Source organism: Trachemys scripta, chromosome 5 (genome assembly GCF_013100865.1).
Source record: "Trachemys scripta elegans isolate TJP31775 chromosome 5, CAS_Tse_1.0, whole genome shotgun sequence".
Lineage (NCBI taxonomy): Eukaryota > Metazoa > Chordata > Testudines > Emydidae > Trachemys > Trachemys scripta.
Genome location: NC_048302.1, coordinates 46,013,561 through 46,085,649, shown reverse-complemented (window position 1 = coordinate 46,085,649; position 72,089 = coordinate 46,013,561). Strand labels below are relative to the sequence as shown.

The 72,089-nt window shown below is 39.4% G+C and overlaps 1 protein-coding gene across 6 annotated transcripts; it reads right to left on the bottom strand.

Moving 5' to 3' along the window:
- Positions 1 to 13,434: 13,434 nt before the first annotated feature.
- PCDH10 (protocadherin 10) lies at positions 13,435 to 51,488 on the bottom strand. Of its 6 annotated transcripts, none has more exons than XR_004645868.1 (6): positions 48,022 to 51,488; positions 46,209 to 46,267; positions 45,491 to 45,597; positions 36,224 to 36,529; positions 29,414 to 29,760; positions 13,435 to 14,214 (listed from the first exon to the last, which is right to left on the bottom strand). XR_004645868.1 is itself a non-coding variant. In XM_034771718.1 (6 exons), the coding sequence occupies exons 1-5, from the start codon at positions 50,614 to 50,616 to the stop codon at positions 33,754 to 33,756; spliced, it is 3,081 nt and encodes a 1,026-aa protein (XP_034627609.1). In that variant the 5' UTR covers positions 50,617 to 51,488; the 3' UTR covers positions 13,435 to 14,214; positions 33,735 to 33,753. The 6 variants fall into 6 exon arrangements, 5 of the variants coding, with proteins under 5 accessions (XP_034627609.1, XP_034627612.1, XP_034627608.1 ...); XM_034771718.1 differs by lacking the exon at positions 29,414 to 29,760 and adding an exon at positions 33,735 to 33,767; XM_034771719.1 differs by lacking the exon at positions 13,435 to 14,214 and adding an exon at positions 33,735 to 33,767 and having other exon boundaries at positions 29,695 to 29,760.
- Between the last annotated feature and the right edge of the window lie 20,601 nt (positions 51,489 to 72,089).

Here is a 72,089-nt window from a genome sequence, read left to right as displayed (position 1 = left end):
TGTTATTTCCTGAGACAGAAAAGCAAAGGATAGGCTGGATCTCCCAAAATAACAATTGGTAAAGAAATCCCATTGATGTCAAATGCATAGTTGGGGGAGAGGGTGAAACTTATCAGATAGACTTTCTGAATATTCTGGCATTGTGGACTTTCCTGTGTCAAACAACATTAATACCTGTAAATCTTTTCTCAGTGATCTATCCTATTCTAGATAGGTTTCTATACCAGACTCGCCATAATATCTGAGCACCTTCTAGTGGTGCATTAAGCATTGGGATTAAAAGCTGTTACATGTAGATTGTTCTCTCAAACTCTTCAGAGGGTTCATCAAGGCCTACAGTATCAGAGGGGTAGCCGTGTTAGTCTGAATCTGTAAAAGCAACAGAGGGTCCTGTGGCACCTTTGAGACTAAAAGAAGTAATGGGAGCATAAGCTTTCGTGGGTAAGAACCTCACTTCTTCAGATGCAAGTAATGGAAATCTCCAGAGGCAGGCATAAATCAGTGTGGAGATAATGAGGTTAGTTCAATCAGGGAGGGTGAGGTGCTCTGCTACCAGTTGAGGTGTGAACATCAAGGGAGGAGAAACTGCTTCTGTAGTTGGATAGCCATTCACATTCTTTGTTTAATATATAATTATATTATCAGAAATTGTGGAAAAACAACATCGCTTGCCTCATAACCTAAGTCGTGCAGAACGCAATGTCATCCACAGCCTCAGAAACCACCCTGACATTATCATCAAAGAGGCTGATAAAGGAGGTGCTGTTGTCATCATGAACAGGTCTGACTACCAGAAGGAGGCTGCCAGACAACTCTCCAATACCAAATTCTACAGGCCACTTTCCTCAGATCCCACTGAGGAATACACTAAGAAACTGCACCATCTACTCAGGACACTCCCTACACTAACACAGGAACAAATCAACATACCCTTAGAGCCCCGACCGGGGTTATTCTATCTACTACCTAAGATCCACAAACCTGGAAATCCTGGATGCCCCATCATCTTGGGCATTGGCACTCTCACTGAAGGACTGTCTGGATATGTGGACTCCCTACTAAGACCCTATGCCACCAGCACTCCCAGCTATCTCCGTGACACCACAGATTTCCTGAGAAAACTACACATGCATTGGTGACCTCCCAGAAAACACCATCCTAGCCACCATGGAGGTAGAGGCTCTCCACACAAACATCCCACATACAGATGGAATACAAGCTGTCAGGAACAGTATCCCTGATGATGACACAGCACAACTTATTGCTGAGCTCTGTGACTTTATCCTCACGCACAATTTCAAATTTGGTGACAATATATACCTCCAGACCAGTGGCATCGCTATGGGCACCCGCATGGCCCCACAATATGCCAACATTTTTATGGCTGACCTGGAACAACGCTTCCTCAGCTCTCGTCCACTCATGCCCCTTCTCTACCTACTCTATATTGATGACATTTTCATCATCTGGACCTATGGGAAGGAGACCCTGGAAGAATTCCACCATGATTTCAACAGCTTCCATCCCACCATCAACCTCAGCCTGGACCAATCTACACGGGAGGTCCACTTCCTAGACACCACCGTACAAATAAGCGATGGCCACATTAACACCACCCTATACTGAAAACCTACTGACTGCTACGCCTACCTTCATGCCTCCAGCTTCCACCCCGGTCACACCACACGATCCATCGTCTACAGCCAAGCACTGAGGTACAATCGCATCTGCTCCAACCCCTCAGACAGAGACCAACACCTACAAGATCTTCACCAAGCATTCTCAAAACTACGATACCCACACAAGGAAATAAAGAAACAAATCAACAGAGCCAGACGTGTACCCAGAAGCCTCCTGCTACAAGACAGGCCCAGAAGAGAAACCAACAGAACTCCACTGGCCATCACCTACAGTCCTCAGCTTAAACCTCTCCAACGCATCATCAGTGATCTACAACCCATCCTGGACAATGATCCCTCACTTTCACAGACCTTGGGAGGCAGGCCAATCCTCGCCCACAGACAACCTGCCAACCTTAAGCATATTCTCACCAGCAACCACGCACCGCACCATAGCAACTCTAACTCAGGAACCAACCCATGCAACAAACCTCGATGCCAACTCTGCCCACATATCTACACCAGCAACACCATCACAGGACCTAACCAGATCAGCTACAACATCACCGGCTCATTCACCTGCACGTCCACCAATGTTATATATGCCATCATATGCCAGCAATGCCCCTCTGCTATGTACATTGGCCAAACTAGACAGTCACTACGCAAGAGGATAAATGGACACAAGTCAGATATCAGGAATGGCAATATACAAAAACCTGTAAGAGAACACTTCAACCTCCCTGGCCACACAATAGCAGATGTAAAGGTAGCCATCTTACAGCAAAAAAACTTCAGGACCAGACTCCAAAGAGAAACTGCTGCAGCAGCAGTTTCTCCTCCCTTGGTGTTCACACCTCAACTGCTAGCAGAGCACCTCACCTTCCCTGATTGAACTAACCTCGTTATCTCCACACTGATTTATACCTGCCTCTGGAGATTTCCATTACTTGCATCTGAAGAAGTGAGTTTCTTACCCACGAAAGCTTATGCTCCCAATACTTCTGTTAGTCTCAAAGGTGCCACAGGACCCTCCAAGGCCTACAGATCAGTAAGAAGTATCCTTTCTGGTTGATATTCAGAATATAGATAAGCCAGGCACAAAACTGGTTTATGAATCCTGAGTAGCACTATCCCAATTAGGGATTAACACCACCCTATACTGAAAACCTACCGACTGCTACGCCTACCTTCATGCCTCCAGCTTCCACCCCGGTCACACCACACAATCCATCGTCTACAGTTCAAGTCCATATTATTTCCTGCACATTGCTCAGCATGATTATCCTGTTCAACCGGGCACTGAGTTACCTGGCAGAGTTCTATGACAACTCTTTCTACTGTAGATGCCCCACACCAAATTGGTTCCTCACGGACTGGTAGCAATCTTGAGTGGCAGGTTCCATATTGCAATTGTCATGTGCTTCTAAAGAGGGGCTATGTATTATTTTTCCAGATAGGGAAAAGGCTAGTACACAGATCCAGGAATGTAGCCCTGTACATCCTTCTCAAGTACAGTGGAAAGCATGACGGGAGTTTGACTCTGTAGTAGGGCAGTCACCATATCGAGCGGCTCCCCTGCAACAAGCCATGTTATGGCCAGTGCATCTGTCCCCCTTTTCCCTTCATCTGCCCATAATAAAAAAGAACACAATCTCTCAGTGTCCATTCAAAATCCCACCTTTGGACATGATGTATTTATATACGTGTGAAATTAGAATTTGGGGAAGCAGGGTTTAACCTGAAGAATCCTTGTGATAAAGTACAATAGAATCACTGCATTTTCCCATGCCCACTCCAGGGGCATCATTTCCAGTTCATCCATCTGAGAGTCCACCTCCACTCTGTTCTCATTCTCTTTGCCTGTGTTCCAGGGCCCCACCCTCTATGTCATCCACTTGAGTTCCCAGAATTGCTTGTATCCCATAAACTTTTCTCCAGTAGCCTCAAGTCAGGTCAGTCACAAAAGGGCTTCCCACAATGTTCTACTCACTCTCCCTGCATGCAGGTCCTATCCCTGCTCCTGGGATCCACCCTGCAGCATCAAGCCTCTTGTTTCAGACTCAGTTTCTCCTAACCAGGTTGATTCTTACCCTTGTTTCTGAGGCCCCTCTGTACAACCCTTCATGTAATTCAGCTGGAATTTCCCAGCTGTGGCTAGTCCTCACCAACAACTTTCTTCACATTTTGTTCTTCCCGCTAGCTCTTGGGTCCAGATATTCTCAGCCATTCCTGTCTCTCTCGGGCAACTCTCACATGCCCCTCTCTTGTCTCTCTTTTCATATGGTCCAGATACCTTCTCTTAGACCCAGCTGGAGGCAGATAAGTCACAAGTGCACTGGACCCTACCTCTTAAAGGAGACAGTCACGCTGTGACAGATCCCTGCTCCCAGAATTCCTTTAAATCCTAGTGAACTTTTCCCATAAGGCATTAAACCTGCTAACGGTGGAGAGGCCCATGGGATATCTAACCACAATGAACTATGCTTATATAGTGGAGCATGCTGCTGTATGAACATAAGCATTGCAACATGCACTGGTGCACGACAGCGTGAAAGGGCTCTACTGAAATAGTTGTATTGATCTAAGTAAACCAAAATAACTTATAGTGGGGCAAATTCTATGTGTAGACAAGTTCTCACTTGTGACACATCTAAAATTAGATTGTAATCTTTTGGGGGCAAGGACCATAACTCTATTTGTTCAGTAAAGTGCTAGCACAAGTTTGAATTCTATATATTGTATTCCATACGAAAACTTTTTAAAAATAATGTTAATGAATCATTAGCCAGGTTCCTTGAATATTAAGCTGACCCTGAATAAATAATATATGATGTAATATGTTAATATTTTATTGTATCTTTGCCTTAATAAAAAGTAAAGTTAGGAAACACCAGAATTAAGTTTGTCTGTAACTAAATTATTTCCTCTTATGTATATGCATTAGGGTACAATTACATGATCACATACACTTTTTTTCCACAAAAACCATGCCTCGTTCAATTCACAAGATGGATTGTACTCTGGGAGTGAGATAGAAGTTCAACTTTTCTTTTTATCCTCATCATTTGTTGTGAGCCTTCATTACTGTACCCCTTCCAAAAGGTGCAATGGATATGGAATATATTATTTCTTTATAGCCTCTTTGATGATGCTCATGGGCTCTCCTGGCTGTTTTAAAAGCATTCATGAGGCAAGAAAGTATCATTATCCCTATTTTACAGAGAAGGAATCGAGGCACAGAAAGACTAAGGCTAACATATGCAAAACCATCCATTAATTTTGGCTGCCCCAATAATCTGGCATTCAATGTGACACAGCTAGCGCATTATTTGTCCAAGCTTCAGAGAATCTCATTGGCTTCAAGTGGAGTTATGAGTGATTAGCACGTCTGAAAATCAGACTTTACGTGTCTCAAAATAGACAGACAGAAAATGAGGAAGATGCAGTTAGTGGCCAGTGGTCATCTGGGAACATTTTGGTTTTAGTTACTTGCCCATCATCATACAGGAAGTTTGTAGCTCAATGAGAAACAGAAATCAGTTTTCTGGGTCCCAGTCCCACATTTTATCCACAAGACATGTCTTCTTCCTACATAATTTTCAAATTCTGCAGCAAATGAGGCAAGGATCATATTGACTCAATCACTACACAACCCTAATCTATCCCTGAGCACTAGCCATGCTGTACATTGAATGAGATAGGGGTCCTGAGTACTCAGTTTTGCATCCTTAACATTATATAACACAGGATATTTTATTTGTATGAGTGGGGAATGACAAGAGGGGAGCTGTTATGCAATTTCTTTGGGGGTTTCTGGGATGAAAAATGAAAAAGAAAATAAAGATTTTCCATCATATGTATCTGTAATAATGTCCACATAAACCATCATCTGGGTTCAAATCTAAGATCTTCAGATTTATAACAGAGACCTTTGCAACTTGAGATAAAAGTGTAACTCTGTTAACTGTAGTAAGCTGTTATCCTCTGTTGACAAGCTCTAGAGGGAGATGCATGTCATAGTGAACCAGAAAATTGCATATGAGCTTTACAGACTGTATAGCCAAGCATGTAGAGTTGGAAGCTTAAATGCAGGCAGCACTGTGGCTATGCGGATGAGACCACATTAGAGACTGTGGCTCTATTCCCAGCTCTGTGAGAAATTGCATTGTGCAACCTGGATCTGAAGAAATGCTCTGCATAAGGTCAAATGGTCGTCTTTCACCAACAGAAGTTGGTCCAATAAAAGATATTATCCCACCCACTTTGTGTCTCCTAATTGTGCAGTCTCAGTAATTACTTCAGTAAAATGAGGAGACTAGTACTTGTATCCCTCTTAAACCAAGGATCTGAGGTTAATAATAAATCATGTGAAGTACATAGAATACCTGTTAATAGAGAAGGTGAGTCTAGAATACATGGCTTCCTGGCTTCTACACACGTGCACCTTCTCCTAAGCTAAAGGTTATTCTGATGGATTAAAACAGGAGGACTGTTTCATCTGTGTCCAGTCTGAAGGTTCAATTCTGTATGGTTACTTCAGAACAATACAGGAGGTTCAATGTGGCATGGAAGCATTCTCAGTGCTGTTGGAACTTCCATTCACAACATTAAGGATTAAATATCTAACAAATTCTACTGTGCACGTGCAAATGGTCATTTTGCTTGGCTTATTATTGCTAAATCAGGACTGATTTTTCAGTCAGATTTTTTCACTTCTCTGACCTCAAGAGTATTCTCTGGATCAATTTCAAGTCCCTGCTCCTAGCCACTTGTGTGCTAGAGGTAGTCCAAAATGATCCAATCTTTTTTTTAAAAGATTGGCAAATATCTAGAACCCCTGAAATCCTCAGATATTCTCTTTATATCAGCAGAAATCCGCATCCACGGATGCGGATAGCTGTGGATCATTTTTGTGGACCGCTGATTGGATGCAAATTTTGTATCAGTACAAGACTCTACAAATATCTTATTTTTCACTAGCATTATTCTTGGACACAGTGGAACTTTCTGGCTAAAACTTTGAAAAAACTTAAACCTGAGGCTGAAACAAGCATGGAAAAATTTTGCTCAGGTGTTTGCTAAACTTTAAAGTTATAAGTGAAAAGCATTAGGCATCATTTATGTAAACCTTGCACTTGCTCCACCTATAATTATATTAGTAGTATTAATTGAGTACAAATTTAAACTGACTGGTCAATTTTTAACAATCCACATTGAGAGAAATGCAAATGGTAACCAAACAGTGTTAATAATAAAAAGTAATCTAGATTGTTAACATTTTTTCCAAATCTAATAATCTAAGTGATAGTAATAAGGGCATTTGTTTGTACATAATGATTTACTGCCCCGTTAAAGTCAGCATTATTTGTTTTATTAACAGTATATACCTCAAATGGAATTAGACTGATTTGGGGTTTTTTTTAGATGAATCTTTCTGCTCTAGGGTCTGATGGAGGTTTATAGTATCACTATAAGGTATACTGTCTTTTCTTCTTAGAGTGTATTAATTAAGTAACTTCCCTCTCAGTCTTTCTCTCTCCCACTCTCGACAACGTAAATATAAATCCAATTGAAAATTCTCAAAAAGCTGAATGGTTGTGAGTTCCAAGGGTAACACTGACCGTCATCTTCAGGGTATATAATGTTCACTTACATTCTTCATCTTTTCCCAGCTACACTAAGGCACAAAAACACATTGCTGTCACAGTTAGCTCTTTCTCTCTTACAATATTTATGGTGATGAATAATCGACTATTATTGTGTACCAATTCATGGCATCTGTGAGACCAGTAAAACTAGAGTTATTACCAAGAGAAAAAAAGATCAAACACTTCCATAAAATTCTTTGTCATGTGTAGATTCTACTCTCAATTACACTGATATACATCTGGAGTTAACTCCACTGATGTCAATGGAATTACTATGGACATAACTGGAAGCAGAATTTAGCCTACAAACTGCATCAGAGCCAGGAGGGTATTTTTTTTACACTGAGATATAAATGCAAAATTAGAACATCTCCAAACAGGTAGGGATGGAGTGTGTGTGGTTGGGAGGGTGGGGGAGAGGCACATATTACAGCAGTGTTTCTAACAGAAAGATTTTGAGATCACCCTCCCCCAGACATAAAAGGTAGTAACATTTCAGCCTGGAACCTTGGGGTAGACTAAATTACACCACCTAGATTGAGAACCTATAAGCACAAATATTTGGTAGTGGCCAGTATAGTTAAGGTTGAAGAGCAGTTTCTATAATAATTCTCTGTAAACTTTCCAAATTCACCTTTTGGGCTGATATTTTCTATTCTTGCTTTCTGCCTACAGATTTATATTTATTTTTCCCCAGATAGCATGAGCATAACTCTTTGGTCAGCTTTGAATTCTTTTGTGAGTGGACTCAATACACCTTTTTCATTTAAAAAACAAACAAACAAACCAAAAAATAATGGGTTTTTTTAGACACAGTTACACTCTGAAATTTGAAGCTTTGAGCACAGATATAGTCCTCTCTGCCTTTGCTTGATTTGAGATAAAATCTTTGGAATTAAAATAAGGCCATGTGAAGACTTCACACTGATCAGGTGCAATAGAAGATTTCATTAAGTTTATACATGTTCACACAGCTATAGACACTGCATACATATGTTAAATACACAGTGAATTGGGTTTTCCTTTATTGTCTTCAGATAATTTAAAGGCTCCTCTGGAGAAGCTTGTGAGCTACACATGCTAAAAAGCTGTGTGGAGAAATACAAAGCTTCATCTTTCTCCTATTTAATCAGTGGGATTTTGGACAGGCTTCATTGGAAACAGGCTTGGTCTCTAAATGCACAAAGAAAGTGTTAATAAAATGTTAAGGTTACAAGATCAAGCACTTGAGTCAGGAAATTCAAAAAGTTAAGGTTGGTCTGGCTGCCTTCACTGTGCCATGTTGTCAATGTAACCCTTTGTTAATAATGTGTATTACCCTTTGTTATTAATGTAATTCAAATAACAGTTACTAAAAATAAGCAGATGTACAACGAAATTGAGTTAAATCTCACTTGTTTTTGGCTTTTTCTGACTTTTGTGTGCTTGAGTTCAGAGATGTATTGTTTGATTAGCACATGGTTTTATTACATTTGTGCAAATTGCAGATTTGCATTTTTTGTGTGTGTGTGTGTGTGTGTTTTTCTTCATCTCATTAATTTGCAGCAAGAACAGTAAATATGTTACCTAAACCCAGTGTCGATGCTTTCTGAGTAACTAACGTAACTACCCTACATCCAATGGATATTTTCATCAGTTCAGACACACAGAACAAGAACACTGCCTCTATAGCTTCATCACAGTCTGTTTCATCTTCACTCAGTAAAATTTCCAGCATTTAGGTTTCTAACATTTCTGGCAGGATGCTTCCTAGATGAGGCATTTGCTTCCTGGAGAATTACACCCACATAGCTTTCATTCTTTCTAACGTTTCAACCAACATACAATATCATGAACTTTATTAACAAATTCAAATTCAAAAACAATTTCAGTTCAAGAAAGCTGTCCAAGTTTGTTTTTGCCCATTTCTTTACATATGAGGATATCTACAAAGACACAGATTTTGAACAATGGTTTTTAAATGTGTGTGTGTGTGTGTGTGTGTGTGTGTGTGTATTTGTATGTGTATCTACTTTATACCAAAACAGATTAGCAGATTAGTGAGAAAATAAAATGGAAGAGCTTTTTAAGAAGCTTTTGGGCTCTGATTGTGGGGATCAGTGGAACAGATTAAACTCAGTTTCAGAATTTTTCATAGTGGTAATAGCATAATGACGTCTTATTGGCCTGCTGCACTGTACTTCAAATAGATTAAACAACTTTCCCATATTTATAGACATCTGGTGCCAATGTGTTGCAGTAAAACTGAAATGACTAAATTTACATCAAAGTTGCTTATTTTGAATTAGGATTTAAAGATTTTTATACAAAACTTTTCCTGGAAATAAAATGGAGACCCAAACATAGAACAATGGGAGAGTATGCCTAGCCCTTTTTAAAAAAATAAATAAAGGCCATATAAATACATAACAGCTTTGCAATACTACCAGGGAAATACACCATTTCAGGAAGAATATCTACTCATCTGCCCTTAACCATGACGAATTATAGTAATGAAAAATGTGTTTTTTCTTATCTATAGACAAGTAAAATTTTGTATGTCTGGTGTGTGTGTGTGTGTGTGAGAGAGAGAGAGAGAGAGAGAGAGTGAGTAATATAATGCATAACAAAGAGGCTGAATTCCCACTTTACATGGAAAACTTAATTCAGTCTTCATTATAGAGCCATTACCTCTATAATAAGTAATCTCATTTTTTTACATGGATGGTACACCTCTGAAAGAAACTCAGTTACAGCTTTTTAGATTTTAATTAAAATTATCTCCATATATTATGGATATTATTTATAAATTAGAACCATCACAAATAGATGAAACTGTATTCATCTGTATGTAGGTCATTCAACATCCTTTCGTAACACTGGGAAGTTTCTCAGCAATAAACTTATATTCACTTTATTAACTTTCTAAATACTGGTCAAGTCAGCTGATAATACATTATGTGAAATACTTCATTTTTTCCTTAGAAAATATAATTTAATAAAACCCTATGTTAAACTACCTGTTTTTTTTTAAAATAGCTAAAGAGTTTATTACAATTTGAGATTCTGGCACAAAGTCAGTCTGGAAAGGCTTTGAAGAAACTGAATGGGTAAGCCACTTAGAAATTCTCTCATATGTATCTAAAATGAATTTAAAATAAATAAATAAATATTATCCTCACCTTATCCTTCATAGGATCTGATCTTGAAAGACTTTTCTGTATGTAACTCCCATTGACTTCAGGGGCAGTTCTGCACAATGAGAACTTGCAGTATTGGGCCCATTATATATATATATATGTCTAATATATATATATATATGTCTAATATATATATATATATATATATTAGACACCTAATTCAGAGCTAGATTGTTCCTAACCTCAATGTAGCCATGCAGGAAAGGCAAGATAGCTCAGTCCCTATACATCTATTTAGAGCTATATGTAGATCCAGGCCTTGGTGTTCAGATGAATGCAAGTACATATTCAAGTTTCCCCTGGGAGCAAGAGGGTGGGAACTGGGGGAAGTGGGAGAGACCTAGTGCTAAAGTTTTAAATGTCTTTAGATTCCTAAAGATGCAGATAAGCAGCTAGTGATTAATTCAGCAACTAGGCACTTTTGAAAATTCCACAGGATGCCTATTTGCATCTATAGGTGCCTAAATATATTTTGAAATCAAGCCTATAGAACTGTACACCCTATGTAATAGCCAGCACAACTGCCTGAATGCAAAGTGAGGAGCATGCTTCCCTTCCAGTGCAATGAAGGGTCATGGGAATGATTGTGTTTCTCAGGAGCAAAATGCAGCCCAGGGTGGGGCTTGGTGAAATTTGTCATGCAAAACTTTATTTTGCCAAAAAACACAGATTTGGGTTAGATGAAACCATTTACAAATTCAAGTCAATTGGCAATTTTTTTCAGTCAAAAAACAATTTAAAAAGTTAGAAATCTGGATCATTTTCTTTCAGAAAGACAGTTTGTTTCAGAATTTCTCTCAATTTCATATTTATTTTTAAAAAAATTAAATCTAAAAAACAAATATTCATTTCGGGTCTATGGAAACAATTTGGTCAGCCCAAAATGAATCTATTCTTTTACATTTTGGCTCACAGAAAATTTTGAAACATTCTCATTTCAGGTTGACCCAAAATATATTTAATTTGTTTTTCCAGACCTGCACCTGAACTGGTTATTCAGTTATTTGGAGTGCAGAGCTCCTCCTGTGGCAATGCAGCTACATGTTGCTTTTTACTATCAGCTAAGTGCTACAAACACAATCTAGACCTAAATAGTGCTCAGTCTGACCATTGTTCTACATGTGGCTCTCCCACTGCACTCAATAGGATTATTTTGTGTGGACTGATAGCAGGATTAGTTATGGTAAAAAATGAAATGGATGTATGCAAGTACATAGACAGTACAGAGTTCATGGAACAAGTCCAATCATGGAGATGTATGAAATCATTTTGATACGGTTATTTTAAAAAATTGCATGCAACGTGTGAATGAGGTTTAAGTAAATAAAAAGCACTTCACTAGTCTATTAAAAAAGAAAAATGTGATTTTTTTTCCCTCCCAAGACTGAAAACAACCTTATTTTACAGTATATATCTCAGTTTAAAGAGAGGTTTAGAAATAAAGCAAAACCAGTTCCAGGAAGGGCAATCACTTTCTTGCCTTAAAAGCAGCAACAACAAATTGACAGACTTCTTCAAATGAAATATACTTCACACATTTCATTACTAAAATAGCCCATTTTTTCATAAAACTAACAAGGCATGTAGGTGACTAAAGTCCCATTACCTAAAGCTAAAGAAATATCCTACTGCTGTGTTTGTTTAGATCAATAGTTATTTTCTGTGCTTTTTTGTGATTTTTATATATACATTTTAAAAAGGATCCCAAGAAGTTTTTGTAAATTGTACAAATAAGCTAGAAATATGTGTTAAAAGTGTTTAACAAGCCTATTTTGTTAGACTTATGAAATAAACTGATGATGTTAGGGCTCAATCCAGGTAGCATTCTGTGCATGGAACTCTCACTGAAAGCAGTGAGATTCTTGTGTGCATCAATAATACGGCAGACTCCATACAAATGATCTGCATGTCTCTATCTAATAGCAATTGCCATTGGAAAAAAAGGAAAAACAAAAACAACTTCCACCACTTGGGGGTCAGATTCTGTCACTCTTACTCATGCTGTGACATACTCAGCACTGACAAGGCTTTCAGAATCTGGGCCTGATCCAAAGTCATAGAAGTCAATGGGAATTCCATGTTCTATTGACATCAATGGGCTAATAACACAAAATTCTATCATTTCGATTCAGTATTTGACAGGCAATAATTAGGAAATATAGAAGGAACAGTACAGTAGAGAATGTAAAAAAGAAAACATCTTACTAGATTTTACACTTGTAAATGATACTTCAACTCTGTGGACTTGAAAGTAAAGTTAAACTTTACTTTTCAAGGCTTTTCTTTTCAAAAAAGTTTTTTATATATGTATGAATCTGTGAGATAACATTTCAGTCTGTTGAATTATTAAAAAAGGTAAAAACAATATGGACAATTGATCCTGCTCCCAATGAAATCATTGGTCAATCTCCTAGTAATTCCAATGAGAGTAGGGTCAGTCTGAGAATGTGCCATGTTCCTACTCCAAATCTCTTCAATGTAAAAAAAGAAGTAAAAATAACGGCTCAGCCAACCCTATGCCTTTGTGATTTGTCTTTTATCAAAAACCATTTCTAGCCAAGATGAAAAGATATATATATTTGCTTAGGTTTGCACAAAATTATGTCAAAGAAAGATGTGTGTGTTAGGAGTCTGGGATGATTTCCTTAGAACAGTTATCTTCAGTTACATTACATCTTACATTTCAAAATGTACAGACACCCAGTGTTCTTTTTAACAACATATACAGGTGAGTTTATAGATCCTTTATAAAAGGTGTTGTGATACCAAATTAAAAACCATAGAAATAGAATCAAAATAATGAAGATTGATATATACTTTTGATAGTACATAGTCAGTGCTCATTCTGGTAAAACTGACAGCTGCATCTTTGGCATTGAAAATTCAGTACAACTTCTAAACAAAATGTTGTTTCTTACAGCTTTAAAAATAACAAAAACAAACAACAACAATAAAGAAAAAACAGGACTGACCAAAATACCAAAATTGGGGAAATATTATTAAAGATTTATTTTTTTTTTAGCAAGGATAACTTAGGGACCCTGAATTACCTTCTCACTTTAGTGTATGGTTTGGACTATATGAATCCATTTAAAAATCAACTAAATTGTACCACATTTTTCGGAAAATTATATATAATATAATATATATATATTTTATATTTATTTAGAAGCTTTGAAATAGTACAGTAAACACTTTGCAACACGTGTATAAACTACAGAATGTCTTTGATATTTTGTGGGTCTGCAGATTAACAACATTTTTATGACCCACAGGTGAAAAGATTATGATCACAATCTCTCTTGTAAAGTTGGGATAGTTTGGGGAACACTTGATCACACAAAAATAATATAAAACAGTCAAGTTTAAAACAGTGATATTGCATTTATAATGCACATTTCTTTTATCTGTACGATTGGCTTCTTGTGGTGAATATAAACATCTAAAGGGCTCAGTGACATTTTGGAGAGAGAAAGATATATAGTGCTGTAAACAGGCACACACTGATCAGAAAGGCAAGATCAGTTGCCTCTGAAGTTTCTACAGTTCCACACATTTCAACTCATTTCTCAGGCCTGCTGAGAGCAATTAGGTCCTATTGTTGGCCATGATGTCTCCAACAGCACACAAATCTTTCAGTTACATAGAACTGGATGGCCAAGATAATGAAGTTGAAAAGTTGATGCTTTTTGTTGGTCGACTTTTGTGCAAATCATGCTGCTTCAGGTAAGTCCTGTAGAATTGACTAGCATATCCTTTTCCGCGCTGCAGGAAAGAAAGAAAGACACTTCTGAGAAAAATAAATCAGTCCCCAACAGTTCTTTGTTTTAGTATTTCTTAACATGTAGAGAAACAATCAAAACTTGTGACAAACTGTCACTTGGAATTCCCATTGTAGCAAACAGTTTAATGGTGAATCGCTTTTCAGAGAACAGTCTTACTGTGGTTTGATATTCTGAAAACCAAACGTTGCATGCTGTTTTATTATCTGTCTAACATGTCATGGCAAGTATTTCAATGTGCCTTTATAAAATCAGTTTATGAATAAGGCAAAGAGTCACACTTGCAGGTTTACTATTATTGATATTTCCAAGTCTATTTTTTTCTAGTTCATCTTTTTATTTGAAACAAGACCTAGAATCTCCAAAAGAATCAGAAGCCGACTTTCCTTCCCTTTCAAAGAGAATCATTATCCTCATCACCAACTGACCCTTTAGTCTGGTTTGACAGAGAGATGAAAAAAATATGCATTAGTTCTACAATTTGAATCCAAACATTTATTGTCATGCTGGAAATTGAACTAGTGTTATATGGGTGAAACAGGTCAATGCATTAGCAAACCAGTATCCTAATCCGGCAGCTGTGGTAGCTATATTAGCTCCAGACACTGGCTATTTTAACTGTAATTGGGAGCAAAGTTAACAAATGACTTGTACTAGCATTCGGAGTCAGATTCTGATCTCAGTCACACTGATGCTAATAAGAAATGGAACTGGCTCACTGGATTGAAGTCTTGATTTTTTTCTAAAGGATTTCATGATAAATTCAAGTTTTAACCTAAACTTCAAATTGGCAAGTCTGATGTAGAGGAATCAAAGATTAGTCCATTCATGGAAGTGAAGTGTTACAATTAAAGTAAAAGAAATCTTCCTAACTGTATAATGATTTCATATATGTAAATCACATAGACCTATCCCAAGTCTCAATTCTTTAAAAAAAAAAAACAAAACAAAACACCGATTAGGTTCACCTAACAAATACTGTAAATCAGTACAATATAATTCACAGTGAAGTTAGATTATTCATGGGGAAATCTATTAGCATATGTATTATGTATTCATCTAATCTAGTCTTCCGACATAGACTATCGTCTGGCACTCATGATTTACAAATATAAGAGATGAAGTCTATTCAGTATATCATCCTATCAAACTACCAGATCTGTTATTAACATTAAAACTAAACCAAAATAAGAAATATGTTTTTTTTTTTAGTGACTATGAATTGTAAAGATTTTTTCCACTGGCAAGATGCATCAAAACAGATAAACTAATGAGATACTTTTCTAATAAATATTCACCAACATTACTAGTGTATATTTGTTATAAAACTATCTATTTTGTGTCTGTTCTGTTGCAGTTGAACGGGGGTAAGGGGAGGACTTTACAATTCACATTAACTACAACAAACAACAATAAAAAAAGAAAATTTTATTTGGCTTTAGTTTTGTAGGCCTGTGCTTTAGAATGTAACGGTCCTGACTGTGTCTTCTGCTGTAATACTGTAATAATTTGTGTGTATATTGTATGATGTTGCACTAGATAGATAGATTAGATTAGATATTACTCTCACAGCAAAATGACTGACCAAGTATTCTACAATTGGTTAATAACATAATAAAAGCATCCCAACTGGTTAATAATTTTGATTGGTTAATAATTAAATTGCACAGTATTTTAATATGTGCTGCAAAGAGCCGCAGGAGACACATTAAAGAGCCACCTTACAGCTCCTGATCCTCAAGAGTATCATTGTGGTATCCAGTAAACTCAACAGCAGCTCACACCATGCACAAAACTGTCAGATTCTAAGTACTGGATTTCACATCCTTAAATAAATAAATAAATACCATATATATTTCCTTTAATCTTCAAAGCTCTTTATAAACACTCATATATTAATCTTCACAATATCCTGGTAAAATAGGTAAGCACAGTAGCCCCAATTGCCTGCCACTATTGAGAAAGCCATGGAAGGGGACAGATATGCAGGAAATCACAACTGGGATTCCTGTCATGCATTCCCATAAGACAGTTTAATTTGAAGCCCTGTGGAATTTGCAGGGGATGCACCCCTACAAACCCACATCAGGGACAACTGCTGCTCTATGAAGGTCTATTGGCTTTATTTCCTATCTAGCAGTATGAGTGCACTGGAATCAGGCCATTGGAATCTAGGTCTCTCAGAGCACACAGTATGACCTCTCTGTTTGCCTATGCTTTCCTTAGAAATGTGCATTTTTGTAGTAGCTGGTGACATCTTGCCTTACCTTGTGTCAGTGTGTAAATTTTCTTATTTACTTACTATTTTTAATTTATGTGCTTACACTACAATTAGCCCATTTTATAACACTTAGTACATATCTGCAATGTCTGTGCCTTGGGAAGCTGCAAGTTCCTTACCCAAGTCTTTCCTGGTCCCAAAACCTAAGAGAACCCTTCCACGTGGAACACCAGCAGAAACAGATTTACTGGATTCTAAGGGTGGTGATCAAACCTACCTCCTCCTCATTGTTCTGCAAAGGTGTCTGGCTAGAAATTCATGTGCAGATAAATTTGTCTGACCCTGTATTATCCTTGTTTACAGATGGGGAAACTGAGTAAGAGAGCTAAAATGGGAAAAAGGATGGTCTTGTGGTTAAAACAGAAGGCAGGAAGCCAAGACATCTGGAGACTATTCCTGGTTCTGCTAAAGATTTTCTGTGTGAATTTGGGAAAAATCACCAAACATCTCTGTACCACTATTTCTCCTTATGTAAAATAGGAAAGCAATCTTATTCCCATCTCATAGAGGTGCCACAAGGATTAAATCACTATTCTTTAAAATCCACTTTGAGATCCATAGATAGGAAGCACTATAGAATTGGAAATTATCAAAAGCAAGGTAAGAACTGGTATAAAAACTCAAGAATTCCTGGCTCACAGTCTTTATCTCAGACAATACTTCTTTCTTCATCCCCATTTAACTGTTCTTGTACTCTGTTCTCATTAATGAACTCTGAAATATAGTGGAGTATAAAGCTATATATATACAGCCACTGGGAATGATGGTTTTTGGTTACAAATATTGTAAATTAGTAAAGTTTAATAATGTTACTACCATACTTACATGAGTTCAACTCTTTAATAAGTGTCTTGGGGGTAGAAGGAGAAGGAGGACTAAATAATCAGCACAAATAGAAAGCCATTTTAAAATATGTATTTTTCTTATTAGCATTCTTGTGTGATGGGGTGCATAAAGATGGAGGTGGAGTTTAAAAGGAAGCCAGACAGCTCAGAAGAGGGCTGACAAGGCAGGAAGAATGACCTGTCCTAGAAGCTACTGAGAAGGGATGTTGTGACTGTGCCTCTGAGAAAAGAAGATCCTACCTGCTGAGCCCAGACAGACTAAAGGTGCAGTAAACACCTTTTCTTCAGTAACTTTTGCTACAGACTGCAAAGCTTGGACTATAGAATGAGGGGTAGGAAGTGGCCCAGGGAAGGTATCTGTAAAGCATTCCTGGGTGCCTGCCCTTTGATAACCCTCACAGGACCCTGGGCTGGAGCCTGTGCAGTGGGAGGGCCTGGGGGCCCCCTACCAGCCCTACTCTGTCTTAAAGAGGAGCTGACCCCCTAGCCACTATGTGATGCTTCCATCATGCACCAACCATCACAACTTGCATGAAGGGTACTTCAAATATTGTTATAGATCCATAATCTATGTTATTTTGGAGGTAGTTGTCCTTCTCCCAAGGGCAAGGGTTTTGAATGTTACTGTGAGAGTATATAATATAGAAAATTTATAATAGATTTAAATAAAAATTGGAAACAGAGTACAGCAGCCTTACATTAACATTTATTCTTCCATTAATATGCATGCATACCTATCCCATTAATAGTTACTTATAGAGATTGAGGAAAGAAGACACAAAAAAGACTTGGTGGAAGAAGAAAAAATGAAAAGGGAAGAAAAATAAGATAATAGGAAAAATAAAAGAAAAAAATACAATAACGATAATTAACAATTCTGGCTTATAAACAACAACAGAAATATATTGAACAAAACAGAAGATCTATCAAGATACATTCAGAAGAAACCTTTCCATCACAAAACCTCACCCTTGTACTCTTTTCCCACTGCCTGCCCTTTTGTCTGTTTTCTCTCATCTTGCCAAGGAATCACTTAGGTCTGGATTATAGCTAAATTCTAGGTGGGTTATGAAGAGGGGGAAAGGTACAAGGAACATTCCTTACTCTAATAACTCCCAAACAGGGACTTGCCACATTTGCAAACCTTGCACTTCTCTGAACAGAAGAGTAGTCCTGTTAAACATTGCTAGCCACCCTAGAAGGACAGGAAGGAGGCAGGGCCGTGACCCTGCAGCTTCCCTTCACAATGGCCAACAGAGAGGGTCAGCTGCAAAAGGGAGTGCATGTACCTCTTTTATGGCATAGCTGCAGTCATGCCCACCCTATGCACTGACAGTGCCAGAAAAAATCATGGCATAATACCTGTAGCAGTGTGACCCCATACTTCCCCCATGATGGGGCAGTAGCTTTAAGATCGAATTGAGCCCTTACATTGAAAACTCTTCAGGAAAGGGACCATGTAAAATGCTAACGCTGCTGTATAAATATTAGTGCTACTGCTACCAAGAGGAGGAAGAAAAAAAAAATCTCTTCAATCAGAGACACCCATGTAACCAAAAAACAGAAAGGAAACAAGGCAGCACTATACATGCTATATTTACTACCTGAGGGCCAAATTAACCTTTAGTGTGGAGTTTAAGTACAAAAACTTTTATACTCCTTAACCCTACATAGCAGCTGTGCAGGAGATTGCCATCTGGGCTGCCATGCAAGGGCACAATCCCATGCACTGTATTTGTCTCCATGCCTTTCTATTTGAGGTAAGCACAGAGGGTCACTTTGGGGGGTAAGGTGGGTATTTCTGCCATAGGAAAGAAAAAAGCAGTCATGGGACTGTGTGGCAGACCTCCCCAACCTCCTCACATTCCATTCACAAACAGCCCAAATACTCAGGCATTATACAGGTACAGCAGGGGTCGGCAACGTTTGGCACGTGGCTCGCCAGGGTAAGCACCCTAGCGGGCCGGGCCAATTTATTTACCTGCTGACATGGCAGGTTCGGCTGATCGCGGCCCCCACTGGCTGTGGTTCGCTGTCCCGGGCCACTGGGGGCAGCGGAAAGCCACGGCCAGCACATCCCTCACCCGCGCCGCTTCCCGCCACCCCCATTGGCCCGGGACGGCGAACCACGGCCAGTGGTGGCCGCGATCAGCCGAACCTGCCGCATTAGCAGGTAAATAAACTGGCCCGGCCCACTAGGGTGCTTACCCTGGCGAGCCGCGTGCCAAATGTTGCCGATCCCTGAGGTACAGCAAATTTCTTCCACGGATGTATAAGAGTCCTACATCATATTTACATTATGTTTATCTTGATTTTCAATTTGCATTATTAGTTGTCTTGAACTGTCTTTATATTTCTATAGTTTGTTTGCATTATTATATGTTTTAAACACAGATAGTGATATCTGGCACTATCAAACTCCCATTGATTTTGACAGGGCCAGGATTTCACCAGGGATGCTGGGGGGAATGGATTACTCAGATGACTAGCAATATATATCTGCTCTGTATTTCTGGTGCAAAGTTAGCCCAGTTTGTTAGTGATTACAATTTATCTGATGGTAGCTTGGTGCCCTATATGAAAAGAATTGGCAGTCTCAGTCTAGTAATTAGTGGGCAAGTGTCCACATCACAAAACCAATCCAAATGCCCCTTTTTAAAGAGCAGTTAAGGAGTGAATGGGAAAGTGGAGTGAATTACAGTACCACAATCCAACACCCTTTCTAGTGGTTTATTCAGGTAAAGGACGAGATGCATTGCTAGGTTGGGGATGTGGGAAGGGGAAGATTACACTCCTGCTGCCCATGTTAAAGCTGTTCTGTGGACAGAGAGTGTTCCAGTCACCAAAGCTGTCAATCCAATACATTTCACAATCCATAAAGTCATTTTAAATATGTAATATTTAAAGAGAATTTTTAAACGATTATTAATGATATCTTATAAAAATGCCATTAAAAGACATTCCAGATATTTCTTAATGGGATACTGTCAGTCTTGTGCAGTTCCCAAATCACTAGTTCGCAAATGTGAAGATGACATTTTCCCAAATATTCTTTCCTTACTGATGCAGAGAGGAAGTTTTTTTTTTTTCTTTAAAGAGTTTAGATGAGATGTTTTGTGCTCCATACATACACCTGTACATCTGCATGTTTGTTTTTAAAGTTCAGAAGTCACAATTTAGGGGATTTTATTTTGCTTAAAAACTTTCTCTGCATGACAACAATGTGTTGCAAAAAGGACTTTGGAAAAATACTCATTTTATATCTAGAAGGAAAAATCAACCAAGTTCACCCATGTTGTAGCTCTAGTGAAGTGAGTAGAATAACATCAGGGCTCGATAACTTCTTAGGGCTCCACTGTGCCATTTAGATACAGTTCACATAGTAAGAAGTGGTATAAAGTTACAATGGCCCAGAGGTATTTAGGTGTCTATCAGCCTCTTTAGGCACTGAATTCCATTGATTAGGTGCCACTGATATTTTCAAAATTGCTGCTCAACTGCTGCCTGATCCTGTACACACCTAAGTTCCCTAGATGCCTATGTTTCTGATGGTCAGCATTCACAAAGCTGCCTATAACCTGATGCTACCCCACAACTAATGAGCAGCTCAGAGCTCTGGCTCAAGCCAAAGTCCTGGAAGCCCTGAACTACAATTCTCAAATGCAGCGGGGGACTGCCTATCTCACAAGTAGGGACTGACCCTATAGGCATGCTCTGAGCATGCCTAACATCTGTTACCTACCAACCCCACAGCAGGATGACCAGATGCAGGCCACTGATGATTGGGGAAGCAGCACAGAACCTGCACCAAAGTCAGTCAGAGAACAGGGAAACGTAGGATGCGTGAGAGAGGTATCAATCATGAGCAGCAGACAGAGAGAGATAAATGGGTTTGATTGCTAGGGGATGAGCTACCTAAGCAGCTGACCTGGAGTAGGAGCCTAACTCTAGGAGAGGGTTTGTGTCTGAGGATCCTGAGCAGAAGGAAGCACACTAGGTCAGCTACTTAGGAGTAGTCTCCTCTTCTCTTTCCATCTACTCTTCTCCTCAGCATTTCACTCCTAACTTAAGTGGTTTCATGATCACTTTGCTGGCTCCAGAGGATCCTTTTCTTAAGCATTTAACTCTCTGCCTGGGTGCCTAACTCAGGACTGAGGATTCAACTATGTGGCAGGCCGCCCATAGATTTGGCATTGCAATGCTGAACAGAACAACACCTATGTACCTTTGAGGATCTGGGCCAACACCTCAGACTGAATATGAAGAGCCACTACTCCCAGTGGTGCTGAAAGCCATTGAACCAAACTGTAAACCCTGTATATCATAAAAACCTCTGCACCTCCAGCACCCATAGTTCCAGAACCCCGACTACACTCTTTAGGGAGATCAGTCACTTCTCTTGGCCAGTGTGTGTATACGTCTGAGTGTGTCTTTGTGCAGTGGGATCCTCACTATCTGTCCACCAGGGGAGTAGGAAACGCATAGTCCATGCTTTTTCTTATGCACAGGGCTGTGCCTGGTAGAACTACACAAAGTCGGGAAGAGGATGAAGAACCTCCCCCATCCCCAGCCAACACACATTGTAGCCAGACAGAATTTGTCCTTTGAAATCTGATAGCATTTGGACTGGTATGTACAATTACTCAGATTGTGTAAAATCAAATGAGAACGTGAGCATTAGGTCTGCAGGCTGTGAATAAAATAATAAGGCTGAAATACAAAGGATTAGTAATTGCTATGCTGAACACTTTCTCACAAACATTCTTGCTTTTATCTAAATAAATAAATCCTAAAGATTGTTAAATTCTGTTCACTACACTGAGGATTTTCTACACACTTAGGATTTTCTACACTAGCATATCCCAGAGTTATCTTGCCCATAATAAATAATGTAACCACATACAGTGCCCTTTCCTTTTGTCTTGCATAAGTGCGTATAAGATTTAATTGTCCAAATTCACTGAAATCAATTCAAGGACAATGATTTCAGGCAACTGGAGATTTGACACTGATAGACGTTGCACTGATCACACCGTGTTTACAGCCTATCGAGAATTACTTTGATACTGATATTACCTCCTCTCCCCCCATTCCCCATTAAAAAGGGGCATATCACTTGTCTAAATACAAGAGGGTCACTTTGCAGTGATTTTTCCTACTAGAAATTAATTTTGAAATCTGCACCAACACCTAAATGGATGATCAACTTGTTTTTAAAGTTTGTTATCCAATTCTATATTGACATACACTCAGTCAACTTGACTAGCTTCAGTGCGGGATTTAACAGCACATGTTTTAGGAAATTTAATTTCCTCATTTTTAATATGCTTCTGAGTTCTAGGCCCTACAGATACACTGACTACATTGGGGAATGTACATGCATGTCTGTGTGGACTAATGGACCATTCACATTTCCATTTTCATTCCAATCTTAAAAAAGAAAAAATATATATTCAATGACCACAGTTCTGAGAATAAAATCCTCAATATTTTGCTACATTGAGGGCCATTCCAATAATTTGCCACACAGTGCAGACTTGAGGTACCATACTCCCCCACTCCATACTTAGAATACTTAGTGTGATAAGAGACTGGTATTTGATGGCAGATGCTGCCTTTGTAATGCAACTCCTGTATGATATTAAGATTTTAGCCATTTCTCTAATGCTTATTTTTAAGATTTCAGTAGTGCTTGGCTTTTGCTGGTCCTTTGTCCAGAAGGAAATTTCACTTGCTATGAATTAGATCTGATTCAATCAAGTGTTTAAGCCTGTTCAGGGCCATACTTAAGCAGGTGCTTACCTTTAAGGATTGACTTCAATGCGATATAGGTGCATGGTTACATTTAAGCATGTGTTTAATAGGGATGTTTTCCTGAATTGAGTCCTGGCTGTTTGTTGCTACCAGTGTTCTGTGGCATGTATGGTACTTCTGTGTGTACTTGATTTTCTGTGCTAAATGCTGAGGAATTTTTTTAACTACCAAGTACAACCTGGTGGCAAAATATGTCAGATTTGATTAATCTTCTAGTTGTCTTTATTTACTGTGGAAATGATGCCTTCCAGATACTACTGGTGAATGCAGAGAACAGTCAGCTATTCTCTACAATGGACCAAAGAAAAGTGAAAGCCAATGTTCTGACTAGAAGTACCAACCAGTAGCAATTTTTTCTTCTCTGTTGTACTATATCCATAATATCTTCTGATAACATGGTAGATAATACACACAGCATCATTGTCTTAGAGACAGAAAGAATCATTTCAGACTTGAAGACACCTGAATAGGTCATGTAATTTATACTCATGCATTCTGGTGGGACTGATTTCATTATTCCTCAACCATTCCTGATACATGGGTGTTATATCTAGCATTGAACATCTCCAGTGAGGGTAATTCTAAATTGTCTATTGGCAACCTATTCCATTGCACATGTATCCTAATTGCTAATTTACAATTTTCCTGCTTCATCTTAAACCACTCATTCCTTGCTGTACTCATTGACTAATGACCATAATTGATCCCTATCCTCTTTGTAACAGCTGTATATATATATATATATATATATATATATATATATAAGCTGTATATATATATATCTTTCATTTCCCTCTCAATCTCCGTATCTCTAGATCCATTAATCCCCACTTGCTTAGACTTTCGTCTGTCTTATTTTCAAAATAATTCAACATTTTCACTGTACATTTCTGACATCTATGAATATTTGTCTTTTTTTAACTGAGAAGCCTGAAACTGAACAGAGCACTTTGATACAATATTACACCAGCACTGCATTCCTGTCTTGTGCCCCATTTAACGTTTACTATAACCTTTGGTGCTTTTCTGAGGTAGTATAATCTGGCTGGTATTCTTTTATCTAAGCATTTTATTTGTCCTTCTTAAATGAAGCTTCAGTTTTTACTGAATACCATACTTTCAAATTTCTGCTAGTCCCTCCAATTTACCAAGATTACACAGTGTTTATTATATTCTAGAAAGCATTTGTAATGCTCTCCAAGATTCTATTGTTCAAAAATATGATTATCACATATCTCCACAGTATCTTCCAAGTCAATAATGAGTCTAGAATAGGCCACTTCAAGATACTACAAATATCCTCTCCCTAGCTATATATATAAGCCAATTATAACAACAATTACTGCTTTTTGTTATTTGTGAGCTAGTTTTTTAAAATCCACCCTTCCTTTTTGCACTCAAAGTTATGTGCGACACATTTAGATGTCATTGAGTGTGAATTTGCTGTCATTTAGATGTCATATGAAAGCATAGCCAGGTAGTTGAACTGACTGTACTTAAGGGTTCAAAGGCCCATGTGAAATATTGCAGAACCAGGAAGGAAGGTTGCGTTGAAGCACTGTTCATCATCAGTCCCTCTTAATTGACTCCACATCCATCATTATACATTACATTATTTCAGCTTACTGATGAAAATGTCATGTAAAACAATAGGCAACTCTATATCAAGAAGATATGCTTGACCACATTTCTGAATTTTTGAAACCAGGATTCTGGATTGCACACCACAGATCTGGACAGTACATATTGCATGCTTAAATACTACAACAGAATATGTAAAACTGGCAATTATGTGTACATTCAAATACAGGTTTTACTCTTGCAACTCATGCATGCACACATTTTGCAGGTAGAATTTAGGAACATGTTTTGAAGACTTGCTTCACTATGTTGACTATATTTTCTGTAACCAATAAAGATTGTTTTCCTATCAAAGAAATAAATTAAATTAGTTTAGTCTAATTTGTTTTTCATGAATCCACATTGCTCACCAATCATCATGTTATTTTACTCTTGGTGCTTACAAACTGAGTCTGACTGCTTTATTCTTTTTTTTTTTTAAGCAATTTACCAGGAACTGAAGTTAAACTTAATGGTCTAATTACCTGGGTCTCCCTTTTCCCTTTCTTAAAACAAGTTACTATGTGTGTCATTTTCCAATCCTCTGAGATTTCACTAGACTGCAGTGACTTCTGAAAACAAATTAACGATATTCACAGTAGCTTCATGCCAGCAGCTATCCCCATTGCTAGCATGAATCTCTTGGCGTGGTCAGTGGCTGACATGTGAGAACAAAGTTGAAGCACAGTCTATGGAGAAGAGGGCTTGTCAGGTAACAATGTGGTACTGGACATTAGAGTGTTCATGTGTAAATGTCAAGATATCAGTGCAGTTACTCCTGAGGACTGCTTTTCCTTGCCTCCCCCCCCCAATTATTTATCATATTCTTTAAACTGTTGTCCTCTTTCCTTCCCTGAGGGGAAAAAAGCAGTTGGGAAAGGGGATGTGCCTTTACAAATAAATGTGGAGGAAGGAGAAGCAGAGCCTTTTGGAGGGTGTTTTCAAGGTTTTGCTGTATATAGAACAGTGAGAAGACAAGCAAAGGAACAGGAGCTAACTAGTGTGGGTGTATGAAGAAGATCATTTTGCCCTGGAGTGAGCTGTGAGCAAGAACCACTTGGGGTCCCGCCTCCATTGTGGAGAGCATATGTTGAAGCTGTGGTGAGGAGAATCTACTTTAAATAGAGCCAGGGGGAGAAGCAAGTTCTGTTCCGCACTCCAGTGTCAATCACCAGAGAAAAGGACAGAGGCAGTGGGCCTTCATAATGAATGTGATGCTAGCATTGACTTCTATAAAACATTGCATGCCTACCGTGAGTAAAATTTTCAAAGCCACCTAAGTGATTTGGGAGCCTAAGTACTGTTGCCGAAGACACTTCTGAAAATGAGACTGACTGCTAAGTCACTGAGATGCTTTGAAAATCTTACCCTATGATGACAGACACAGCATTCTCAAAAATAACCGACAATGTATTCAGCAGATTTTTTGTTAGTTTCTTTAATACTTTAGTGTTGGTGATTCAGAAGATGACACTCTATTTTCTGATGGTATGGCTACACTGCAATTAAAACCCCAAAGCTAAGGAGTTGTTTTACTGTGGTGTAAACATTTGGGCTCGAGCTCTGAGACCATCACACCTTGCCAGCCTGAGCCCCAATATCTACCTCATGGTTAAACCGCCCCTTAGTCTGAGTCAGCTGGCATGGACCAGCCACACATTTTTAACTGCAGTGTAGACATACCCTGACATTACTCAACCACTGTTCTAAAATGGTGTGTGTGTGTGTTTGCGGGGGGGAGGGGAGGGGGGGAGGAAGAAGTCTGCTGTCTTTCAGTGAGATGTAAAAACAAGATTCCAACAACTTGATATAAAAGAGCTCATGGCACCTTTCATAAAAGTATGGGGGTAAATTCAAGAAACCTGGTCAAATTCAAGTTGCCTGCCTCACAACAAATCCCTCTTTAAACCAAATAGAAAATTTATTCTTTACTTTTTGCCCTAAACTGTTGTGAGTTGCTGATATTTGTGGTATTTCATCCCAGAAGTGGCTGCATTTCAGTGGTGGAAAAAGTGTTCCCTATACTTCAGGGGTTCTCAAACTGGGGGTCGAGACCCTTCAAGGAGTCACAAGATTATTATGTGGGGGGTCGCGAGCAGTCGGCGTCAACCCCAAACCCTGCTTTGCATCCAGCATTTATAATGGTGTTAAATATATTAAAAAGTGTTTTTAATTTACAAGGGGAGTCACACTCAGAGGCTTGCTATGTGAAAGGGGTCACCAATACAAATGTTTGAGAACCACTGCTATACTTACTATTGCATTCCTCGCTATTTTATAATATAGAGGGATACTATGAAGTTCTGTCTAGTGTCTTAGCTATATAAAAAGATTCAGGTAAATATTGCCTAAATAAGGCAGCTAATATTCCTGGTTTAGAATGGAAAATTGAATGAGTCTCTCATTTTTCTTCATGTTAAAAAAAATGGTACAATTCAATTAAAATAACATCACTCCAGGGTAAATTTTATTAGGCCATATTAAAATGAATATATTCAGTTATTTCTGCATTTTCTAAACTTTTCCTTCTTGATTTTGCCATGTGACTTATCCATTTCCTCTCTATTATTGCATTAGATACCCTGTTACCATTATTCCCTTTGAGACATGACTGCAAGAGGAATACAGTCACATGAAGACTATAAAATAGTGGAGAACAGGAGTTTAAAAAACATTACATAAGTTACTCAATAATGGCTGAGCAGTGAATGATCATGAGTAATTTATGTAGGGTCATAGAGTACTTACTGTAATCAGTGAACACATATCACCTCTCACGCTTACCTTATTCATTCCTATAACAAGATTTTTAAGTACTTTATTTTATTTAGAAATATAGCTTAAATTACTTTTAATGTCCCACAACAAATTTAGGCTGATAAGTTTTACTTATATAACAGCTTCTGTCTGTCAGCATTTTAAAAATGACAGTGGGAAATCCAAGAGTCCCTTGTGGTGCTTAGAAGAATAGGCCACATGCACAATTGGGTTATAGGCATTAAAAGCTATCTATGCAACTCAGCCTTCAATTTTTGTGTGTGCAATTTTGTGCGTGCAAATCATTTGCACATAAAAGCCTGGATCCTGAAATCTGAGTTATATGGGTGCCCAGGAAGAATTCCATTCACTCTACTGGGACTCCATGCCAATGTAAAGGGATCACCTTTACAGGTCAGACTACAGGATGAGGAGCAACTTTTTAGCCATCTTTGTGCACAAAATTATAGAAGTTGCACATGCATAACTCACTCATGCATGCATATAAAGTTTTACGCATACACATTCTTTTGCTTGCACACCCAAATAATAGTACTCGAACTTGTGCATTTCAGTACAGACTTGTTTGAAGCCACCTTTGAAAGATTCAACCCTTACAGTCAATTTTTAGAAGTAAGAACCCAACTGCACATGCATTTTTGTGCATGTTTATATATATTTGATTGCAAATATGTACCTCAATTTTACATGAAAATTCTGCATTTGCATGAGAAAAATCACAAGTTAGGGGCCCAGCTAATCTTTGTGATACCAATATCTGCTTTGTTTGTACAACTGTGTGAGAAATTATAAGCGCATAAATGCACATGCAAAAATGGGTACAAGGCCACTATCCTCTCCTTTTAGAAATCAAGCACCTATTTTTTTCCCAAATGTTACCTTTTTTTTTTTTGGTAATGCCACAATATTGGTGAATATATGGTTTGTTTGGTACCTATTTATTTTTATTATACTTTAAAGCCATGGTAAAACTATGCAAACAATTTTTCAGAAAGAAGGCATAACTACACAAAAAGAAAAGAAAATTCTGCTTTCACAGTACTGACCACATAAGAGCCTCACTAATTACATGATTGATTTTTAATTTTTCCAAAAAATACAATGGAATTCTTAATAAAATGTGTTTTTCCTCGATTTGCTTTTACCTTTTGTTGAAAAGTGTTCTGTGGTATATATGCTATCATGAAGTAACATTTCTCTTTGATACTAGGGACACCCAAATTCCAGTAAATAAATAAATAAATAAATAAATTAAAAATCCTTATCAACACACTTTTATTCCTTGCGAAAAATCACCACAGGGCAGCAACTGACTCCGTGTAATGTTAAAAAGATATGGAACACTTTTTACTTCTGGGTCATTTATTCTAAACCGATTCAAGTTGATGGATAATGACTATGTTTGGAAGGATCAGATTTTTAACAGTAAATGTTGGTAAACATTGATATGTCCATACACACACAAACCAATAAAAATATATATATCCATCGATGATAATCAGAATTTCAGAAAATTAAAATAATAAAAATGCCGCTTGAGAACTTATTAGAGTTTGATTTAAGGATATTTACTTCGTATATTTTAACATGTGATATTGACAATTTATGTTTTAACAGTTATAAAGCTTTAACTTTTGAATTTCAACATCTATTGTCGATAAATTATTATTGTCCGAGCCCCCACTGTCTGACCTCCCCCAGTTTCCCATACCAGTGAAAATTTCATTTGATACAAATAAAAAATGCTTAAAAATAAACATTGACATTAACCATTAAAATTATATTAAAAAAACCTGAATTCTGCTAATCCTAATAATGGCTGTGGGAGGGAAAAAAAAACATACCTTATTATTGTTCTTTGGTAGCTTGTTTGAGATTAGTTGATAGTCCAGTTCCTAGGCAATCAGTTCTTCAAAGATATATGCATATACTTAACTTGATGCATAAGAGCAATTCTGTTGACTTCAATGGGAAGTTAAGCTACATGCATGCAAAGTTAAGCATGTACCTAAGTCTTTGCAGGACGGGAGCCCTGGAGTTCATATCAAACAAAATCATAACAATCGTGGTCAAAGATTATAAATGTAGGGAGACTCCAGGTCCAGGTTGAGGCACATTGGTGAATAGTGTAGCTAAGCTTGGTTAGTTCCTGCCTTACATTGCCGCTGTCCATGTTGTGCCTGTTCTGCTGCTGATAAGAAAAAATAATTCTCTATTGATATCAATTCACAACTCTCAGAAGCTCTCAAAAGTATTTCTATCTATCTATCTGTCAATCAAGGATGACCCACAAGATACACAAACGTGTTTAAATAGGATGAAAGTCAATGCATTTTTTAAAATTAAGGGTCAAATTCTCAGCTGCTGGAAGTCAGTATGGCTCCACTGAACTCAATTAAACTATGCCAGTTTATACCATCTCACGATCTGGTCCTAGGTGATTAGGAACAGGTTGATGGTCTAATCCAGGGATCGGCAACGTTTGGCACGCGGCTCGCCAGGGTAAGCACCCTAGCGAGCCAGGCCAGTTTATTTACCTGCTGACGCGGCAGGTTCGGCCGATCGCAGCCCCCACTGGCCGTGGTTCGCCGTCTCGGGCCAATGGGGGCGGCGGGAAGTGGCGCGGGTGAGGGATGTGCTGGCCGTGGCTTCCCGCCGCCCCCATTGGCCCGGGATGGCGAACCACGGCCAGTGGGGGCTGTGATCGGCCGAACCTGCCGCGTCAGCAGCTAAATAAACTGGCCCGGCCCGCTAGGGTGCTTACCCTGGTGAGCCCCATGCCAAACGTTGCCGACCCCTGGTCTAATCCCTTTGGTCCAGAAGCCCCAATGAGGATTGGGGCCCCATTCTGCTGGGTGCTGTACAGATATGTAGTGGGACACAGTCCTAGCCCAAGGAGATTAGACCACAAAAACAACAAACATCTATTAGCAGAAGAAGAACAAAGGTTTAGAATTAGAGCTGGGGGGAAAATGCAATTCTCCCCACCCCAATATTCATTCAAATTTTTAAATGAATTTGCTCTAGCCCATGTTCAGTGATTTCTGTGACCCTTCAAATGATCAAGTTTTAATAGGAAAGATGTTTGCAGAAAGTCAGTTTCAAGTCTATGCCTGACTACTTGAGGAAAATGAATTTTTAAATTTGCATGCACAAGTATTCAATTTAGTAACGCTTGTTCATTCATCCAATCAGAAATGAGTAAAGGGCCCTGTGATTTATTGCCTGAGTCAAAACTAAGCAGCACAGCGTGAATTTCAAATATTTATGATAAATCCACACAGTGAAAATTTTGAAAAGATATTAATCAAATAACCTAGTATAACAAAGGAATTTGAGGATATCCTGATCTGCTCGTGGATGTTCCAGTAGCATAAAAATAAGCTAAATTCACAGGAACATAGGAATTGCTATATTGAATAAATTCAGTGGTTCAGCTAGTCTGATGTCCTGCCTCTGACACAGGCCCGTTCCAGATGCTTTTGAGGAAGGTGAAGAAAAACCTATAATGGAATAATCTGCTCATAGGAGATGTTTCTTCTGAACTCCTTTGAAACAGGAGGATTTATATCCCTTTCTATATCATCATACTTTCTAATGTGATTGCTGATGTTCTCATTTATCCATACAAATGTCTGATACTACTTTTAAATTCTACGGAGTTCATGGTTTCAATTACATCTCATAACAATGAGGTTAACTGTGAATTGTATCAAAAGTAGTTCCCTTTTATGAATTTTAAATTGATTGTTTTGCAGTTCCTTTGTTGCCCCCTCATTCTCTTGTTATAAGAAAGTGTAAATGGGACTGCTTAATTTACTTTCTCTGTATCATTTATTATTCTGTATTCCTCATGTTCCCTTTCACATCTTCCCTAAACTAATCAGTACTAATCTTTCCAGTACTTCTTCACACAGAAGTATATTCATGCCTCTAATCATTATGTTATGAGTTTTTCTGTGTTTGGTTTTTGTTAGTTATTTTTCAATTGGAGTGACCAGAACTGAACACAGCAATAAGGTGAGAGGGTATGATGAATTTACATAATGGCATTATAATATTTTCAGTATATTTTCTATTCCATTATTTGTACAACGTAGCATTTTCTTTACTGTTTTAACTACCAGTGCACATGAACCAGATGCTTTTCATTACATTGTCCTCAGTGATTTTAAAGTCTTTTTTTCTCAGTGCTAACAGTTAATTTATAATTTATAAAGGTACAAGAATAGTTCAAATAACTCTTTCCAGTATATATTACGTTCCCATTCCCCTAGCTTTGCTAAGTCTCTCTGAAGTTCCTCACAGTCTACTATAGCAGTCAGGAGTCTGGTGGCACCTTAAAGACTAACAGATTTATTTGAGCATGAGCTTTCATGGGTAAAAACCTCACTTCTTCGGATGCATAGAGTGAAAGTTACAGATGCAGGCATTATATACTGACACATGGAGAGCAGGGAGTTACTTCACAAGTGGAGAACCAGTGTTGACAGGGCAAATTCAATCAGGGTGGATGTAGTCCACTCCCAAAAATACTTGCAAAGTAACTCCCTGCTCTCCATGTGTCAGTATATAATGCCTGCATCTGTAACTTTCACTCTATGCATCCGAAGAAATGAGTTTTTTACCTACGAAAGCTTATGCCCAAATAAATCTGTTAGTCTTTAAGGTGCCACCAGACTCCTTGTTGTTTTTGTAGATATAGACTAACACGGCTAACCCCTGATACTTGATACTATAGCAGTGGTTCTCAACCTTTGCAGACTACTTTACCCCTTTCAGGAGTCTGATATGTCTTGCATACCCCAAGTTTCACCTCACTTAAAAATTACTTGCTTACAAAATCAGACATAAACACACAAAAAAGTTTCACAGCACACTATTACTGACAAATTACTTACCTCCTCATTTTTACCATATAATCACAAAATAAATCAAATGGAATACAAATATTGTACTTACATTTCAGCGTATAGTATGTAGAGCAGTATAAGCAAGTCATTGTCTGTATGAAATTTTAGTTTGTACTGACTTAGTTGCCTAGTTTTACAACAAGGACTAGCGATCTAGATGAATTGATGTATCTCCTGGAAGGCCTCAGCATATCCACAGGGGTACATGTACCCCTGGTTGAGAAACACTGTACTATAGTATTGACTAACCAAAATAATTTACTGTCATCTGCAAATTTCCCCCTCTCACTTTTCATCCCTTTTTCCACCTCATTAAATATATTAATCGGTATGGGTCCCTGTACAGGCCCTTGTGGAACCCGATTGTTAACCTTCTGTTGGTGCTAAAAACAATCCATTTATTCCTAATAATTTTCTCTCTCTTAGACAGTTTCAAATGTGTGATAATACTTTATCTCTAACCCTGTGACTATGCTTAGTCACTTTAATAGCCTCTTAGAATTTGTCTGAACATTCAAAAAGCTTTTGACAAAGTTCATCTTATCAATCAATTCTTTTTTACCCACCATTGCTTAAACATCCTCAAAGAATTCTAAAAGATTGAAGAGGCAGGATTTTCTTTTACAGAAGACATGCTGGTTTGTTCCTAATATATTATATTCATAATTGTATATATTTTTAAAACTCCATCTTTCATTACCACTTCATCCATATACCTGGTACTAAATTGAGAAGGCGTACTGGCCCATAATTTTCAGGAGCATGCTTAGTGTCTTTTAAAAAACAACAACACTTTTTATTAAGGCATACTTACAATAAAACATTAACATATTACTTTGTATATTACTTATTCAGGATCACATTAGTATTGAAAGAACTTGACTAAAGATTCTGGCTTGCTGACTGGGGACCCCTCCACCAATGAAAGCTACTACATTTCCCACCTATTAGACACCCCCCACAATAGCTTATTTTTGTCACAAATTCTGCCATTTCATTCTAAACTTCCTTCAGAACTCTTGATGAGTACCATCTGGTGCTAGTGATTTGTTTCTATTTAATGTATCCATTTATTCAGTCCCCTCATCTTTTCACACCTCAGTTTCATTTTTCTCATCTTTACTTAAAAAAAAAAAATTGGTCTGGGGTAGGTAGTTTCCCTAACACTCTTTTTGTAAAGACCAATGAAAATATACTATTTAGCTTCTCTGTGATATCTTTACCCTCAATAATTGCAGATCAACAGACCTACCTGTTCTCTCACAGGCTTCCTACCTCTGACATACTAAAAAGAATAAAAAAAAATGTGTATTAGTTTTCATATCTTTGGCTATTTGTTCTAAAAAGACCCTCTTATCTCTCCTAATTTCAATCTTACAATTTATCTGTTTTAATTTATGATTCTTCCTACTGGGTTTACTTAAGCTAAGTATTTTTTAAATTGTACCTATTTATCTCAAGTAACCCTCTTCTCTCTTGCAATTTAACCATATGTTTTCTTTTTTCTTACCTTCCTGCTTTCTTTTAACTTAGGGTTTTTCATATGTGCTATGATTCTGGTATGGTGTGCTTAAATAGATTTTATTTTCCTCACTTGAGGGCCCTTTTAGACCAGCTTCTTTAAAAGAAAAAAATCACCCTTTCTAAAATTTATTATCACCATACCACTTTTTGGTGCAATTCCTCCCAGGAGGATATTAAACTTAATTATATTGTGGTCACTATTAATTAGTGGCTCAACTATAGTTATTTCCTGAACTGGAGAATGCATCTCCTGTGCATTCCTTAACAGTAAATTGAGACTAGCCTCTTCTCTTTTCTTGTTCAATGAATAAATTATTCATTGTGAATTATCTGCTCAGCTTTACAGTGTAATAGGTTCACTTTCTTTTCTTTGTTCTTTTATTATTTGCTATACATTTTAAAATCTAAAATTGTACTAATGAAAACATTTAATATGGGAAAATAGATGACAGGAATATTAATTTAGATTTTTTTTGAAGGTTTGTATTGGAAGTCCAGTGCAATTCAGAGTCCAGATTTAATTTTGCTGAATCTGGTTCACAACATACCACTCACTCCTTCCAATGTTGCCTCAACTATTTTATTTTCTCATGCCATAGTTTGTTAGGAAAATAAAGTTTAAACTATGGGACAATATGCTTACAGACTGATAAGCTGAATAGTTTATATTAACTGCACACAAGTTTAAAAACTAAACTAACAGGAAAAGGCACATTTACTTTAAAATAATCAACCTCCAAAACATAGAACAATTAAACAGAAGCATCAGTTTTGCATCGTTATGGATAATTCTCACTATAACAAATGTATGTATCTAAACTGAACAAAAACAGAGACATTGTCATAATGAGGCTGGAAGTGCTATAAAATCCAAACATTTTAGTTGAAATTATGAAGATGAAATTAATAATGCATGGCAAGAATGTGCCCTAATATTAAAAGACACTTGTGGAAGACTGGATGGTTATGGGGGATTGGTAATGAAAAACAGAAGAGTTCACTACAAGGTCAACTGTTCACATTTGACCTTTGTCAGAAGAGTATAGGAGACATTGCTAGCCGATGGCTGTGTTTTTGGCCTATGGGAAATGAGATGCTTGCCTCAGGCCAGTTCCTTATAAGTGAGTGTGCACATCACAAAACTAATAATTTTCCAACCTTTTTCATAGTTTCAACAAAAAATCCAAGGACTGAATGGGTAAGAAGACTGAACTACCCTCAAACTTTGAAAGGTACCCTCACACTATCAGGACAGAGCTGACAGAAATCAGAGAAACAAGCACCACTGCTGTCCATGCTGAATTTTTCTGGAGACAGACTTCAGTTTCCAGGGCTCTCGGTGCAGCACCTTTCACAACTACTGAATTCATATGAAATTTAAAAATTAAATAAAAAGCCCACTCCAGAGAAACATTCCTCACCTCATCTACTGTCCTAAGGGACTGCTGATGCTCTAAGAATGATCACAGGTATAACACAGCCTCCTTGGCTCCAGTCACACAGACTAAATGAGCATCATAAACTCTTCAAGTCAAGGGAGATCTTGTAGTGTCTTAATAAAATACAATGGGCTAGTAAATATAGTGGGAAAACATCTTAGACCAAAGTATGATTTTAGTGTACACCTTTTAGCTCAGAATCCAAAACGCATAATTAACTATCTTTCCTATGTCTACATACTGTCTTTTGTGTCACCCAACCACAATGATGACTATAAAAGAGGTAAGAATTCAGAACAAGATAGAAAGCACTGAGCAGAATACACAAGTTTATATCTTGTAGGATGACCAAGAAAGTAAAAGATAGTGAGAACAGTGTGGAAAAAAAAAAAAAAAAGACTCATCTGCTGCCTTCCAAACCCTGCCTCACGTTAGCAATGGAGGTATGATACCAGCACTGCTTGATGAACAATATTCAGTATCAATAAGAAAATGAGGCACCTGGAGCAGTTAAAATGTAAAGAAAAATTTAGCTTGCCATCACCTTATACTGTTTTTGCTGCTAGCAACAGTGACCTAATATCATGACACAAAGTCTTTTCTTTTTTAAGTAGATTCAACAATGTCCTTTTCAGTGGTATCTGAATCCAAGAGCAGTAATTTTTGTTCTCATTGCCTCCAATACTCTGACTGCACTATTCATAGTAAGGATAGCAGAGAGCCAAGTTTTATTCCCGCAAAGGGAACATTTTCACGCAGCCTTCTGAATAGTACTTACTCAAATATGGTGGTTTGTAAGGCGCTCGTGTATTAGTCAGCAGTCCATCCAACTCCTTCCTCTCCAGAGTATTGTGAAGGGCCTTCTCCTTGCCGAAGGTGGAAAAGGACCTCTCTGTTCCAGGCTGGGTTTCTGGTGTTTCAAACACTTCAGTGTCTGGAACAGAGTCCATACCGGGCACATGCAGATTGCTGCGATAATCTGCAGCCTGGCGTCCATCGGATGCGACAAAGGAGGGCATCCAGCATCGATCCGAGTGGCCCAGCGCTTTACATTCCTCTGTGCAATTGGAGAAGAGATCCATGCCTGCAAGCAGGAAAGAGAAAGAAACTGTAGATATAAGCTTCAGCATCATGACAAGCTGCTGACAGATGAGAAAGAACATGGTGGGTGAAAAGAGAGATAGGAAGAGAAATCTTACTAGAACTCTTTCCACTGCCTTCATTCCACCAACAAAAGATCTGATCATTTTGGTCTTCACCAGTCAATGCCACCATTTACAAAGAGAGGTACTGCCAGAATGTCACAGTGTGCAAAACAATCATGAGAAGAAGTGTGATGATGATTCACTTCTCAGAATCTCTTGTGAACCTTACTTCCTAGAACCCATTCAGGTACAAGACTAACTCAACTTACAGGTGATGGCAGCAGATCATCGCTTGTTAATACTTAATAAGGTACAAATGGGAAAAAAATTGGTGAACATGGATCTTACAAAAAGAATGAAATTTCAGTAATAAGAAATCTGAGAATTCGCTTTTGAAAACTAAATACTAATGACTCCTATAAAGCAATTGTTTGTGTGTATATGAATGTATATAGACAGAGACCATGAATTACTAAAAGCAGTTCTGACAAAACAGGTGAATGTACGTAGCAATCGAGTGTGCAAGGAAAATGATTTACTAAGACCATCCTTTTAGTTAATTCTTCAGAGTTAGTTATCATTGCCACCATAGTAGTTCTTACCATCATCAAGCCACTCTAGTGACTGGAGAGAGTCCCATAGTAAATTACAGTAATTAGTGGCACGAAGGTAGCTGTAGTCCGATGTGACATGGCTTCAGATACTATTGACAAATGTGTTAATGCTCACTATATCAGCAAACAGTTGTCTCCACCAAATGAAAACTGTTTGCTTACAAATCCTTTAAAGCTATTAAGATTTCAATGACAAGCAATACTTCCATTGACTACCTTCAGACTGGTATTTCAACTGAATATTTCCTGACTCTGATTCCTTAAATTGTAGGCTTAAATTTCTTGAGGGAGGAGTAGTGTCTGAAGTCTTTGGAGTAAAATGGAATAAATACTATTGTCTCAGATTGATATTCAACAGCATAAAGAAAGAGCACAATTGTAGAGAGGTATTTTTTCCCTTTATTTGTAGAGTAAACTGAATGTTTTGGAATATATATGTGTCAAAAATGAACAAGATCAGTTATAAATATTGTATTTACAACCAGTGCATTAGAATTACAAAAAAAGTGTCATAACTCACTGAAAGAGAACTAGGAAAAAATCTGAACACCTACAACAAGATTCATGTAATGTAGCTTATTCACCAGTCTACACCATAAAGAACTTGATAAGCTTGATCTTCTGGGTGAGGATTAGTATTTAAAATTCTGCCACAGTTCTGCATTGCAATTTGATTTATATTAGTAATAGTTATGTGTTATCTCTCACTGTGAAAAACAATTTTTCAGCAAATAAGAATCTCCTTTGAATTATCAACAAGTGCTTGAGAACAGAGGGCAATCATTTAGATAAATGATAAAAAGAAGAAGCTTTCATCACAGATTAATCTCGCTTCATAATGACTTTTTTATTTTAAATTAAGCTATGTATGTTACTAAGTCCAGCTTCGATTATAACCTTCCATTGATAATTGGTAAGCAGAAGTCTGGAAATAAATTACTGATCAGTGAGCTGTTGAGGAATGCAAACGTGAACTGCAGTTGGAATTAAGGAAACAGACAGGGAACAGCATGCAAGACCTACAAATTGTTCATGAGGTAGCTGGCTAGTTTAGTTCTTGATATCATAATGGTAGCATCTACTATAAAAAGGGATGATAAATAAAACAGAGAAAGAAAGGTTTACCCATGTACATTCTACGAAGAGGTGGCCATACAACATCACTACTAACATTAGTATTAGAACAATTCCAATATTTTTTTCTATGCAGAGTAAGGCATTCTTTATATTTTAAGGATTCTTGCAAATCAGAAGGTAGAGGCAACGCTTAATACAAACTGATATACTCTGTTTTCAGATTTCCTAATTTAAGTCAAATGTAAATAATATCCATATATTTTGTAGGAAAATTATTACAAATTACATTTCACTAATATTACCTCAGTGATCAAATTCATTCAATGTCTTCTGAAACTGAACGGTGATGGGAAAGGGAAAGAAAAGCTTGAGGAAAAGCATTGAATTGTTGTTGTTTGTTTGTTTTGTTTTGCCAATGGGAAGAGACAGCTTTAGATATTTATTCAAGGGCAGATCTTTTTTTTTAACTTCTCCCTAGGTTTATTTTTGTCCTGGAAAATTACCTGTTATATTACTATTTTGGTTTTATATCAGCTCCTAAACTGGAAAATTCTGTCTATCCACCTATTACTTCTTAGTTTCCTTTGATTTCTGCTTGCCAACAGCAGTGCATTGAACAGTTTTATATAACAGCTTATTATAGGACCTGAAAATGATATTATAGCCACTACCAATCAACATTTTAATAAATGAAGAAATGAAAACAGGGGGCTCTGAAATGTATATTGTATGTTCCAAATCTGATTTATCTTGAAGGAAAGGGAAGGTACCAGAAGATGATTTAAGAATAAAGATTTAGCTACTAATATCCATGGCTGTAATAGACAGCCAGAATTCAAGTGCGTATATAGGTGCGTGGCTGGTGGAGAAACAGTCCAGAGATGACTGCTCCCACTTCTCAGTGGCTACATTCCCACAGACTTTAACAGGTGCAGAATCAGGCCCTTAGATATTAATATATTTACAGCACAGTAAATTCAAATTAGCATTCTAGTTTTGAAATCTCATGGGTACCTATCCTCAATTTTATTAACTATGATATAATAGCTAGATATTTGTCCTTTTTAATTATGGTATAATGGGATGACACTCGCAAATCATTTCTAACTGAAAGTATTCAATGTGCAAACCAACAGAGAAGGAAAATGATTGTTCATTTTTCTGTTTTGAAGAAAGGAGGCTATATCACAGAAAGTGAAATAAAGCATCCGGCACAGGACTCCTTCATAAACCAAACACGATATTTGTGATTTATAACGCACAAAAAAAGTTCAGGCTGTATAACACTTCCATTGTATCTCCTTCATATATCCGCCAGATGTACAGTCTTTCTGGACTAAACTATCCATCATAATTGTAAATCCACAGTGAAGAAATATTTCATACTATAATTGAATTGAAAAATATAAAGTCTTATGTACCAGATAAACTGAGATTTTAAAGGTGAGAATAAATTCAATATCTACATCAAAAGAATATAAATATCTGGCACAGAGTTCTCAAATAACAATACATGATAAACACTGCAATTTAATATATGCATGAAAAAAGACCAGGAGATCATTCCTTACCCTATAATCCAGTTATTGGATAGGTCACTGGACAGTGAACAATTTCACATGCCACATGGCCTGACATATTTAGGATGGCCAACGGAGATAGGGGTTGAGGGCAGAGTTTTAACGCTAACTCTCATTCCTGGATTTGGTTGGTTTGGACCAGATTCTTAATGTACTTGATTCTGTAAACTATCCCTTTTATCCCAATTTTAAAAAGACGAAAACAAAAATGTCTATGAATATGTATGTTAGTTGGCATGAAAGACTCTCTTTAGATCAAAGAGATATTTAGGTAATTTTTGAGATTCATTTTTTAAATAACTTATTTTTTAAATGTAATTAAAGAAAAATGATTCACATGCCAAACCTTCAGAGTAATGAATTAATATATTCAAACATATTATTGATGTTAATTATGTAATAAAAATAGCAAATACTGATAAAGTATTAACAAAACAACTGTTCTTTTTTCGGGGTGTGTTATTTTCTACGGCATCATTTTTTATTAATAATGAAAGCATGTTACCAATTTCTTCTGTTATGAAGATAGCCTTCACAAGGCAATTGATATACTGCCCCGCATAAAACTGTCTCCATCCTCAAAACAGCATGAATAAAGACTTAAACATCCCCAAGATTCAGTACTTCCAAATAATAACTTCAAACTCGGCTAAGAATTCAAGAATCCTGCCCCTCCCCAAAGGGGGGGGGGAGAAACTCGGCTAGAGTCAAAGAACTTTTCTACACCACTTTATGTTCACCTCCATAGTATTTTTGCCCAGATGATCTTCAGAACAGTATTTAATTGTTATATTGGAAAGGAATAGTGATTTTTTTCTTTCCTTTCACTGTTGGAATTTCTTCTCTTTATTTCTCAATCTGTTTTCCCCGTACCAGTTACAATATGGTGCTGTTCCTACATCCCACAGGATAGACACATTGGCTTGTGCTAAAGCTGTTGCACAAATCACTTGATATGAGGGTTTGGAATGGCACAATTGGCACCTTAAACTCCTAGAAACTCACCAGATGTCTTTGTAATGTTCAATCTCTTAAGATATAGGCCTGGTCTACACTACAGAGTTAGGTCAATGGAAGGCAGGTTACATTGACCTAACTCTGTAAGCGACTACACTAAAATGTAACTCCCACCAGTGTAACTTGCCCTCTACACTGGCTTAATCATTCCATCTCCAGTAGAGGCATCATGCTTAAGTCGATGTAGTTAGGTCAACACGGTGTCAGTATAGATACTGTGTTGCTTATATCGACTATTGCTGCCTTTCAGAAACCATCCCACAATGTCCCACACTGGCAGTTAAATCAGTGCAAACACTCCTAGGGAGGATGCACACCACTGACATAAGGAGCGTAGTGTGGATGCGTAAAACTGAATCAATTATTGTGGTGGCTGTATGTCGACGTAACTTAGGTCGACTTAATTTTGTAGTGTACACTTGCCCATAGTGAGAGGAAGACTAATTTTAGATCTTAGCCTTGTGATCTCTGATATTGCATGTTTGAATAGTTTGCAGAATAGGTAGATGTACCTAATGGAACAATGTGGGTGCATCGTTGTATCTACAATGTTTTATATACATGCAAATATATCTACCTGCAAATATATCTGTCTAATTATGCTACAAAACTAATTCCAAAAAATGTGTTATGTAAAACTAATGGTATACAGAATTCAGCAGATCCCAAGCGAAAATCTAGTGTTTAAAAGCCATTATCATCAGATGATTACTTGGTGACCAGCTATATGAAACAAACTGGAAGCATCGCGCCAAGTCCTTGTGGACATGTGTCTACATTATAAAACTTAAACACACACACACACACATATATATATATATATATATATATATATATGTATATATATATATACAGAGCAGTAAATGGCATCTATGTTGGCAATCTCAAAAGAGAGGCCAAGAACATAATTAGGTGTGGAGAACAAATTAATTTCATTCTTTAAAGAGATTTCTCTAGAATATGATTGATACACATTTAGGGGTTGATGTGGGGAAACTAGAACTGTCACTGCTCTAGTTGTATCTGTTCTACAGATAAATAAGGACTTTTCTCTCCAAGACTCTAAGTCAGAGAGAAAGTATGTCCAATAATTAGGTTCCTACATACGCTTGAAAATCCTGCTATAAGTGACTTTCCCAAGATCATACAGGTAGTTTGTGGCAGAGCAAGGAACAGGTTCTCCTGAGACCCGGGCTAGTACCCTAACTCCCACTGATTTCAATGGTAGTGCCTGAATTCCCCAACTGTGAAGTGGGACTAATAGTACTTCTGTACCTCACAGGGATCTTGGGAAGATAAATACATTGAAGATTGTGAGGTATTCAGCTGCTACAGTACTGGGGACCATATAAGTATTTAAGATAGACAGACAGAATCAAGCACCTTTCACATGCACTAAATTCAATCAATATTAAGAAAATATGAATTTTTTAAAAATGAGTCAAATTCTTGGTTCAGTCACTGGAGCTGCAGTTTACACCAACAGAGAATCTGCCCTATAATATTTCAAAGGATTGTAACATCTTACTTCAATATACCTCCTAAGCAGTTGTGCATGGTGGAACTATCACACAGTGAAAGACTCCCATTATGCATATGTATCTGTGACATGGTTCACAATTATTAAATCACTACCTCTTCCACAGTCACTTTGACCAGGCACTGGACTACTACAGGACAACTGGTAACAGCAGGAACAGTCACACAGTATGTAAAGTGAAGTGCAAAATGCCTTTCCAAGCAAAGCCAGCTTCAGTGTGAAAATGACTAGGAGTGTATTTAATTTTGCCGAGGAACCATTTATCAAGTATTTCTGGACATGAATATGATGCTATTCTCTGGCAGGTACTATCTTGAGAAGAAGAGAGACAGATGATAAAATGATGATGAGGAAGAAAAAAAACAAAATATAAAGAAAGGCAAAAGAGAAGAAAGCAAAAGGAAACAAATATAGAGCTAGAGGAAGAAAAAAGACAAATGCAAAGGAAGGACAGTAGATAATAGCATATAAGCAGAAAGGCTGAAAAGAAGCAGCATAAGGGGATAAGAGAGCACAGTTGGGCTGCATGTATATAATTTTTCACTGAGATGATGTTGCTCATCATTATGTTTTTGTTTTTGCTAGCCTTTCTGTGGACCAATGTGTTTTCGATGGTAATTTGGAAAGAATTGAAAATCGAAGAGCTACATTTAAAATTAATTGAGAAGCAATGTCCTCAGACATCATATTCCCTCAAATCATTGAAATTCAAACAAGATTTACTCTCATCCTTTCATATAATTCATTAAGAAGTACTGAAAGTGTATGAGTAAAAGTTTAATACTGAACTCCTTCTCTGTATCATCACTAGTGCCGATGTCTGTGTAATGACAGCAAGATTCAGCCCAGAATTTATATTAGATTTTACTATATGCATCCAATAGATCCAAAACACCCTCTAGAAATTTCCAGTATACCTTGTAAATACATATTTATAACCTGTTTTGTAAAAATCTTTATGCAAAATAATTACCCTAAATGCACTGTAGTAGTTCATCAAAATTGGATGTTGAATTTTGTATGTTTGTGTTTTCAGTTTGTGATATTAATTCTGATTAGACAGAAAGTTTATTGTCAAATTTCATTTGTTCATGTCAAATCTCTGTTTTAATTGCATGAGCCCATAAATCATATTAAACTATTATTTTAACACAAATTAAATGTCTTTAAAAGAGCAAAATAGATTTTTTTCTTCATTGTAAAACAAAAGCAACAAAAAGAATTGGCTCAGTCTGAAAACTGGTGCCAAGTTTGAGAATGGTTTCAATATTCATGTCTGAATTATAATACTTTAAAAAAGAGGAGGGGGTGGGGGAAGCAGAAACATAACTATAGTAACAACACTGGATGATTCCAAAATAAAATAGCTTTTGGCTGATGTGCAACTATGTGATTATATTCCCACCATCAGTCTTTCAAATCCAGCCCCTTATGCAGCTGTTTATTCTTTTCTCTCCTGTTTGGTTATTATCGTTCATTATGCTGAGGGACTAAACTGATTGAAATGTTCATCGAGATGAGTGCTGCAGTAAAACATGTAAAAAAAATGAAATGCAGCTAAGTTAAAAAAACAGAGGGAGAGGGGCGGGAGGAGTGGGAGCTTTTTATAACTCTCTAGCACTGATTGCTGCTGCATCAGAAACTGTGTGAAAGAATGGGTGGGGGAAGGCTAAATGCACTGCTTTTTAAGACAACAATAAATCATACACCATATATAGGCCAAAAATGAAAGGGGGCTCTGTGTTCAGATGTAAACTTCTGGCAAGACCTGGTTTGTTGTCAGGTTCCCAGACACAAAATAGACACTCTGTTCAACTAGCGGGAAGCCCAGCAAGGAGCGGGGAGCTCCAGAGACTCTTGGCTCTTCTCAAGTCTCATTAGGTCTGCATATTAATGACTTGCAGCAATATAAAGGGGCCCTTGAGTGTCCTGTTTTCCCCTGGTGCCTGGGTTTCCCATGGCAAAGAAGACAGTGGCAGGAGCATGAGAAGACACAGCATGTTCGCAGAGCAGGGAACTAGCAGCCACAACTCCTGGGCAAGATGGGAAAATGACAAGCATTTCTCTTTGATGCTTCTGGGAATGCTGGTCTGAGATCAGTGAGAAGGGGATAAGAGGAGGGAAGTGAGGGAGTGTGAAATCACCTTTCATAAAACACTTGCAGCAAATGGCTGGGCAGAAGGAGAAATAAGTTCTAACTAATCTGAGGTTCCCACACCACTGGACATTGTGTTTACCTGAATTATTAGTTGAGTGTACTGTGTGTGTGTGTGTGTGTGTGTGTGTGTGTGTGTGTGTGTGTTACAGCCAAATACACAGAGCCTATCTTTCAAAAAGAATTTACTCTAATATGAGAGCAAAAAGAGAACAACATATATGCAGAAATAATCCCACTGTTTAAACACATCTATCTGCTTTAAATCATGATATGATAGTATTTTTAAACATTTTTTTCTTTCATTGGGACTGAAGGGATGACCATTGTATACCTTATACTCATTAACAAGGACATCACTATATTATATAGTCACTTTATTTGAATTACAAATCAAGCCTCAGAAAGTCTGAAAGTATTACTCATTACATATTCAAAGCACTCTATGTATCTCCACCGATCCCAGGAAAAATCCTCACAATCTGGCTGTCATTCAATCAGAGAGTTCAGTCTTTCCCTTAGGAACTCCCACTATGCTTCACACTACCATGCCAGCTAAAGTCACTATTAACCAAAGTTGCCTAATGCTCTGAAATCCCTCAAATCGGCTGTTGAAAAATCTGTGGTCTGCTATAAAAATATACCAACAACTTTGCTTTAAGGTGCAGGAAGAGCAATGGATACAGAACAACATGCAGAAAACAGCTATGCTTCTCAAAAACTAGTCAGGATTGAGAAACAATCTCTTGACTATCTCAGTATACCATCAAGTTGACCGTAAATTCATCCATCCATACATTATATACATATGCTGTACCGTTATAAACACTCATGTTATATTATTTATAACCACATAATTGCCCTTTCTGGCTCTCTTATTAAAAGATCAAATATTTAGATTCCGTTTTCAGACTTACCAGAGGATTGACCTCGATTAGTGGCATCATGATCACTGTCTCCTTGCTCGCTGTCTCCATGACCACTGTCCTTAGAGCTTACTATGTCTGCTTCCTGGAATGCAGAACTAGAAACATCAAAAATCTTATTAGAATAAACATGAAGAGGGACTCATAAAACATTCTTCTGCCATCACATGGCCACACATGGTGCTGCATTCATCCAGGCCTCCTTTCTGCAACTCTATTTCTGCAGAATCAATCTGTCCATCATACACAAAACTTGTATTTTCAGGCATTATTAATCCAACTGAAATAGACAGTAGCCATTATTACACTGCCTGGGTTGTATGTAGTTGTTATAAATAATTTGGTAGCATTTGCTTAAGCTGGAAGGCTAAATTTACACTCAGATAAATCAATATTATCTGTCAGAATCTACAGAGGGACTCATAAGTATTTAAACCGCATTTTAGACGAGTACAGAATTAGAATTTTGCTCTCTTTTCACCTGACTTAAAACAGATTCATAAAAGCCATAATTCAGAGATGTTTACATGGCACTGCTTATTTTATTTAATGGTAGGTCTAAATAAATTCATAATTTTAAATACATTTTGGTTGCTTAGATATTATTTTACATCTGAACTAAACACATTTCTACATCCCCACTCACACTTGCTAAAATACATCTTGGATATATTCCTACATTAAGAAAACAAGAATAAGGAGTTCATACCTGTTTACCCGTCGGGGTCTATCAACTAGATAACTGAGCTCTGCACGCTGATGTTTTGTCTAGAAAAAATAATTGGAACTTATTTTAACTCAATATTTTTACAACCAACAACATCAGAAGGCACACACATACAGCCAGGAACACTCATCACAAAGGTACAGCTATAGGTAGGCCATAAATAATTGTTTCCTTACATTTAAGGGGCCAAACCCTGGTGGCCTTACTCATGCAAGTGGCACTACAGATCAATAAACAAGGGGTTTCCTCAGTTATTTAAGGCCAACTTCTGATCCCCTTAATCATGATGAATAGTCTCTTACACCACAATTGTAAGTTAATTAACTGAAATCAATGGGGCTACCTGTGGTGTAAAGTACCACACATTGTGAGTCAGGGGGTCCTCAGTGTATTTTTTAAATCTCCTGTATGAGAAAAAGGGAGAGTAATCATCAGAAAGATAGACTCCTGAAAAGAAAATGTGGGATATCCTGTTGCCCTCAAAAGGCACCAGAAGCCACGTCTTTACAAACATCTGATGTAGGGTCTACACTAAAGGCTGTTTTAAAATCTTTCAGCAAGATTTTAAATGTTAATTTTAAACAAAATATAACTCAATATCTTAACTTCCCTTGAAGTACTCAGCAAATCAGTATTAAGGAACGCTGTTGTTTCTTTCAGTGGTACATCATCATAATGTACTGATCCACACATTAGTTAAAATACAACAGACAAAATTATTAATAGGAGAATGTTAAGTCTTGATATATACTTTCATAGAAATTCTTTACACAAAAGAGTACAATATAGACAACATGTTTAATGGGTGAGAGAGAATGTTAAGCCTTAATGTATGCTTTCATGGAAATTCTTTTGTGATGTTTTATTTCCAAGTTCTCCTTCAGTATACAAAAGAACTATTAAGGCAGAGTCAAAAAAAGTCAATTAATGAACACTAATTTTCACATTAATTAAAGCTCCTGCCAAGTATAGAGATGTTCACAAACTCCAGAGTGGTTTCCCACAGCCCTAATTGTACATGCAAAGATTTCTAAAAACAAATACATATGCTTTACTTTTTTTCATTAGTAAAACTCTGAATTCATTGTGCTGGTAATTTCATTAATGCCAATTGCAGTGATTTTGCCAGGAACAATGCCCAGAAGACAGCACACAGTTAAAATAAGATTGGAAACTAGTATATCATCTTATTTTAATGCAGAAAAGCTCGCAAGCTTCATTCATATTCACATGGTGTGGGAGTTTGGATGCAACAGTTTCTGAAATGCTGTCTGGTGCACAACTGATGCTTCAAATGAAAAGAAGCAACAGACTCACTTTAACGTACATCACAGCTAAAACTATTATGCAGTGTCAGGTTATCTTGTTGACAGGTGATTAAAACCATGCAAATATTTATGATCTAAGAAGCATGAGGATAAGAGGCTATTATGAAGGAGGAGGGGCAAAGAAAAGCGACATTCTTCACCGGGAAAGGAAGGGCAGCAGCTTCAAGAGATTAACTGAAAGCAAAGATGGGGTTGGGGAAAGACTGCAGTGCAGCTTGACAGTGACACTGACAAGACAAGAGAGAATCGAAAGTGGTTGAGACCTGCAAGCCCTAGGGAGAGTGAGAATTAAGGGCATAAGAGTACATAAGATAACAAAAGCAAGCTCATTTTTCAAAACCGTAAAATAATAACAAACAAGCAAAGCAGCACAGGGAGGCATGCACATATAATGAACTTGCACAGCTGAGGGAAGCTTGCTACATGCGGAGGGGTTGGAAAGTGTTACAATTTCCTTTCAACCTTACCTCGTTGGACAATATGCTGCCATTGGAGATGATGTCTGGTTGCTGGTCCGTGTAACCTGTCACTATGGCTCCGCAGGGGTTGTGCTCAGTGTCTGTGCTCCGAGATGGGCTGCAGGGCTTGAGGAACATCAGGTCGGTCTTGGCTGACTCCGGAGTGAGGCAGACCTGGTAGCAGTAGTTCTGGTTGTGATGGTGGGATCCGAAGCTGCCCGATTCCTCCACGGGGACCTGGGCCGGGTTACTGGGTACGTTGGAGCTCTGCACCAGCATGATGTCCGACTTGCTCAGCTTCTTCTTGCGGGCCCGGGCTTGGCGGCTGCAGCAGGGGCAGCAGCAGCAGCAACCCAGGCAGCAGTCGCTGGCCAGGCAGGTGTAGATGTTGAGCTTCTTCTCCTTTTGGCAGCGCACGGCCAGCACGATCATGGCCAGCAGGAAAATGAACGACACGGAGCCCAGGGCGATGATCAGGATGAGGGTCAGGTCCAGCGAGGTCTCGCCCCCGGAGCGGCTGGGGCGATGCTCCCCTCCCGCCCCTCCCCCACCGCCGCCACCCCCCGCGCCCAGGCCGCCGCCTCCTTGGCGCTCCACCGCGCTGTCCACCAGCATCACCTGGATGGCGGTGGTGGAGGAGAGCGGCGGCTGCCCGTGGTCCCGCACCTCGATCACCAGCTCGAAGGGCCGCTGGGGGTCGCGCTTGGCCGGCACCTTGCGCGCGGTGCGCAGCTCCCCGGTGCGCCAGTCCATGCGGAAGAGGCTGGCCTCGTTGCCCCGCGCGATGCTGTAGGTGAGGCGCGCGTTCTCCCCGTCGTCCGCGTCCACCGCAGCCACCCGGCTCACCAAGTAGCCGGGCTCGGCGCTGCGCGGCAGCACCTCCCGGGCCGGGGTGCCGTTGCGGCCGGGCAGGGGGCTGACGATGGCGGGCGCGTTGTCGTTCTGGTCCACCACGATGATGCTGACCGTGGCGTTGCCGGACAGGGGCTGGGGCTCCTCGCCCGCGTCGCGCGCCTCCACCTGGAAGCTGAACTCCTTGAGCTGCTCGTAGTCGAAGGAGCGCAGGGCGTAGAGGAAGCCGTTCTCGGCGTTGATGGAGACGTAGGTGAAGACGGACATGCCCTGGATCTGGCTCTCCAGGATGGAGTAGGCGAGCTGGGCGTTGGCGCCCTGGTCCCGGTCGGTGGCGCTCACGGCGTAGATGTAGGCGCCCGGCACGTTGTTCTCGCTCACATAGACCTGGTAGAGGGGCTGGCTGAAGCGCGGCGCGTTGTCGTTCACGTCGCTCACCCGCACCTGGATGGACTTGCTGGTGCTCAGCGCCGGCTCGCCCATGTCCCGCGCCACCACCGTGAGGGTATAGGCGTCGCCGCCCGGCTGCTCGCGGTCTAGCGGCCCCTCGGTGACGATGGTGTAGTAGTTCTTGAAGGAGCTCTTGAGGCGGAAGGGCGCGTCGCCCTGTAGGAGCTCGCACTGCACCTGCCCGTTCTCCTCCGAGTCCCGGTCCGAGACGCTGAACAGGGCCACCACCGTGCCCGGCGAGGCCGCCTCGCTCACCGCCTCCTTGACGGTGGAGAAGCTGATCTCGGGCGGGTTGTCGTTGGCGTCCAGCACCCGCACCAGCACCTTGCAGTGGGCGGGCACGGCGTTGGGGCCCAGGTCCTTGGCTTGCACGTACACCTGGTACACGCTGCTCTCCTCGTAGTCCAGCTCGCCGCTCACCTCCAGCCGCCCCGTGCGCGGCGAGATGCCGAAGAGCTCCCGGGCCCGCGCCGAGATGTGGCTGCTGAAGGAATAGATGACCTCGCCGTTCTGGCCCTCGTCCGGATCGCTGGCGTTGAGCTGCAGCACCAGGGTGCCCGGCGGCGAGTTCTCTGGCAGGGACACTGTGTAGACGGGCTGCTCGAAGGCGGGCACGTTGTCATTGGAGTCCAGCACCCTGATGGTGAGCAGGGCGGTGCCGGTGCGCTGCTGGGGTTGGCCCCCGTCCACCGCTGTCAGCACGTAGCGGTGCACCGCCTGCTGCTCGCGGTCCAGGGGCTTGTCCAGCACCAGCTCGGCGAAGCGGTTGCCGTCGCCCTGGGTCTGCACGTCCAGCGAGAAGTAGCTGTTGGGGGTGATCTCGTAGGTGCGCAGCGAGTTGGTGCCCACGTCCGGGTCGAAGGCGCTCTCCAGTGGGAAGCGAGTGCCTGGCGTGGCGCTCTCGGAGATCTCCACGGTCAGGTCGGGCTCCGGGAAGGAGGGCGGATTGTCGTTGATGTCCAGCACCTCGATCTCCACCCGGAACAGCTCCAGGGGGTTCTCCAAAAAGACCTCCAGGTGCAGCTGGCAGGAGGGGGGGTTCTGCTTGCAGATCTGCTCCCGGTCGATCTTCTCGTTCACGTACAGCACCCCAGTCTCCAGGTTGAGCTCTAGGTAAGGGCTCCGAGAGTTGGGTACCGTCTGGAAGCGGCGAGCCGAAAGTTTTGTAATGTCCAAGCCCAGGTCCTCGGCGATATTCCCCACGAACGTGCCATGCTCCTGCTCCTCTTGCACCGTGTAGTGAAGCTGAGAAAGGGCTCCCTCCACCATCCAGAGCAAGGCAAGGAGGAATAGCACAATCATCTCCAAATGGGGAAAGAGATCCCCCCCCAACACCACTTCCTCCTTCAGAAACCACCACCTCCTCCTCTCAAAATACTTAGGGCAGTGTGCGTGCGTGGAGGGAGGGGGATCTGAGTGGGATTTAGATCTAGGTTTTTTATTAATTATTATTATTATTATTATTCCTTCTGCTTCATATTAGGATTTTTTTCTCCCCCATTTCCCTCCTTTTATGATTATTTCACACGCCGAGCAAACGAAGAAGATAGGCGTCCCCACCTCATCTGTGATCTTCGAAATAAATGACCAACTAATAATACCTAGAGCTGTATGGAGATAGATATACACACAGTATACACAGTAGCCCGCTCTTATTTATTCCGAGAGTCTTGGCACTGCACCGCTGCAGCGGCAGTGGAGGCAGCAGCAGCAAATCCCAAAGAGGAAATTTGTATATTTCAAGATTGTCCTCGGTTTGCCTTCCTGATGGGAGCAGGAGGGGTGGATGCTGCTGGAGGAACCGCTGGACATGCCCTCTTTAGATGCAAAAAAGGCAGAAAAAAATGAAAAAAAAATTATGACCAGCAAAAGGATCTGATATCAAAAAGGCAGAGAGCAGGTTTGCCGCCCAAAACTTTCATTCCCTGAATTTCTCTGGGATTTTCTCCTTTATTATAATAATAATTATTGTTATTTTATATTTTCTTTCCTTTATTTATATTTTCTTCTTTTATTGCCATTGTTATGATGATGACCATCATTTTGCTCTTTATTGATGTGCTGATCAGTCTTTCTTCTCTTGATGCTTTTTCTTCTCACCCTCTCTCACTCTCCCGCTGTCTCTCTCGCTGCAGCTCTCCTCCTGTCCCGGCTCCAGCTCCTGTGATCTCTACTGGCAGTTTCTGAGCTCCGAGCGCTCGGCTTTTCTGTTTTTGCGCAGCGCCCTGCTCCTGCCAACCAATGAATGTGTAGCAACACCCACAGGCGCGACAGCCCATTGGATCCAGCGCACGTCAAGCAGGCTGCATCTCAGGGGAGAGAGGGGGGAGAATCCAGAGCTCTAGTTGGTCTGTGTGCATGGCACAGAGAGAGAGAGAGAATAACCCTGCAGCTCCCGAAGCGCTTATTGGGGAATCTCTGCCTCGGAAAGTTACTATTCCCCTGCTGCAGTTACTGAATAGGGAGATCACCTATCGTCATCAATGCAAACCAAGACGACAATAATAACCAGTTTTCCCCGTGGAGGAGGAATTTCCATCAGCTACTAACTTTTTTTTTTTCCTATTTGGCCAGATCTATATCTGGCTCAATGGTAAAACAAACATTTTTAAAAATAAACAAGGGAAACTTGTGCCTTATTTTACTCTGGGCTACCTTAAATAATTAGTTCAGTTGACAAATGAGAGAGTGCAAGTTTCCATCACACGCCTACACTTTTTGCTAGTTCATCTAATTAACACCGTCATGCATTTGGGCCAAATCCTGGCCTGATTTACACCCTCTGCAGCTTCACTGTCTGAAGTGAAAGAGATGGTACACGATGTAAATCAAAGCAGAATGTGATAATTTGTGTGATGGCGTGGAATAAATGTCAACAGTGCTTGATCTGAAATTAGTTTGTGTGTGAGGAGAAGAGGATTAGATGGGAAGAGTCAATAGAAGTTTGCTGATGAAAAATATTATTTAATAAAATGCTCTCGATACAAACGACCATTCTTTTATCGGTGTTTACTATTGTTTCAACTTTCCTGACATGGAAAGCACTTTGATAAATGTTACTTAGTAGCTGTTTCACTATTGCAACTGTACACAATATCCCTTTTTGTATCCTTTGCTGAAATACTATTTTACAACTTAAACTAGTACCCTTCAGCAACACACATTGGATAGTCTTACTCCTTGTACAACACCAGCACACTAGATGCCTTCTCTCCCCCACTCCCCACAATAGTGGAAGGACAGTAGGCGTAGAAGACTGTGATAAGTAAGGTCAATGGCAATTTCTGCATTGATATAAATAGGTTTTGCATTTAAAGTCAATAGGTAACACGCATTTTGGAGATATGTATGTATGTGTCTACATTAAATGTAAACCATCTGGTTAAGATTTATAGATTAATTTTGGTACAAGTGTTCATAAATCTAAACTGTGGACACATTAATATATCCGGTGATTTATTAAATTGAAGTTCCATTTATATAACTTTCTAAACCTTATACAAATAGAATGAAATGTTCATAAATTTCACTTTTTGCTAACTGCTAGTTGGTTATTGTTTATAAGGAACACCAAATATTAGGCAGAAAGAGAGACTTATTGTAAGATCAGTGATTCGTGATCACATCTTTGATAATAACTAGTAAAATAGTAGAAGGATGGCTTCCTTTGATACATTTCAACAAGCTGTCTGTTCAGATGCATTTTTCTATTGTGGAAATAGAGGAAATTACATTTCGATACAGGTTCATTTATAAAAAATCTTCTATGTATTTATAAATGTTTGTATTTATCCTTCTATCTATCTTGTTCATTCATTGCAGTCTGGTCTTCTCCTCCTCCTTCCTTCGCTTCTTTCATGTGAATGGGTCCTATCTTTGAGCAGTTAAAGCTGGGTTACCAGAAAAAAATGGCTAATCCTTTTCCAGCTGCAGTAAATTTACAACCCGGCAAAGCCAAGCTAAAGCCGCTGCAGCTAAAATGATTTCAGCGTGATGTCTGGGGCTGAGAATGGAGAGACAGTTTATAAAACGACCTGTGGATCAATGAAAAGGAGATTATGGCGTATCTGAATATGAATACAGCCATCGGATCAATATATCATCCTTGTCCTCCACCCCCCCCCCACCCCTTTCCTTCCTTCCGTTTTTACTCCTAGGATCCGAAAGGAAGGACACGTAACTTGAAGGGGCTTTAGCTGCCTCCTCGAAATTTTGGTGCATTTAAAAAAAATGTCTCTGTTTTTTGTATGCTTTTATCTAAAATAATGAATGACAATGCAGATTATTAAATCTCTGTTTCAAACAATCTGGAATGGAGACAAGCGCCGGCAACTCATTGAAACCTGGAAATCTTAAAGAGAGAGGGATATACAATAGATGGACGGATCTGGTTGTAAATAATCACTGCATCAACTATAACACTTAAGTTTTATACAGATGTAGTAGCTGAAGGGATGAGTGGATTTGCTTTGCAATTGTAGGTAGCAGGCTCCTCCTAGCGGTTAAAGTCGCACACTGCACGCAAGATGTGATTTCTTTAGAGGCATTTCTGTGCAGGACGCTGGCTTCATTCCTCCTCTCCTCCCGGATATCCCCAGTGTCTCCAAAGGATGAAACTGTGATGTAAGATGCTTTAATTTATTTATCTCAATAGCTGTTTATATTCAGTACATCAGTTACTCAATTGTTGGTTATTCATATGCTTCTTTTTGTATTCGCTTGCAGGACTGTAATCCAAAATGTTCAAAGCTCTGCATGCAGCTGCAGTTAGGGAATTTTAATGGATTTTTTATCTAGCCGCCATCCAGATGTTGACCCAAGCATACTCCATCTCGCATGAAATTCCCTTTCCACCCGCCCTGAACTGGGATCTTATTTTGCATTCCTTTGCATTTATCACCAACTTTAAGGTTTAATGTATTCGCTTTGCTCTGCTGATTTTCCTTCACAGGCAGCGTCCACCGCTCTTAGTTTACAGGGATTACATAAACAAATGGCTTTGTTGTTGTAATAACGGCTGCTTTGAAGTGCAATATAACAAACACAGTGCTGCCTCTCCACGGGAGCAGTAATTACAGCAGAGCAGCAACCTAGAGAGGGGGTGAACCATTAAAGTTACCCATCAGTGCTCACACGGCGGGAAATCGACCCTACACTAACAATTCTCTCCCCCACCTCTCATTCCGTTGCAAACGAAAGTTTTAGGAGCACAGTTTGGCTCTTAGATTTAGTTGGCTTTTCTATAATAAAATGATTTAATGACTGAGGCTGTTTATTTTGGATTTGGATCATTTGTTCATTTTTCTTCCCCTTTGATTATTTTTTCTTTAAAATGCAATAGTTCCTCCTTACATGAGTAACAACAAACTAAAAAACAACAACAACAACAAAAACTGAATTTCTATCCTATTTTCCTTTGTAAGGGAGCCACTTTGTTAACTTACGCCTAGATATATGACTGCTTGCAGTGATTTAACATGACTTGAAAGCAATCTGTTTCTAATCTAAAGCCTCTTATTATTGCAGTGTGGCAGAGCTCAGTGCTCAGAATCGAGAAAGGCGATTTTTTAAAGTAATTGAGTAAAAGCAGGAAGTCCAGATGTGACAATAAACAGGGACCTTCAAAAGTTAAAGATCGCCCGCTTTGTGCGATTAAACAACCAATGACCACCAAAGCCAAGGGAACTGCCTTTCATCAAGAAAGCAAGCTCATCACTTCTAGGTAAACATTGCGTGTGTTTGTTGTCAGTGGTGGAGCATACATAAATATTTTAAAGTAATATGACTAATTTGTCTATTGTCATCCAGGATATATTCAAGTGAAAATAATTCTCATACAGCCAACATTAAACATACACTGGAACTGCTAGGTTAAGCAAAGAAGCATGCTCACATAAACACTGTGGTTGTCAAGTATATAATACTTTGAGGACCTCTGAGAACAAACAGATCCGTTTTCTTTTTCTCAGCTCAGGACAGTGCCAGAGTTGTAGCAGATAAGTGCGTTATCTCCACGTTTGTAAATCAAACACACGTCTCCATTTTGTTTAAGCCACATGCTATAGCGCTTTCTTCCTATGCAGTCTCAGTTGTCAAGCAGGGCCGGTGTTTTGTTAAACTCTAACCAGTGAATTAAAAGCGCTGATGATCTGAAGCAGCCCTCTAATGCAAAATGACAAATTGCACTTAGGCAATACATGAACGAGAAAATGATTTATGGATTTTTACGCTGGTCTGAGCAAATGAAGGCAACATGAATTATACATCCTAACGCGCACTATATCATTTTCTAATAATACTGTTTCAGTTCTGATGCCGAACACCACTCTCTTCGGTAGGGGGTATTGATTAATAAGAACTCCCGGGCTATCTTTAAACCGGGCATGCCTTTTGAGCCGGCACCAAAAGAGGTTTATGTTTGTATTTATTTATTTATTTACCGAAGCAAGTGAGGAAAATCGAGCCCAGCAGGTGGCTGTCACCTTTGCCATGTTAGAGACACAAGGTGGGTCACCACCTTGTCTCTCGAATAGCATACAGCTTTTCCATTTATCATCTTTTCTGCTGCCATTCACCAAATGGAGACTAATCTTTTTCAGAGCCGCATTTTTCTCCACCCTGCAACTTAGAACTGTAAATCAATGGCTTAAAGCTTGTAAATCCATCCTTCAGACTGGGGTGGAAAATTAGCCAGTGATCTCTCCTCACCTCCCAAACTGCTCAGTTTGAATCCTCCTTTCCCTCCAGAAACTAGTTATTTTCCTCTCACCTCCACCTTACCCAAGGTTTTGGATTTGGGAAAGGATCTCTTAAACATTGTGATCACCTTTCAACAACAATGACATTTCCTTGGAAGAAGAATATATGGCTGCTAATCAATGTTCTGGGTTCATCATAATGTTCCATAAACCTCCATTTGCAAAGTTATTTACAGGATTTCACAGATTTTCTTAATGGGGAAAAATTGCTGTATGTTCATATTTAAATATTGATCATTTCTTTCTCTGGGACTGAAGAAGCTACACAAGAAACTTTGTGGTACAGCTCTTGGTCCTGCCAAAATATGAGACCCGCTTAGACCCAGAAACCTTAGTTATCTGCATGAGAGTGCATCAGATAGCCTACCCAAAGTAGCACACTCCCAAGATCTTCAATCTAGATTCTGATGCCTTTATTCATATTGAGTAGTATCTTATTCCATGAGTAGTATCAATGGGACAACTCATAAAGTAAAATACTACTAAACATTAGTAAGGATGATAGGATCTGGCTCTTAGTAAATTGCTTTAGACAGTACCCATGGTCTTCAGGCTGGTGAATATTGTGGCACATTTACTCTTTGCGCCATTAAAATCATTTATGGAGTTTTTAATTCTTAAAGGATCTATGGAGTGTTATTGTTTGTCTTAATTTTAATTATCTGGATTTTCAAAACCCACCCAGGCTCTGCTTTGAGAGAATTAATATCCATTCTTTAGCGCAGGAAAGATTACTGAAATCAATGATGTGATTAAGATTGTAAATAAGAGCTACAAGACACCGTCATGAAAACAAAACCGTCTGCTTTGCTAATGGGAAGATATGTGGGTTTTTCCTGTTGGGGTCTTAGACTGAAAATCCTGCTGCAGACATTGATGCTGATACAGAACAGTTTCAGAAATTAACTGAAAGGCCTGATTAAAGATATCTGTGTGAGCGGAGAAAGGTTCACTGCCACCACCTCCACCACTCCCCCAGTGAGTTTCTCTCTTAATTGTGATTGATCGGACAAAATAGGAAGGTTAGACCAGTGGCTCTCAACCTTTCCAGATTACTGTACCCCTTCCAGGTGTCTGATTTGTCTTGCATGCTCCAAGTTTCAACTCACTTAAAAACTACTTGCTTACAAAATCAGACATAAAAATACAAAGAAAGTTTCACAGCACACTATTACTGTAAAATTGCTTACTTTCTCATTTTTTCCATATAATTATAAAATAAATCAATTGGAATATAAATATTGTACTTACATTTCAGTGTATATTATATAAAGTAGTATAAACAAGTCATTGTCTGTATGAAATTTTAATTTGTACTGACTTCACTAGTGCTTTTTATGTAGCTTGCTGTAAAACGAGGCAAATATCTTGATGAGTTGATGTACCCCATGGAAGACCTCTGTGTACCCCCAAGGATACGCATACCCCCAGGGGTATGCATACCCCTGGTTGAGAACCACTAGGCTAGACCATTTGGCTAATCGATAGAAACTGTTTGCTTTAGTATTTGTCTGAGGAACAGCCCCAGAGTCTGATCAATATAGCATCCACCAAAGTTCTTGTTGAGGTCACCAGTGATCAAGACAGTCTGTTGGCTTTCCAAACAATGTCGGAGATGTGCATCTGCGGTGGGGTTGCAAGAATAAGCAGGAATTTGGAGATGTCATGTTAATCAACCTCTTTGTGCTAACAGTCTGGAGGACTCCTGGTGATAATAACAACTCATCACTGTATTTATGACCGTATGCAGTTATTTTAGTAGTGCAGAAATACAAATAGTACTCTGATCTCTATGAAGAATTAAACACTCTAGGACCTCTCTAGAAGGCCTTGGGAGTTTCCTCTGAGTAAGGACTGCAGCACTGATGTTGCCACAGATAAAGGTGCTTTGCTGTTTCCTTAGGGCCAGATTCTTTCATACCTTCTGACACTGAATAACACCTTACTCACTAAATAGTTAAACTGATTTCAGTGAGACTACTTGTCATAATTATAAAGGGAAGGGTAACAGCTGTCCTGTGTACAGTACTATAAAATCCCTCCTGGCCAGAGACTCCAAAATCCTTTTCCCTGTAAAGGGTTAAGAAGCTCAGGTAACCTGGCTGGCATCTGACCTAAAGGACCAATAAGGGGACAAGATACTTTCAAATCTTGGTGGGGGGGAAGGCTTTTGTTTGTGCTCTTTGTTTTGGGTGTGCGTTCGCTCTCATTCACCAGGGAATTGGTGAAAGGTTTCTCAAGGCTTCCCAGGGAGGGAATCCATTGGGAATGGTGGCAGCGGGACCAGAGCTAAGCTGGTAGTTAAGCTTAGAAGTTTTCATGCAGGCCCCTACATTTGTACCCTAAAGTTCAAAGTGGGGATACAGCCTTGACACTACTCAAGCAGTCTGGTACTACTCAGTGTGAGTAAGGGAGGCAGAATACAGGTCATGTCTATTATGTTTCATTCTCTGGACATCCAAATGACACTTTCACAATGTTTATCGAAATAGACAGGATGTCCAAGGTTTTCAAAAGTGATTAGTGTTTATGGCTGCCTCTGTTTTTGTGTGCCCAACTACAGACACCTTTAAAAAGACTTATTGTCAAAGGGTTAATGCTCCAGACTTCCAGAGGCCTCAAATGGGGCACTGAAAAATTGAGTCACTCAAACTCAGTAGTCATTGTCACCCTGCTTGGTGTAGTTCATGCCCATGAGTGCTATCCTGAGGGCAGATGGTCAAAATGCAGGGCACACACCCAAAACTGTTGGTATGTTCTATAATTAGATTTCACCAACCCAGTAACAAATGTGAACTCCTGAAGCACAGTAACAGTCTTACCATGGAATCACAGACAATCCCCTGGGGCATTCCAATCTATCTTGCCACCCAGGCAAGCTGAATTTAGGATGGTTGTTATATAGCAAAGATCACAAAAGATTCAGGTTGATTTCAGTCCCAGTTACCCCAGATCAATTTATATCTATGATCTCATACCGAAGGCAACACTTGTAGCCAATCTGATAGTAAATTATAATAAATAAGGATTTTTTAACTAGGAAAAAGAGGTTAAAGCAGGTAACATATATACACATATGAGTTACAATCTATGGTTCCAAAGTCAGAGTTTCAGCAATCTGTCAGCACTGAGTGTCTTTTAGGGCTAACCCAGGTTGACCCTGGAGATCTCTGCTTCTGTTTCATAGCTCCAGCCCTTGAAGAGGCCAAACTGCAAAAGAGACGAACAATTTTCTTGTTCACTATCTTTATTTTGTTCTTCCAGAATTCAAGCTGATGGGATGAACCCTTTTGAATCTAGCCTCTACATGGGTGTGAAGGGGCAATTAACAAAGTCTTTGTATTGCGATGTCCCACAGTGCTCCATTTAATTTAGACAGCCTTCTTAATGAGCAGGAGATGATCCCTTTGGATGGGTTGACAATTTCAGGGCAAATATTTTTTACAGTTATAAAGCAAAAACTTTAATATTATATTATGCCATGTAATAAAGATATTATAAGTGAGATTAATGCATGCAGCAACTTGTAAGCATTTCATAAAGTCTAAATCTTATAATACATTGTTGTAAGTTCGATACCCAGTTTAACCATATTAAGACACGGGTGAGCTGTGGTGGTTTCCAGCAGTGAAATTGTCAGTACTTGGCTGAGGCTTAATGATTTGGCAAGAGCTGCACTGGGTCTGCCAACATCACAGTCACTTTTGAAATTCTGAGTTTGTTAATCAACAATGCTTTGGGCCTGACCCCTTCTTCCCCTTAGCTTTGCCTCGTATGAAGTCATTTATACCTGTGCAAAGTGAGTGGGAAATGCTACAAAATATGAACTTCCCACTCACTTACATTGGTATTAGCATTTAACATACTTTGTACTCATTTTACAAAGCTGTAAATGATTACACAAGAATACCAGATAATGTAGAATTAGGTTCCTTATTTTAATTAATCTGCTTGCTTGTAGAAAAGTAAATAAGAGCTATAAGACACTGTCATGAAAACATTATTTCTGCATTGTTGAGCTTACCTAGTACCAAGATATTTCTTGGCAAGTCTACTTTTTAATGTTAATAAGAAGTAAAGTAACATTACTTTCCATGTTTTTCATAATGTGTTTTTCTCTTCCTTTGCCATCAATATGCTACTATTATGAGCCCCACCTACCATGAAGCACAAGTACTATGTACTGTGAACCTCATATCATAAACTCCACCACATCATGATATTGTTTTGAACTTTGGTATGATTCAGTTTAAACCATCAACTTTTTTAAACCTGATTTAAACATGATGGAACTATAACTAAATTTAGCAATTAAGCATGTATTAGTAGTAGTGCAAATGGGACCAAAACCACAGTGGAAAATAAATTCCAGGTGCTTGAGTTTCCTTCGGGTTTCTGATTATTCCATCAATGGATAATGTAAGTGGCTGTTGTTATTCATCATAGGGAAAAATTGTTTTGTTGACTTTATTTTCAACAGAATGCAAATGTTGAACTAAGGTTAAGTTTGTGTTGAGGTTCAACCAGAAACACAGAAGTTCAAAGACATTCTATAATGTAAAAGCTTATTTGTATTCTTGTTATCGATATAGCATCACAGTTTGGTATAGCATTTTACAAATAAAACAAAGATAGATTCCTTGCCCATAAGAACTTACAATCCTGGGCTCCAAACGGACAAACACATAATCACCTGTGTAACTTTACTCACATGACTAATTCCATTAACCAGACCCAGAGACTGAGACAATAAGACAGGCTGGGGTTGGGGAAGCAATAGGATGAGGGCAAGACACATTATAATTATGCAGTCAATTGGAAGGATAGCACATTCATCTAGATGTTTACAATTATTATGGGTGAAGCTAGTGATGCCTCCTAGGTTAAGGTTGCCCCAAACTTCCCATTATAAGACCCTGTAACTTTGCCAAACTGTAACTGTTTGGGCTAAAATTTTCCACGCTCTGTGTCTTCTTAAGGCTGAACATTTTGTAAGGTTTCAGCTAAAGAGGTTCAGCCATTTCTGAGAATGAGATTAGGGAAAACTATGTTATTTGAAAATTTCTTACAACCATTTAATTAAAAAGTTGTAGCACCTCCATGCTTTGCAGCAGCAACTTGAAATTTGGTGGGAGCAGAGGGGAGGCTCAACTGTCTTTGCTTCCATGTCATTGCCTTGATTCGGTGAAGTCCTTTATGACAAAGGATGGGATACTCATTGTGGCATTAGACCTGTTGGTCCACTATCTTTATCTTCAAAAACAACGAGGAGTCCGTTGGCACCTTAAAGACTAACAGATTTATTTTGGCATAAGCTTTTGTGGGTAAAAAACTCACTTCTTCAGATGCATTTTGAGACAGCTTTTTGAGATGATGGTTGAATTTAATAAGTCACATGCCGCACTTTTTATAGACTTCCATCATGCCTTTCATTTCAGGGCATTAAGGAAACTGAATGGGATCTGATGATGTGAATCAATGATAGAAGAACTCTATATAATGGAACAGAAAGCCATTTTTAAGTTAATGGCAGATATATGGCATTTCCTATTTCCACAGGAGTTCAGCGAGGCTGTATCCTGTCATCACCATTGTTCAATATTAGCATTAATTGGTTGATGGATAAGCTTGAAGAGGCAGCTGTCAGCAGTGTTGAGCTGAACACTGATTTGCTTCTAGACCTTGAATGATGACATTGTCTTGTTGGTGCAGTTTGGTGAATTGCTGCTGCTGATGGCTAATCTGGTTAGGCAAGAAGCAGTGTGCTTTGGTCTGGTTATTAATCCATATGAAAGTAAATCACTGGCCACTACCATCATGTAGCCTCCACTCTGTAATAACCTGCCCAGATGGGATATCAAGCAGAGGGCAACTGTCAAATACTTGGGTAGCATCATATACAGTGCTGAAAGATGTAGATGCTCATGTAGTAGCAGCTGCTGCCATGTTCGGGGTCCTTCAGTGGCCTCTGTGGAGTTGTTGTGGCATCAGGTTTATTAGAAAGTTGCAGATCTACAGAACCATGGTTATACAAAGTTTACATATGGAAAACCAACAAATTACAAAGCATGTTGACCAAGGAATGCCAATATATGGTCAGCAATCATGTGATCACCCAAATTTTGGCAGCTGTCCGGTGTCTCAAATCCAGGGATGCTGAGCCAGATTTTTACCTACTGCACCACCACACCACAAGGGTAGCTGAGGGAAATGCAGTCTACACCCCATCATCCATTGACTTAATGGCTTTTAGCGCCCTGTGACTCAGCTGGGCTATTAATCCAGATGAAAGTAAATTGCTGGTCACTACCATCATGTTGATTAGACACCACCAGGCATAAAGCTTCCTATTCCTGTTCCATGAGCAACTTGTTGTTAGGCCTGCTGCTGACCAGATCTCTGAGACCAAGTTCCTACCTCCTTGCCTGGTTCCTGCTCTTGTTACCATTCCTTCTTCCTAGTTCCTTCCTGGTTCTTGCTTCTTGCCCATGTTCTGCTCCTGGTTTCTGTTTCCTTGCCCTCATTCTAGAGACTGACTCTGGTTTGACCCTTCGCATGGCTATGAACTCTAACCCTGACACTGACTTTGGTGTGGCTCCTGACTCTGCTTTGGGATTGACTCGTGGTGTGGCTTTGGGTTCTGACACTGACTTGGACCTTTGGTGTGATTTCTGACTGCAACCCTAACTCTGCCCCTGCTCTGACCACTAGGTCAGGCCACCATGTTATAGGCTGGGGTCGGCAACTTTCGGCACACGTCCCATCAGGTTAATCTGCTGGTGGTCCATGAAACATTTTGTTTACTTTGACTGACCACAGACATGGCCCCCCACAGCTCCCAGTGGCCATGGTTCACCATTCCCGGCCAACGGGAGCTGCGAGAAGCAACACAGGTTGCAGGGACATGTTGGCAGCCACTTCCCACAGCTCCCATTGTCTGGGAACGGTGAATCGCAGACACTGGGAGCTGCAGGGGGCTGTGCCTGCGGATGGTCAATGTAAACAAAATGTCTTGCGGCCCATCAGCGGATTACCCTGGTGGGCCATGTGCCGAAGGTTGCCACCCCCTGTTATAGGCCCTGACAGGGGCATGATAAGCTCACCAATGACAAATATAAATTGAACATCCAGACGGATGGTCTTAAGGTCCTAGCTAGAGATTGACCTGGATTCTGCTCAATCTAGAAGGAGGATTTGGGATTTGCCTTGATGATGAGGGGGTAGGGGTTGCCCTGATGTCCCCATGAAAATACACCTAAATTTGGACAATTTGCTGAGTAGAGACTTGTAAAAATTTGGCAGCTAAATTCTCTGAAGATTGTGTATGCACTGAGCATGTTTCATCCCCTCACAACTCCTATACGTTGACCAGACTGTGGATATGCCATCCTTCTAGTGAAATAAGCATGTTCTATCCTAAGTGTAATGGGGTGATCTGCCCCTTTAAATGGTGTCTAGCAGTCACCTATCACATGGCATGTTCTTTAAGAGTCTGGGGTGCTCTGAAATATGAAGCCTGAGGAGTTATGAGGAGAGGGGGAAAGGGTTCTAGGAAGAAGTAGCATTTAGAAGGAATCTTGTTATTGTATCTTTAAGGTCCTGGAGCCTTGTAGGGAGGGTCAATGAGGGTGCCTCTCTCACTCAGCCAATAAGGAATGAGCTGAGAGAAGGGGTCAGCATAAATGCTGTCTCCTCCTTTGTAGCAGGACAGATATCTGTATATACTACAGGCAGCAAGAAGGCTTCTGCAGGATCCTGAGTGTATCAGGGAGAAGATAATAGCAGGTGAAAGTCAGTTTACTGAATGCTTCTAGCCTGAGGATGGAAGGATGGAGTGGGAAAAGGGCCAGCTGGAGGAGAAGCTGTCTGATGCTCTTCAGCTAGCCTAAACTACAACTCCAGCTCCAAAAAGGAGAGCTAGGAGGCTCCTGCCTTAAGGAGAGCGGGAGAGGGATTGTCTGAAGTACAACGTAGCTCTGGGAGGAGTGCTGGGACCTCCTGAACAAGGGAGGAAACTGACCAGGACTCTTGCATCAAATTTTAACCATATGTAGATTATCAGATCTATGGCTTAGATTGCTATCTAAGGTCAGATGGTATTTTCATGGACTCAGGATGGATATGAACTTGAGTGATTAAACAGTGAGTTACCCTTTGTAGAATGAGTGAATAAACGAGACCAGCAACTTGGCTTGAACTAATCTACGCTGTGTAACTGTCTGAAAAGATGTGAGTGCAATGTGCCTGCAAGGCTGCAACAGGCCTGTGACACCAAGGCTGCAAAGACTGAGCAGAACTTTCCCTGAAACTGTTGCTCCTGGCTGCTCTGTGCTGCTGGGCACAGGAAATGGAAGCAGCAAACCTGTGTTCTCAATGCTGGTGCCAAGGTAGCATGGAGAAGGATGCAGCCTGAGTTGAATGCAGAGGATTAAGGGGGAAACAAGAGTAGAAGAGGAGTCAGGGAAGAGTGGGTTCCAGGAACCAGAGTGTGAAGAAGAGGCTGGGGCAATGTAGGTGCAGAATGGAATGGGGTTGGATAGGAGCAGAAGGACACAGGGGTAGAAGTGTCTATAACCACTAGATAATACTCCCTTCCAGAATGTGAAACTCAGCCCAGGCAGCCTGAGTCTCTACATTCTTCTGTAGTCTTTAAATAGTTGTCCACTGGCAAAGTGTGTATCTCATCCCCTTCTATTGGTTGGTTGGTCCTTATTAAGGATAACTGCTACAAGTTACCCCGTTATTTCAAGTGGAAGAGGTCTGTGGTGCAGAACTAAGGGTCCAAATGTTGCTGATGATCCAAGTTTGGAGTCAGTATCGTTCCCCATGATGGAAGTGCAGGTTTTTTTTTTTTTTTTAACTTGGGAAACTACATTAGCAATAATAGTAATAGTAAAATTTTTATTTGAAAAAACATTAAGGTCACAAAGTCAAATACTGAAAACTTAGGAAAAGTAGGAATTAAAGATGCCCATGAAACCTTATTCAGCTCCCTTGCTGCATAAGCATTATGATATAGTATTTAAATACATGACCACATGCAATTCCCCACCCTGCCCCCAAAGGATCCTAGCATCATTCCATGTGCAGGCTGGATCTACTGTGGGAATGAATCAGGGCTGTTTATTGAAGGAGATTGTCTTTTGATCTCTTGACTCCTTTGTTGCAGAAGCTGGAAGGTATGTGTAATGGGAATGAGGCAAGGAGATTGCAGGAAGAGAATGAATTGTCTCCTATTAGGGCAATTGAATGCTGCTCTGGAGAATTGGATACTATCATTCCCTATGCCACAGACTTCTTGTGTGATGCTGGGTAAGTCATTTAAACCAAATTTTTCACAGGTGGTCACTGATTGCGTGTTCCTCATTTTCTAGATGCCCAATGTGAGACATCTGGGTCCAGACTTGCAGAATAACTAAGTACTCACAACTGCAACTGAAGACAATAAGAGCTGTGCTTTAAACACATAATGTGCTATAAACATGTTATGTACTCTGAAAATTCAGGACCCTAGGTTTCTCAAGTTGGATATCCAGCTGACAATTTTGGCATTATTCTCTCTGTGCCACCATTCCCCAGCTGTAAAATTGGTACAATAATAACTCCTCTCCTCACAGGGGTACCTTGAACATACATTCATGAATGTTTTTGAAGCAGCCAGTTACTATGAAGAGACCCATAGAAATAAACCCTCAGGAAGAAATTATTAATCTTGTATTAAGTGCAGGGTTTGGATGCTGTGAATTAAGTAAAGTACTGAATGAGGGTGACCAAAAAAAAGGAATACCTCTTCAGTGAATGAGGCTGGGGTCCTGTGGAAAAATAGTATGTGATCACATAATTAGACAGTATTATAATGCATAAGTGCAAGGGTGGTGAACTAAGGTTGTTCAGTGTGGAAGGGTATATTAACCCATCACTGAGTCAGCAAGGCTTACTGAGCTGCTGTAAGTCCACTCAGCCCCACCCTGCTTCACCTGCACTCACTGTCAAGTAACTAAGGGGTAGTTTAAAAAGGGGAGGAAGAGCACCTACTTGTTGGCTGTATGAGGAGAAGAGCAGACCTCTCACCATTCATTCTGTGAGGAAAGGATGGCTTCTGCACTTCTGTAGGGATGGTGAACTGTTGGAGCTGTGCTAGAGGAAGGTAGGCCTTACACAGGACCAGTGAGTTTGTTTTGAACTATGTTTGATTATAAAGGAATGTTGGCTCAAGGTTGGCTACCTGGGAGAGGCCTGAGGGGCCTACCAACACTCTCAGCAGGGGACCCTGCAACAAGAGATGTTGGAGAAACTGCATTGATAAACTCTGTGGACTTTTTCACCCTGCTCAAGTCTGCTCTGCAGTTTTTCTTGGACGCTGAAGAGAGTGGGGGCAACTTTCATTCTGGTACTTCCTAACTTTTGAGTACTTGACTTTGCAAACTTAATTTCTTTTAACTCTCTCTCTCTTTTTAATGTAATATATACAAATGCTCCTATATCGCTAAAGCTAAGTTTTATGTGCAGCCGAAGAACTTGGGTTTGAGAAAAGACTCAAGGAAGATATGGAGAAGACATGGTGTTTATGATTTGTTATGGGAGCACCAGGTAGAAGAGGTTGCTTTAAAGAAGGCATGGAAATTGGTGGGGGGAAAAAGACCATGAAGGAAGAATTCTGTTGTGGCTTGGGTTAAGCAGAGTTCATGGAGGTTGGGGGGCAGATAAGAAGCAGTAAAAGGAACAAACAAAACAAGCAAGTAAGAGGGAGCCAACTTGTGAAAGATCTTGAAGAGACAAAGAAGACACTTGAATGTGATCTGGGAGTAGGAAGAGCTGGCACCACTCAAGAACATACTGGCTAAAAATGACTGGGGGGATTCCATCTGATTAGCTGAGAACTCCCCTATGATTTCTGGTGGAATTTGGCATGAACTGCAGTCCCCACCATCAACACTGGGCATTGTGAGATGAGAGCTACAATGGGCATCAGAAAGAGCCTGTTGGAGCAGATTTCCAATACTATTGAGTCTTTGCTGCCATAAAGACATGTGGAGAGCTCAAGCCAGTAGCTTTTAGAGGTGTTCCTCAGCAGCTCTAACTTACACTGATGCTGGGTGGCATGGGATCAAGGAGCCGTGTAGCATCTAACTTCACTGTCTCCAAATGGCACTTCTCCATGGTGGAGAATCTAGGCTAGTGTTGTAACTTACTGGAAAACTTGATTATGCATCTTTTGTATGATTTGTAGTTGACCCTTTGCTGTGTTTGGTTACACATAATAATGAGGAAAAGTGCAAACGGAAGGAAACTGCACACTATCTTGGAACTACCATTGTATATTGACTTTCACTAAACATCATGATAAATAACTTCAGAAATGCTATTCTCGCCACAGGCATAGGGTTGAAATGAAGAATAACTGTCTACTCTTATTTTAAAATACTCCTGTAGGATTACTAGGTAGTGTTTAAGTATATTAACTGGAAATCTCTGATTGGAGTTCTGACAATTTAAACATGACCAATGGTTCTTTAGCTGCATAAGTGTTTATATAACTGACAAAGTCATACTGACCATCTTTCACTTTTCAGCAGGCAGTAATTATTCTCTATCATCTTGAGTGGTAGTGCTGAGGGAAGAGGAAAAATAAAAAGAAATCTGATTTACATTCCAATTTGTGAAACCAGCCAATTTCTTAAACTTGACCATGGCTTGTTAGTGAGGTGGAAAATGTTTAGATATGTTTGGGTTTTTTATCCTTTTCCAGAAGAATGCTTTGTGCAAGGCTTCCTTGCTTTTTTAATCCAATTTTTGTAAGTGATTATCATGGTGAGGGGTTATTTAATTGCTACACATTTTTAGGGAAGCAGTGAGGCCCCTCTGGACTATGGAGAATAAGGCCTAGATTTTGTTATAAGCTCAGTTTCTGGCCTAGTGATCCCGAACAAGTCACTTTACTCTTCTGTGCCTCAGTTTTCACCATCTGAATAATGGTGATATTGATACTTGGCTTGTCTGTGAAACAGATTCAGGCCTCTGTGAAAAGTGCTATAGAGCTAGATATTACTATACCATTATCTTACTGCAGAACTTGATAAAACACTTCAATCAAAGGCTATCTGTAGTAGACATCACACAGCAGGATTTGGACCACAGTCATTGCAGAAAGTCAATGAGGTTCTTCATGATTCCTATTATGACAACCCCTTTTCCTTTAATTTCTGATTTTGAATAAATTATGACTTTGTTGGAATATTCAAGTTTGCAGTTCAGAAATAAATGGTTGTTGGGAGCTTCCACTCTTCCAGTCCTTTTTTCTATCCTTAAAAGATATTCTGTCTTCCTCCCCCGCCCCTACCCCACTTTATCATGTGAAGCTCCAGCATGTTCTCCTTCTGTGAGTGTGAAAGACAATGCTATTTTGCTCTGCAAAGTGATAGCAGCAGCCTGAAAGGATGGTGTCCTGGTAGTTATTCCCTCCATTACATTATAGTACTATAATATCCCTGCAAACACTGTGTGAAGACATTTACAGTTTAAGACTAGGCTTGGAATATACAGTAGAATATTACTGGAAAATGTTGGTCAATGTCCACTTCACTATATACTTGCAAACTTTCCATCAATAATCAAAATTTACAGGTAGGCAAAGTAACAAATGCTGCTTGAGAGTTTATTGGCATTTGTTTTAAGGTTATTTACTTCATATACTTTGGCATACTATGTTGATGATTTGTGACTGGTTGTAAAGCTTTAACTTTTTAAATCTCAACATCTGCTATGACTAATTGTCTGACCCCCTTCATAATTTTGCACAACTGTGAATTTAAATTGAAGGAAAATAAAGCTGAACTGGCTTATCTTTTTATAATCCTGTTAACTTTTATGCTAAATATTCCATAACACTTTGCAAAGCTGAAGACCACTTTGGCATTAGAACATAAGAAACTTGTCAAAGGCAAAATACACTAATGTTCTACTCTGGTACAAGCTGGGGAGGTACTTTCACAGACTGGTACCTGCAATGTTAGTATCCAAGCAAAGATAAGGAAAGTGGAGAACAACAATGTAAGGAACTAGTATCAACAGGAGGGGGGAGGGTTGATTTTTAGTGACATGTAGACTTTTTTAACTCAAAGTCCTCCTATAATTACTACTAGCTGAAATATTTAGTAATGTGGAAGCACACCTTCTGTGTAAGGTAAACTTTGCAATGCTGCACAAGCTAGCTTTCCAGAAACTGATATCCTATTGAAATTTTTTCTGTATTATTATTGGCAATAAACCTGAGTCCTATTGGTTATTTGGTCTGAGTAAATTTCATAATGGCCCAAAGTATGGTCAAGCAACTGACTGTACAATTTACCAACATAGAGAACCTTGCTCAGGCCCTCAGTATGCAAGTAAATGTCATCCTAATGACTGAATTATCATCTTGTGGTGATGATGCTAGAAAAGTGTAACCCTGCATGTAATAAAAACTAGGGCCCGATCCTGTTCCCATTTAACTCAATGGTGTGTGTGTGTGTGGTTTTTTTTTTTTTTTTTTTTTTTTTCCCCCCCCCCCCCCATTGACTTCACATGGAGTGGGATCAAATCCTACTTATAAATACTGCTCCATTTGACTTACCAAATATGTGTAACACATGTGTATCAGCCTGTAGGTGTCAATTCTTTGAATTTCTGCTCAAATATCAACAATAATAAACTTTTCTCCTATCAAAAGTCCAATTGCTGTCAATGGAAATTTTCTTTGAGGTAATAAATACAGGATTGGGTCCATGGTCAGTATTTGGCAAATGCCTATGCATTGGTTTCTAGTAAACCATGAACTTTGTTTTGGGTTGACTGATTCTGCATTTTTTTCCTAGCCATTTCTATATGGAACATAAATTATATTAGCCTGATCCTGCATGTCTCTCACACACAATTCTGATTGAAGTCAATTGAGGTTTTGGGTGTGAACTAAAGATTCTCATTATGGAGAAAAATTAAATGTCTAGATTGCTCCATCTCTGTATACTACAGATGTGAGGATTTTGATATAAACTCAAGCCTTTACTGTGCTGGCTAAAATCTTTATAAATTTCTCTTGTAGACTGCGGCACACCCATGAATATGGACTGCCCTTCTGAGAGTCCTTTTATTTCCATTCTTCTACTCAGAAATTATCAAATGAATTGGACTGCATTATGGAAGGGAACAGTCAGATTATGAGGTTTATATATATTAAAAAAAAAACAAAACCTGAACAAATTGCAAAAACCTGTAAATAAAAAGAAAAACAAATATAGTTACTTGGCGATTTGTAGCCAGTTGTTTTCATAAATTTAAACTGAATTCTCATCAGCAATGTGGGATTTTTGTTTTTTAATGGGATTATGATGCAACTCTTCAAGTCAGTATGAAGACACCCGATTGACTTCAATGGTCTTTGGATCAGGCCCTTATTCTCTGAGAAACTTGTGTTTAATTGAACTACAGGGTATTTGGCACAGACTGTGGATGGGGGTTTGTTTTTGTGGTTACATGTAAAGATGGAGGCTTACTAACTGATTGTCTACATGCAAGTTTTGTTCTATTTCATTGTCCTTCTCTTCCCCTTCCAGCTGTTTTTGTATATAAGGAGTTCCAAGTAAATCCCCTTAAAGTGTGCTTTTGTGTTAAGGTATTTAATGTCAAAAGTCTTTGAATAGTTTTTATGAAACTTGTCAGGGCATATCCTGCAGTAAACACCTGGGAACTGCAGGGTTCAGCAAATGGTGACTTTGTGTTAGTATAGAATTTCACTATCTGGCTTTACATCAAGACTCCTTTTATATCTTCCCTTCAATGTATTTCTTATTTGTAAAAGGGATGGTGTTTGAATATTTAAGGACCTATCATGGATTAAGATCTTATGATTCACAAGCAGAGTAAAATGTCTCTTCTTTCATGAATACGCTGAAGCAAATTACATCTGCATGTGGCATGAAGAGCAAAGTTGCTGGTCTCTAGAGACCAATTGCCTTAATACACAGCAATTAGGAGAAATGATGTTTGTAGATAAGGCACAGAGAAGAGGAACAACACATAACAGGAGGCACCATGGGTATCTGGTCCATCTGATATGGACCAGAAGTTAGATCTGAAGATGGGTGCTGATATGTTAGGCATTAGCAAAACAAAAAATGTGTTCACTCATGATATAAAACACAAAAATAGATCAACATTCCTGTATTAACTAGTATCTCAAAGAACCTAAAATTGGAAAGAAAGGTGGTGAAGGAGGATGATGGACAGTACAATGGAATATACACATTTAAAAATATAAAGAATCACAGGAAAGGGTGAGTAATATTGTGGGAGATTCTAACATTGACATGTGTAGGTAGTAAATGTAGGCAACCATGCCCCCACAGTCTCATTATGTTTATTGCCTTTTGGCAAGAAGTATCATTATGCTTGGATATACTGAAGAACAAATGTTCTGTGCTGGAATCCATGTAATAGTGGTTCTAAAAGTTTTGTACTGGTGACCTCTTCCACATAACAAGCCTGAGTGCAGACCCTCCCTCCCCCAATAAATAAAACGCTTTTTATATATTTAACACCATAATAAATGCTGGATGCAAAGCAGGGTTTGGGGTGGAGGAATTAACAAATGTTAAATATGACTTTAAGGGTAATGCAGTCAATTATTACTAGTACCAGCTGAAGAGCAGATTAATTGAAAGGCTATGAGAAAATCAAGTTGTTATTGCCTAAATTTAGCTGTATTTAACTAAAGCAAAGTTGGTCTGTTAAATTAAGTTGGGCAAGGTCAACAAGGGTGAATGTGGATAAACTGGGTCAGCTCTTGGACCAATAAAATACAAGGTTAGTCTTTTCATTGATGTGAACAGACCCAAGTTATCCCATAAAATCCATTGCTGATAACAAGTCAGTTCAAGTGACATTAAAACAACTGTGGTGACAGCTTCCATACTTTGGTGTAAGGCACTGAAAATTGCAGCTCTAGTGCTGGTGGTGACTGCAGTGACCCCGGGCAAAGGT

Bases quoted from the DNA above. Each gene is read 5' to 3' on its own strand.
- PCDH10 (XM_034771721.1), bottom strand. From the start codon at position 50,616: ATGATTGTGCTATTCCTCCTTGCCTTGCTCTGGATGGTGGAGGGAGCC. The intron at 46,268-48,021 runs GTAAGGTTGAAA...TATTTTTTCTAG, and splicing joins GCAGCATATTGTCCAACGAG to ACAAAACATCAGCGTGCAGA. The intron at 45,598-46,208 runs GTATGAACTCCT...TGATGTTTCTAG, and splicing joins AGACCCCGACGGGTAAACAG to TTCTGCATTCCAGGAAGCAG.